Raw genomic sequence first — 72,089 nt, 5'->3', positions numbered from 1 at the left:
TTTAAAGAATATCTTAAAACAAGATTTTTCGTGATATAACAAACATTTTTTTCAAAATTTCATAATATCATTACAAATATGTTGCGCAATTAGGGATACGTTCGCGTACCCTGATTATACTTTTTAAAGAAACAAAACTTCGGATTATGCGTACGCGCAATTTCGAGCGAATATTTAATAAAAGGATTTTTCTAAAGGCATTAAATCAATTTCATAAAAAACCCGAGATGTACGGTTCACTATTCAAGAAAAATAAATATTCTTGATTCAAAACAATCTCGGAGAAATGATTGCTTAATATATTATAAAAAATTATTGTGTACACGTACGCGTGACACAATTCCGCATTTTTAATTTATAACACGAATATACGTACGCGTAATTCGATTCAAAGAAGGTTTCAATCGTAATAAGTATAAGCAGTAGTAAAATCAGAAAACATCAATATTTAATAAAATCAAGTTGATTAAGCCAATAATAAAAACAGTTAAGCGACCGTGCTAGAACCACGGAATTCGGAAATGCCTAACACCTTCTTCCGGATTAACAGAATTCCTTACTCAGGATTTCTGGTTCGCGGAAAAAAATAAACAGAGTCATATTCTCCTCGATTCAGGGATTATAATTGGTGACTTGGGACGCCTCAAAATTCCCAGGTGGCGACTCTGAAACAAATAAACAAATCCCGTCTCGACTGTCCTTTAATTGGAGAAAACTCCCCACGCGCCCCGCGGGCGCGGGAAAAAAAAAAGAGGTGCGACAGCTCTGGCGACTCTGCTGGGGACTCAACCCAGAATCTCTGGTTCAGGGTTTAAAGAATTCGAGCTTAAAATATCTGTTTTATTGGCTTTACTTACTATATAATTTTCAACTGTTTATATGCTAATATGCTAAATGTTTTTTTTACCGCTTTAATATTATTTGAATTGTGAATATATACAACTGCTACGAAACCCCCTTCTTTCTGAGTCTTCTGAATTTATGGTGTACACGTGCGCGTGACCCACCTTTCTGTTAAAGTCATACCAAATAAGACGGAGTTGGGACAAGTAACTAGGCCGGGCAGACTTTCGTGCTCCCGGTACGTTGCCCCCGCTTCGGCTCAAACTGTCCGTTTGGGTAAGCCAGGTTTAGAACAATCAACCTAAGGTTTTACACTTAGAATAACTCAGCCATGTACCGGATCCCTAGTAGGAACGAATATTTGCATCATATGCATTTGCCCTTGGAGACTCAACACAGGGGTTGGGTCTGTCTAGGACAGGTGAACCCAAAATTAAAAGACCATCATGATGCATCCTACTTGCTACTTGTGCATTCATTTGCCTCAAACATGCTTGTTGACCAGCTTAAATAAAATCATGGTAAGAAGCAAGGAATAAAATGGGTTGTTTTAAAATTTTCGAAAAAAAAATAGTTTTAAATTTTGAAATAAAAATATTTAAAAAAAAAAAAAGTCGAAAATAAATTTTAGTATAAATTTTCCCAAAATAAATTTTGACTTTATTAAAATTAAATTTCAGATACAAAATGAGCACCACACAAAGCCCCTCATCCACAAGTACGGAGGAATTTCTATGTCAGCTTCAAATGTGGTGGTATGATTTGGGCGAAGACGGTCAAAAATGGGTCGTCAAGCATTTGGGAAATCTCACGGACATTATGAAAGTTGAGCCTCGGGATGATCTGATTACGGCATTAGTAACTTTCTGGGACCCTGTTCACAATGTTTTCCGTTTCTCTGACTTCGAGCTTACTCCTACATTAGAGGAGGTAGCTGGCTATGTTGGTTTTGACGGAAGTTTAAGAAATCAAAGCTTGATATTCACAAAGGCTCCTTCAATACATCGATTCTTCGGTCTTCTGAACATCAGCAGTCAAATCAGGAAAAGCAATGTCATCAATGGATGTTGTTCCTTCAACTTTTTGTATTCCAGATTTGGAAAGTCAGATGGGTTCGAAATTCATGAGAAAGGCCTTACTAATAAGCAAAACAAAGACACTTGGCAGATACACCGACGATTTGCTTTCATGGTGGCTTTTCTAGGAGTCATGGTCTTCCCAAATAAAGAGCGAACAATTGATATTCGCACCGCAAAAATTGTGCAAATCCTCACCACTAAAGAAAATCACACCCTTGTCCCCATCATTCTGTCAGATATTTATCGGGCTTTGACTTTATGCAAATCAGGGGCGAAGGTTTTCGAAGGATGCAAAATTTTGTTGCAAATGTGGGTGATTGAACATCTCCAACAACAACCCAAGATCATACAGTATGGGTCGAACAGAGCTAATTGCATCGAGAGCTATGAGGAAAGAACAAAAAATTACCAAGCTCCAGAAGGGATAGAAGCATGGGTATCTCATCTAAAGGCTTTAACGGCAAATCAAATTGAATGGACTCTGGGATGGCTCCCGATGAGAGAAGTAATACATATGTCAACCTCAAATAGTTATCTACTACTATTGGGATTGAGAAGCATTCAGCCATATGCACCACTAAGAGTCCTAAGACAACTAGGGAGATATCAAATAGTTCCTGATGAGGAAGATTTGAGTATGCAAGTAATCGAATTACACCCAGAAGCCACTATTCCCGAAGCTCTACTTCAGCAGATGTGGAATGGGTGCCGATACTTGAAAAGTGATACTCAAGTCCTAGACGCTACCAAGGGTGAGATAAATCCTGGATATGCAAGGTGGTTCGAAAAGCGGTCCCGCGTGGATGATGTACCGGAACCTGAGCTAAAAAGGCCAACAAAAAGACCCCATGTTCAAAATTTCAATGATAAAATCCAAGAACGGTTAATCTGGGGAGAAAAAGAAAAAGGGTACAAAGCCACTATCCATGCCCTAAAAGAAAATCTAAGAAGCCTCAGTTTGGAGAAAGATTTGCAAGAACAAGAAGCCAAAGGCGAGAAAAAGAGTCTAGCTTGTGAGAATGAAAATCTTCATGCTCGATTCCAAAAAATGAAAAGAGTCTCTGAAACGCCAAAGAGAAGCTGGAAAGATCAAAAAACCATCGCCAATCTCTTCGAAAAAATGCAAGATTTTGACTCCATTCTTGCAGAAAACGAAAGGGCATTGAGCAAAGCAAAAGAAAGGATCCAACAATTAAATGAAGAAGCCAGATCTAACAAGGAACGCCAGGATAGGCAATCCGAAAAAGACAAGGCTCAATTCAAGAAGGAAAAAGACTATTGGATGCGATCAGAAGACCAGCTTCGTGCACAACTAGAAGAGGCAAGAAGATGCAACAGAGAATACCAACAAGCAGACCTCGACAGGGAAAGATCACAAGCAAGATTAGAGCAGGCCAGACTCCGAGCTCTATTAGAATCAGCTTTAGATCGTGAAAACCGTGTCAGAGACATAGCCACCACTCGTCAGCAGCAATTGCAAGACCAAGACCAACGTCTCCAAGGTTTCAGGGCACAAGTCCACGACTTGGCAGTCTTCACATCTCAAAGTTATGTAAACTGCCAAGGAATGGATTATGAAAGGTTTACAGAGCATGCGCCCACTTTTGCTCGTCATCTAGCAATAGAGTTGGAAAGGATGTATCGTACGCTGGGAGGCCATCCAGGTCAAGCCCCACATTGAGCAGATAATCCAATATTAGAGAACAAAAGTGGAAAGTGGGGCATTTTGTGAGATGTTATGAATTGTATCTTTTATTCTGATTTAAGTGTGTGTATTTCAAGCTATTTTCTTAAAGTTTTCGAATGTAATTCCATCTTTGTGTAATAAATAAACATGATTGACTTTGGTCCGAACTACGCAAGGTCTGATTCATGTTTGACATAATACATAGGCAATCTCTAAGAGTCGACCACCACGATAAAGATATCTATAGTAAATAAAAGCGAATGACAATTTTTCAATTTCAATAAAGCTGGGACGATACAAGCAACCGAGCGAATGCATAATAGAAAGGGATTATTTGTCTAGGAGCATTGCATCTCAACGTGTGATTATATATGTGTTAAACTCTCAAAACTAACAAGTTTGTTCATTTTCAGAATTCAACCAGTTAGTTTCTCTAAAGAGTATACTGGCATATTATCACTATCACACAAGATCAAAAGGACCAATACCCGAAAGTATGTCTATCCCAGATGTTGACACAAGTATGGAGATAGAAGAGATGGATGTCGGGAAAATGAAAGAAGAAATGCTTAAGCTCAAGCAGCAAATGGCAGAAATGTACCAAGCTTGGTCTACAGGACAGTTGCCCCCATCTTACCCAAATAACCCTGCTCCATCAATAATCCAAACTCAGGATAATATCACCACTGAATTATCCCCAAGTTTCCCCATTTATCAGCACTACCGAGGCACCACCTCTCAGACACCACAGTCTCCACCTCCAAAACCAGTTCCGTACCTTCCTCCACCTATGACTCCTGTTTTTGTAGCACCTCCCCCTGCTACATTTCACAAATCTCCTAGTGAGCCTACATTTCAGGCCCAAGACAACCAATATTACCCCCCGGAGCCCACCTTCAAAGCCTCCGAAATCAATTCACCTGCTCCTCAGTTTGATCTCCCAACCGAAATTAACAAGCCAGCCAAAAATGCTGAACAAGAAGAGATGTTCAGGAAGGTCAAAAGTCTAGAACAGTCGTTCCGAGACATGCGAGGATTAGGTGGGCAAGTCAGTGTAGCCTACAAAGATTTATGCTTATTCCCTAATGTACAATTGCCATTTGGCTTTCAAGATGCCCAAATTTGACCTATACAGCGGGCACGGCGACCCAGTAGCCCACTTAAGGGGTTTCTGTAGCAAGATGCGAGGAGCTGGGGGAAAGGATGAATTATTGATGGCTTACTTCAGTCAAAGTCTAAGCGGATCAGCTTTGGAGTGGTATACACGCCAAGACCATGGAAGATGGTACACCTGGGATGACCTGGCACAGGCATTCGCATACCATTTCCAATACAATCTGGAAATCATCCCAGATCGATTATCTTTGACCAAATTTGAGAAGAAACACAATGAAAGTTTCAGAGAGTATGGTTTTCGGTGGAGAGAACAGGCGGCAAGAGTGGATCCTCCTATGAAGGAGAGCGAAATGGTAGACTACTTCCTCCAAGCCTTGGAACCAACTTACTACGCCCACTTGGTTTCAGCGGTTGGAAAATCATTCAACGAGGTAGTGAAGATGGGAGGTATGGTAGAAGAAGGCCTCAAGACAAACAAAATCATGAGCTATTCAGCAATTAAGGCAACTACTCAAGCTATTCAAGGCGGGGTAGGAGGAATCGGAAGAAAGAAGAGGGAGGAAGCAACCGTAGTTGATTCAGGAATTTGGCCAGGACCCAGGGGTTCACCGCTTTACTATAATCAGCAACGACCTCGCCAATCAGCTTACCACCATGATTCATCCCAACATTACTATCACCCTTCAGAGCCTCATTTCGCCATTAACCACGCTCAAGCATACAATCAGCCACCTGTTCACACCAATTGGCGTGCTCCTGTCACACCAAATACCTACCCCCGAGCTTATCCCGGACCAGGTTTCAGGCCTAGACCAGCATTCAGGGGAGAAAGGGAACAGAAAAAGAAAACTTACACTCCATTGGGAGAGTCTTACACTAGTCTGTTCCACAGGCTGAGACAGTTAGACATGTTGAGACCAATACAATCCAAGCTACCCAATCCTCCACCAAAGAATCTGGATTACACCATTAGCTGTGAATATTGCTCCGGTACACCAGGCCATGATACGGAGAAATGTTGGCATTTGAAAAATGCAATACAAGAGCTGATTGACACTAATAAAATCGAGGTTCAAACCCCCGAAGCTCCAAATATCAATAGAAATCCAATGCCAGCCCATCAAGAGGCTAATATGATAGAAATCATACAAGCTGATGGGGAGACAAAGAAGCCGTCACAAACTGTCATGATGATCAAGTCTCATGAAACCAAGCCAGATAAGCAGTTAATGGAGGAGAAGCCGGTATCTAAGCATAACAAGAATGGTGGTGAACCGTCTATGATAGTCGATGAGGGATCATCGAACAAAGTTGCCGCAAAACAAGAGAGGACAAAGGTGATAGTACCAGGGGTTGCTAACAAACCCGTCGTAATTGTGGAAGGAGCACGTACAGATCGGGTTATTATTGCACCTGTAATTCAGCTGCCAATCATCAACAACAAAGCCATCCCATGGAATTATGAACGGGTGACCGTAATGTACAAAGGCAAAGAAATCAAGGAAGAAGTGTGTGAGGTACAAGGCTTGACTCGATCGGGAAGATGTTTTACTCCCGAAGAGTTGAGAAAAACTAAAAACAATCCAATGCCCACGAAGAAAGCTGTGACGGAAGAAGAGGCGGAGGAGTTTTTAAGAAAAATGAAGCTCCATGATTATTCTGTTGTGGATCAATTAAAGAAGACCCCCGCTCAAATTTCATTGTTATCATTACTGATCCATTCAGAGGAACACCGTCTGGCATTGATGAAAATCCTGAATGAAGCTCATGTTCCTGAAAAGATCTCTGTAAATCATTTGGGCAAAATAGCCAACAGAATCTTTGAGACGAACAGGATTACATTTGCTGATGATGAATTACCTGTGGAAGGTACCGAGCACAACAGAGCTCTTTACCTCACCGTGAAATGTGAAAACTCCGTAGTAACCCGGGTATTGGTCGACAATGGGTCCAGTGCAAACATATGCCCTCTCTCCACTTTAAACAAATTAAAAATTAAAGAGGAGAGGATTCAAAAGAACAGTATCTGCGTACGAGGATTTGACGGTGGAAGTAGAGATTCATTTGGCGACATAGTGTTGGAACTAACTATAGGGCCAGTTGAATTCACAATGGAATTCCAAGTTTTGGACATGACTGTTTCTTACAACTTGTTGTTGGGTCGACCATGGATCCATGCTGCTAAAGCAGTCCCGTCAACATTACATCAGGTTGTCAAGTTTGAATGGGACCATCAAGAAATAGTCGTGCATGGAGAAGAAAATTTAAATGCTCACAACAGCACCATTGTACCAGTCGAGGGAGCAGAAATTGACCAAGGACCATGGGTATACCAAGTGTCAGACACAGTGTCGGTAGAGAAAATTCCAGAAGGAAAATACCTTGCGAATCCAAAGGTATCCTCTACATCAGTCATGGTAGCTTATGAAATGCTGAAGAATGGCTTTATACCCGGCAAAGGTCTGGGCTTATCTTTGCAAGGAATTGTACAACCAGTATCTCTCCCCGAGAACTGGGGAACATTCGGTTTAGGATTCACACCAACCGCCAATGACGTGATGAGAGCCAGGAAGTTGAAACACCAAGCATGGGTTCTTCCAAAACCAGTACCACAGCTGTTGAAGTCTTTTGTCAAGACCGGTGCTAAAAATCGCCCGATAACAACAATTCCTAAATCCCAGGTCAATCCTGAGGAGGAATTAATTGAAAGGTTCGAGAAATTGTTTAGTGATGTAAATATGCTGGAAGACGGAGAAGGGTGTAGCAACGCAGAAGTTCAATTCGTTGGACCAAAAACAAAGCTCAATAATTGGAAAGCCACTCCTCTCCCAATTCGAAAGGAGTCTTGGTAGTTTATTTTGATTTTTTTCAGTTTGTTTGGGATATTTCAAGGTTGTAATCCCAAAATTTATCTTACAGTTGGTTTGAAGCGTGCAAAACCTTGTTATTTTTCATTATCCAATAAAAAGCAGTTTCCTTTTTATTATCATTCCTAATAGCTTTCTTTTCTTTTTCTTCTTTTTTGTACAGTTCTTTTTATGCTGGCTCTAGTGATATGGCATGCATGAGGAATCTTCAGCCCAGTCTTAAAAATCAATCTGATTCCGAAATATTAATTCAAGAAACATATTGTGATTATGAATCAGAATATGATGAAGATGAGGTTTTTGAAGAGATTAGTAAAGAGTTAATTCACTTTGAGGAAAAAATCAAACCTAACTTGAATGATACCGAGGATGTCAATATAGGGGACACGAGTAATGTCCGAGAAACTAAAATAAGTGTCCATCTCGAGCCAAAAATCCGAGAGGAGTTAATTAAAGCACTCATAGAATTCAAAGATATTTTTGCATGGTCGTATGACGACATGCCGGGCTTGAGCACTGATTTAGTGGTCCACAAATTACCCACCGATCCAACAGTGCCTCCTGTCAAGCAGAGGTTGAGAAAATTCAAGCCTGATATGAGTGTGAGAATTAAAGAAGAAATCACCAAACAATTGGAAGCAAAGGTCATTCGAGTCACTCGATATCCTGTTTGGTTAGCTAATATCGTTCCTGTGCCAAAGAAAGACGGCAAAATTAGAGTATGCGTCGACTATCGCAATCTCAACAAAGCAAGTCCAAAGGATAATTTCCCATTACCCAATATCCATATCTTGATCGACAATTGTGCCAAGCATGATATAGGATCTTTCGTGGACTGTTATGCCGGATATCATCAAATTCTAATGGATGAAGAAGATGCAGAAAAGACGGCATTCATCACACCATGGGGAACTTATTGCTACAGGGTAATGCCATTCGGTTTGAAGAACGCCGGAGCAACCTATATGAGAGCAATGACCACAGTGTTTCATGATATGATACACAAGGAAATTGAGGTATACGTGGATGATGTAATCATAAAATCAAAGCATCAGACCAACCACGTTGGGGATTTGAGGAAGTTCTTCTTAAGACTTCGCAGGTACAACCTCAAGCTTAACCCTGCCAAGTGCGCATTCGGAGTTCCATCTGGAAAATTGCTGGGATTCATAGTCAGTCGACGAGGCATCGAGCTAGACCCATCAAAGATCAAAGCCATCCAAGAACTGCCACCCCCAAGAAACAAAACTGAAGTAATGAGTTTGTTGGGAAGGTTAAATTATATCAGTAGGTTTATTGCTCAGCTCACAACAACCTGCGAGCCAATTTTCAAATTGTTAAAAAAGGATGCTGCAATCAAATGGACCGATGAGTGTCAGGAAGCGTTCGATAAAATAAAAGGGTACTTATCAAACCCACCCGTGTTGGTCCCGCCAGAGCCAGGAAGACCTTTGATTCTTTACTTGACGGTTTTGGAAAATTCATTTGGTTGTGTATTGGGGCAGCATGACCTCACTGGCAGAAAAGAACAGGCCATCTACTACCTTAGCAAGAAGTTCACAGCTTATGAGGTTAAGTATACTCATCTGGAAAAGACATGTTGCGCCCTAACATGGGTAGCTCAAAAATTGAAACACTATTTGTCATCCTACACTACTTACCTCATTTCTCGTTTGGATCCCTTGAAATACATTTTTCAAAAGCCTATGCCAACGGGAAGACTTGCAAAGTGGCAGATATTGCTCACGGAATTCGACATCGTCTATGTGACTCGGACTGCAATGAAGGCTCAAGCACTGGCCGATCATTTAGCCGAAAACCCGGTCGATGAGGAATATGAGCCGTTGAAGACTTATTTTCCTGATGAAGAAACAATGCATATCGACGAGGTGGAACAAATCGAAAAACCTGGATGGAAACTTTTCTTTGATGGAGCCGCCAACATGAAAGGAGTAGGAATAGGAGCTGTAATCATTTCTGAAACAGGGCATCACTATCCTGTTACGGCTCAATTGCGATTTTATTGCACCAATAATATGGCTGAATATGAAGCTTGCATTTTGGGGTTAAGGCTAGCTGCAGACATGGGTATCCGAGAAATCTTAGTCATGGGAGATTCGGATCTTTTGATACATCAAATTCAAGGAGAATGGGAAACCCGAGATTTGAAGCTCATACCATACCGACAATGTCTACATGATCTTTGTCAGCGGTTTCAATCAGTGGAATTCCAACATATTCCAAGAATCCATAATGAAGTTGCTGATGCATTGGCTACTCTAGCATCAATGTTGCACCATCCAGACAAAGCTTATGTGGATCCAATACATATTCAAATCCACAATCAGCACGCTTATTGCAATATGGTTGAAGAAGAATTTGATGGAGAACCATGGTTCCACGACATCAAGGAATATATCAGGATGAGCATATATCCCGCACAAGCCACAAGGAGATCAAAAGAGGACCATCAGGCGATTAGCAAATGGATTCTTCTTAAGCGGAGGAGTTTTGTATAAAAGAACACCAGATCTTGGATTATTAAGATGCATAGATGCCAGACAAGCTACAACTGTCATGGCTGAAATACATTCAGGAGTTTGCGGACCCCACATGAGTGGATATGTGTTGGCAAAGAAGATCCTACGGGCTGGTTACTATTGGCTTACCATGGAGAGAGATTGTATCAGTTTTGTACGCAAATGTCATCAATGCCAAATACACGGAGATTTGATTCATTCTCCACCATCCGAGTTGCACACAATGTCGGCACCATGGCCTTTCGTTGCTTGGGGCATGGATGTGATCGGACCAATTGAACCGGCAGCATCCAATGGACACAGATTCATTCTGGTAGCTATTGATTATTTTACCAAATGGGTTGAGGCCAAGACATTCAAATCAGTGACCAAGAAAGCTGTGGTCGATTTTGTCCACTCAAATATCATATGTCGATTCGGAATCCCGAAGGTGATCATCACGGATAACGGTGCTAATCTTAACAGCAACTTAATGAAAGAAGTATGTCAACAGTTTAAGATTACACATCGTAACTCTACCCCATATCGGCCCAAGGCGAATGGAGCAGTAGAAGCAGCCAACAAAAACATAAAGAAGATACTGCGGAAAATGGTAGAAGGTTCAAAACAATGGCATGAAAAATTACCCTTTGCATTATTGGGATACCGCACTACTGTTCGCACTTCAGTAGGAGCAACTCCTTATTTGTTGGTATACGGCACCGAAGCAGTAATTCCTGCAGAAATTGAGATTCCTTCCCTTCGGATCATTGCCGAAGCAAAGATTGATGATGATGAATGGGTCAAAACCCGTCTAGAACAGTTAAATTTGATTGATGAAAAACGATTGACCGCAGTATGCCATGGTCAATTATATCAAAGAAGAATAGAAAGAGCATACAACAAAAAGGTGCGTCCCCGGAAGTTCGAAGTAGGTCAGCATGTGCTGAAACGCATTCTTCCACATCAGGTTGAAGCAAAAGGCAAATTTGCTCCGAATTGGCAAGGACCATTCATTGTGACCAGAGTATTATCGAATGGTGCACTATGTTTAACAGATATTGAAGGCAAATGCATAGATATGGCGATCAATTCTGACGCGGTAAAGAGATATTATGCATAACTTTTGAATGTTTGTATTTAGCACTATTTCAAAGATTGAAATGACAAAGGCAATTTATTCTGCTGTCCAAACACTATACCATTTGCTTCCCCTTTGAGCCATACTTGTTTCTTTCCTAACCTCTCTTGGAATCAATAAAAAAAAAAAAAATCTTCACTATTATGGAGTGAACTACGTTTGACCTGATTCCTCAAAGAAGGATACGTAGGCGCCTCACGGCTCGGTCATAGGGTGCACAACATGCACAATGTGCACGGAAAAGAAATATCAAGAGACCCCAATCAAGAAACTGGGGCAGGAATTGTATTGGAAATAAGAAAAGATTCCAAGAGTTGTAATTTTAAACCCATACCACAGCTATTTAGCTTTTAATACCTTTTCCATTCCTAACCTTATACCAAAAAGACCTTTCGATCAATCTTAGAAAAATGCTGATGCAAGCAAATGAAGTGGTACAAACAAGGAAAGAAAGTAAAAATGAGAGAGTCTTATAGGTGAAAACCCGCACGGGCACCATAAGGCGACGGAAGTTGAGAGAAAAGTAAAATGAGAGAGTCTTATTGGTGAAAACCTTCGCAGGCACCATAAGGCGAAAGGGAAGTGGAGAAGTGAAAAATGAGGAAAATTGATCAATGAAAACTCTTTGAGACAATTGAAAGGAGATTGATTAAAAGACTGGGTTGATTAATCCGAAATGCATACCCTGATCATTGGTGCCAGTAATTCCAATCAGATAAGTCTTTTTATTCCTTTTCCAACAGTCATCCAAAAATTGGATTTTTCTTTTCATTCTATAATTGTCAAAATCAGCGTATTTCGCTACTAGTAATCTTACTTTCTCCAAGCTTTGAGATAAATTTTATTCTAAACAAATAAGAAAAAATGTCAAGGTATACTACCAAGATCCAAGGCTACAAAATACGCCCACGAAAGGTGGGAGATAAAATATGGGTGTAAGAAAGAGGAAATCAAAAGTGGATCAGCAAAGTCAGAAGAGGCATTTGATTACAGTTAAAAGGTTTTAAAGGAAAACATACAGAAGGAAATCCTATAGTCAAGGATCAATTACAAAGACAAAATAGTCTTTTCAATCATTCCAAGGCAATAAAGAAAGACGAAGAGAAACATCACCATCGGCAAGAATACCACAACCAGCCACCCTGCTTTAAACTAACGAAGTTTTCTTTGATTTAAAACAGGGGCAAATACAATATTTGTGTCTGGAAATACCTGGTAAAGAAGAAGAAGTCAGGCGTCCACCTGGAGAATGAGGACAAAGAATTGAAGAAATCAGGCGTCCACCTGGAGAATGAGGATGAGAAAAAGAAATCAGGCGTCCACCTGGAGAATGAGGACAAAGAATTGAAGAAATCAGGCGTCCACCTGGAGAATGAGGATGAGAATTAAAGAAAATCAGGCGTCCACCTGGAGAATGAGGACAAAGAAAAGAAGAAATCAGGCGTCCACCTGGAGAATGAGGATGAGAATTGAAGAAATCAGGCGTCCACCTGGAGAATGAGGACAAAGAATTGAAGAAATCAGGCGTCCACCTGGAGAATAAGGATAAGAATTAAAGAAGTCAGGCGTCCACCTGGAGAATGAGGATGAGAAAAAGAAATCAGGCGTCCACCTGGAGAATGAGGACAAAGAATTGAAGAAATCAGGCGTCCACCTGGAGAATGAGGATGAGAAAAAGAAATCAGGCGTCCACCTGGAGAATGAGGACAAAGAATTGAAGAAATCAGGCGTCCACCTGGAGAATGAGGATGAGAATTAAAGAAAATCAGGCGTCCACCTGGAGAATGAGGACAAAGAAAAGAAGAAATCAGGCGTCCACCTGGAGAATGAGGATGAGAATTGAAGAAATCAGGCGTCCACCTGGAGAATGAGGACAAAGAATTGAAGAAATCAGGCGTCCACCTGGAGAATGAGGATGAGAATTAAAGAAGTCAGGCGTCCACCTGGAGAATGAGGATGAGAAAAAGAAATCAGGCGTCCACCTGGAGAATGAGGACAAAGAATTGAAGAAATCAGGCGTCCACCTGGAGAATGAGGATGAGAAAAAGAAATCAGGCGTCCACCTGGAGAATGAGGACAAAGAATTGAAGAAATCAGGCGTCCACCTGGAGAATGAGGATGAGAATTAAAGAAAATCAGGCGTCCACCTGGAGAATGAGGACAAAGAAAAGAAGAAATCAGGCGTCCACCTGGAGAATGAGGATGAGAATTGAAGAAATCAGGCGTCCACCTGGAGAATGAGGACAAAGAATTGAAGAAATCAGGCGTCCACCTGGAGAATGAGGATGAGAATTAAAGAAGTCAGGCGTCCACCTGGAGAATGAGGATGAGAAAAAGAAATCAGGCGTCCACCTGGAGAATGAGGACAAAGAATTGAAGAAATCAGGCGTCCACCTGGAGAATGAGGATGAGAATTAAAGAAAATCAGGCGTCCACCTGGAGAATGAGGACAAAGAAAAGAAGAAATCAGGCGTCCACCTGGAGAATGAGGATGAGAATTGAAGAAATCAGGCGTCCACCTGGAGAATGAGGACAAAGAATTGAAGAAATCAGGCGTCCACCTGGAGAATAAGGATGAGAATTAAAGAAATCAGGCGTCCACCTGGAGAATGAGGATGAGAATTAAAGAAGTCAGGCGTCCACCTGGAGAATGAGGACAAAGAATTAAAGCAGTCAAGACACCCACCTGAAGAACGAGGGAATACAATTGAAGTGTTGAAATCAAAAGCCCGCTCATATGATAAAGGAGCACACTTAGAATCAATAAAGCAGAGAAGTCCAACAGAATCCCCAGCAAGAAACAACAAGAGTTCCAAAAGGAATACGGAATAAGCCAAATACCCAAGAGTCACCAAGATATCAAGACAACAAGAAACGCAAGGGCATGATCTAGATAAGATTTTATAATTCGTGTACCATAGTCTAATTTAGCTTTTTGTATTTCCTTTAAAGTAAGGTGTAATAAGGAGGTCAGTAAGCAGTAAAAACAGCACGAAACAGCAGTAACATCACAGTCCCACGGTAGTCCCAGCTACCAAAAATTCCCGAACTACATTGACCTGATTCCTTTATAGCCAAGGATATGTAGGAAACCTTTGAAGCAGAGGTTCGGTCAAATCTTTCTAAAAATGCTTCCCACGGAGTATTCGAACGGGCAAAAATCGCTCGTATCCGCTCACTTTATCTTTGCACGAAAACTCTTCGAGTTTCCGCACAAAGAGGGGCAGCTGTGAGCACGTGATTTTTGCATTACGAAAAATTGCTCCAAAATAAATCAAAATAAATTTCTTTTACTGTGTAATTTGTGAATTTGCGTGGTGTTAAATATTTGTATTATGTCCGTAAATGTTTATATTTGTCATAATAAAATAAAAATAAAATAAAATACATATTGCATGCATATAGGATTTAATTATGCATTTAAGAGATAATTTAAATAAAATCATAAAAAATACGCACTGGTTCTATTTTAAATGTTTCACTATGTAATTGATGTTTTTGCCTATGTGTTAAATAATTGTTATAGAGTAATTAATATATTTTTGTGAAGTTAAAATGGTTTTATAATTTTTAAATTAGAAAATGAATTAATTAAAAAATAAAATAAAGAAAACATACTAGTAAAAGATTGGACCTGGATTAAAATCCAGGCCCAAATCAATTAATCCCCTTCACAGCCCAATCCCAACAGCCCCATGTCCGGTCCAATTCAAACAAATCAAAACGACGACGTTTCATCACCCTTCATCAAGGGCCGTCGGATTCAATTCATCCAACGGTTGAGATACACTACCCTTACCCGTAACCCGTAACCCGACCCTTTAACCCGATCCAGCCTGACCCCAACCTTTAACCAAACGACGACGTTTGGTTAAGTGAATTGATCTCAACCGTAAATCTTAATTGATCCAACGGATGAGATCAATCCACCCCACTCGTATATAAATCCAATCCACACCCCAGCCCCCCAGACCAAACACCCCACCCTTCGGCCCTGTTCATCGTCTCCTTCAAGAGACCAAATGAACTTCACCTTCCACCACCGTGCACCGCCTACCGGAAATCGCCTCACGGCGGTTCCGGTAGTCCAAACCACCCCACCTTAACACCCTCGACTCCTCTCAACCTCCCCATTCCAAATCCATAACACATATACCTCGAATCAGGCCCCAATGTCTCGAATCTTCGATCGAAGTTTGGCCTGAAGAACCAACTGTCTCTGATGACTTCCAAAATAACACCAGAGCTTCCCCTGTCCATCCTCATCACGGATCTGTTAGTAGCATGGTTCGAATCTTCATAGAACTGCTCGAATCTTAACTTGAAGATTCGAGTGAAACCTAACCCTACTCAGATTCCTTCCAAATTAACACCAAATGACCCCTAGACCTCGCTCGTGCCTAGAATACCGTTGGTTTGCTTCGAATCTGCCTAGAAGTGTTCGGATTTAAGATCCAAAATCTGGAACCCTAAGAATTTTCCAATCTTGGAATTTTTCCGATTCGAGTGAAGGATTGAGGTCTAAGAGACTTTAATCGAGGTATTCTCAACTGAGAATACTTCGAATAAAGTCTGTTCAACCTCAAAAATGTCCGAATCCAAGTTGAGTCTGTGTCTGAATAAATTTGAAGATTCAGAGGTATTTTCTATTTCTTTTGTGTATTCTACGTGTATTGTTGTCTGTTTTAATAGTTTTTTTTAATTTTTCATATTTGTTTTGATCAATTCTGTCATTTCTGTCTCCTACCCCATCTACTTGATCCGAATGAGAATTGTTTCTATTGGTTGTGATTGTTTACAATGTGTGTAATCGACTCGATTAAGTTCGTCGATTAATTATATTACGAATTCTCATAATACTGATTGAAATTATCTGTTATTATGTACTGTTTGTTGACGAATACTGTAGATAATCATTTTAGCTAATACTCGTTAGTTAAATCATCCTGGTTTATATGAATCTGTCAAAATAAAGGTTGTATATATGTTACTGTCTGAACATTAAAGTTTCAGGACATTGTCAGTATTGACAATGATCCTGTGTGTGTTTGATTCTAGTTCAGTGTTAGGTCCAGTCTGAATTGTGTTGATAATTTTCAGTAATATGTTGTTAGTTCTAAATTCAGTGAAATATTGCTATAATGTCAAGTTTGGATTCTAGTTTACAAAGTTGGTCAGATACAATTGTATTAGGAGGTTAATAGGATTGGTTATAGCTGTAAATCAGAAGAATAACTAAGTTTGTACAGATTTTTAGAAACTGTTTTGCTATAGGTTCTGATTTTTCAGTAATAACATCAAGATTTCAGGGGCATTTCTGGGAATGAGCAGTAAAAAACAGGGTGTTAGTACTAGTATATTATAATGTAATGTTAGTTGCTATTAGTTAATAATACTAATGGGGAACAAGGGATAATGGGCTGCTGAAAATCAGGGAAAAGGTTTTACATAATGGGATTTTCTGTTTTTAAAAAGAAGAAGGGGGTCCAAGAAGCACTTAAATTGCCTAGGACCAGCCCTGTATAAATACAGGAGCTGGACAGACAGTTAAGGAGACAGAATTTTTGAGTGAGAAAACAGAATTTTTAAGAGAGAAAAAAGAGAATTTTTGAGTGAGAAAGAGAGAATTTTAAGAGAGAGTTTTGCATGCAGAATTTAGTCAGAAAAACTGGAAGAAAGTTTAAGAGTTCCTTTTGAAGAAATTTTAGGAAAATTGAGAGGGAGTTTCAGATTTTAGGATCAGTTTTCAGAAGAGGAGAGTTTGAGAGATTTTAAAAGAGGAAAAAGAAACAGAAAAGGAACAAAAGAGCATTCACACACACACAGATATACAACAACAGAAAAACAAAAATCAGAAAAAATGGGATTTTGAAACTGAAAAGGAATTGAAATTTGAAATATTGTTTCTTTTGTTGAATTTGTTCAACCTTACTTGGTTCCATTGATTCAATTAATATTTGAAGTGTCCAGCTTTAAAAATAGCTGTACTGTGTATCTGTTTTCTTCGGATCCTCTTATTGCTCAAATTTGAGGGAATACTGGTATTTCGCTGTTTTTGTTACTGCTGCAACTGCTGAAACTTACTTCTTCTACCTTCATTTTCAGGTATATATATCCTTTTAAATTCTATGTTGGAAAGAGATTCAATATGGTGGATAAATGAAGATTGAATTGAAATTCTGTTTTTATCTGTCCAAATTCATCAATTTAAATCTCGTTTTTTTATTTTATGTTAGTTAATTAGTAGTGAATTCAATTTGATAGCTATGAGCTAATTGTCTTACTTTGAAAGTTCGTATAAAGATTTGTAATAACATTAGCTCATTATCTCATTAGTTTAATCATATTAAATTGTCGAAGTAGGGAATATGGTATGAATGTTGTTCATTATTTAAATTTTGTTGTTGGTTAAGTAAGAAGTGATGTAGAAGGGCCAAGATAACTATAGTAGTGATATTTTTTGTTACATAAGGTTAAGATGATGATGTCGATAAGATAATAGATGTGTGTATAAACTTTGGTGAAAGGTGACATGGTATAGCTTGTTACGATGTTTAAAATATTATGAAGGTTTACAACATATAACTAAGTTGCATATAAGGTAATTTTATTGAATTGGCTTGTATAATAATTCCTTTCTTATAAACTCGAATGCCTATCTACCTTCTTAAAATAAATTAACCAAGTAATTAGGCCTATTAGATTAAAAGCAAGCATATGAGAATAAGTTGATTTGTATATACATAAATGGCAACTTCTTAAATCAATGGTAATTAAAAATAGAATTTGCATTAAATAATCATGAAAATTCCCGGAAATATTTCCTTCCTTTATGAATTATTTATTTTCGGTTTCATATGCAATTTATTCTTTGGCATATTTATATATGTCACATTTGTTTTAAAGTTAGTACTAATCATATTTTTATTCTGTCTTTTGAATTTGAATAATTGGAATGAATATGATTTATATTCGGAAATTATAATCAATGGTCGATATTTAATAAATTGTGGATTATTTTCCAAAAATTTAAAGAATATCTTAAAACAAGATTTTTCGTGATATAACAAACATTTTTTTCAAAATTTCATAATATCATTACAAATATGTTGCGCAATTAGGGATACGTTCGCGTACCCTGATTATACTTTTTAAAGAAACAAAACTTCGGATTATGCGTACGCGCAATTTCGAGCGAATATTTAATAAAAGGATTTTTCTAAAGGCATTAAATCAATTTCATAAAAAACCCGAGATGTACGGTTCACTATTCAAGAAAAATAAATATTCTTGATTCAAAACAATCTCGGAGAAATGATTGCTTAATATATTATAAAAAATTATTGTGTACACGTACGCGTGACACAATTCCGCATTTTTAATTTATAACACGAATATACGTACGCGTAATTCGATTCAAAGAAGGTTTCAATCGTAATAAGTATAAGCAGTAGTAAAATCAGAAAACATCAATATCTAATAAAATCAAGTTGATTAAGCCAATAATAAAAACAGTTAAGCGACCGTGCTAGTACCACGGAATTCGGAAATGCCTAACACCTTCTTCCGGATTAACAGAATTCCTTACTCAGGATTTCTGGTTCGCGAGAAAAAATAAACAGAGTCATATTCTCCTCGATTCAGGGATTATAATTGGTGACTTGGGACGCCTCAAAATTCTCAGGTGGCGACTCTGAAACAAATAAACAAATCCCGTCTCGACTGTCCTTTAATTGGAGAAAACTCCCCACGCGCCCCGCGGGCGCGGGGAAAAAAAAAAAAAGAGGTGCGACACTGTCTTCTTTCTACTTTAGGTAAGCGTTTTCTATTTTAGATTATTTACGCTAACATATCATCTACTTCCTCTGTTCGTTTTTACTTGGCATGTATACTAAAAATAGATTTTTATTTTTACTTGTCACTTTACGCATATCAAAGGAAGATAATTTTTTTTCATTTTCTCAAATCCAATAAAATATGCATCAATTAATATGGGTATCATGGTAAATTAAACACTTCATTTATTATTTTTTAAGGAGCGTAAAAAATCAAAACGTGCCAAGTAAAAGTGAACGGAGAAAGTACAACTATAAGTAATATGCATAACAAGTGGAAGTAGTACCCTGAAAAGATAATGTAAATAAGCTTCTACAGCAGGTTAAATTATATCGGGGACATAGATATTCTTTATCCAACTTACTTTTTACACATTACCCTGATATTTTCTTTCTCTGTTTTACTAGTAACACACGTAAATCGACATTTTAACTTAATGTTATTTAGTCAAATACAACATATAATTGTTCGACTCAAAAAATGTTAAAACCTTTTTGAACAAATCAATCAAAGAAGATGAAGGGGTTAATCCTAGTTAAGGATAATTAACTCTAGATCCGAGATGAATAACACGAATTAAAAACATAGCCGAATATAAATGTTGATGGCGATTATAGCCAGATTTAATAGCATAAATAAAGATGCATTAAGTAACAAAAATGTTAATAAAGGAAAAGATTCATCCGATCTTCAGTGAGAGATCATCTTTCATTTAATAAAGATAAATGATAGGCAAATACAAGAACCTTAGGACCCTTTTGGATCTGATGAAGATATGGGATCACAGATCCTCTCATTTCTTTGGAGAGGTGTGTTTACATATTTTCTAGAAAGAGGGAGAGGGAGAGAGCCCCCCTCCCCCCCCCGCCCTTTTTGGGAAGTCCTCCCCTCCTATTTATAAGGGGGGTATCCATAGAAAATCCCTAAAAAAGGTACAATTTAGAGGGAATATTCGGTAGAATATTCCTTTTGAGTATTCCAAAGCAAACTAGTTGTTTCATGACTGTCCGACCTCAGCTATTGATGAATGTCCGTCCTCGGCCTGTCAGTCCTCGGCCTGTCCGACCACGACCTTATGTCTCCACGTGCCGAATTTCTCTGATCTAATTTTGACCCATACAGTTAGTCCCTTCGCTTATTGAGGTCGTCTCTTGGTTGAGCTCGGTGAGCAAACTTTATCAATCGTAGTTTGAGAAATTCGGATGGGGGGTCGACTAGTGTGGATCGCAGCTGAGGGCGCCGATCTTTAGGTCAAAGTGGTATCCCTATGGGCTGAACTTTAGCAGAGTTCGATCAGGGCTAGTGACTCGAGTAGGCCGAAGGTCGATCCGGACGAGGCCGAAGTTGATTCGGACGAGGCCGAATGTCGATTCGTTCGAGGCCGAAGGTTGATTCGGACGAGGCCGAATGTTGTTTCGGTCGAGGCCGAATTCTTCTTTTTGGCTAGGGGTCGACCTATTCTTTTTTTGTCGACGGCCCTTGGCCGTAAGGGTCGAGCCCCTCTTTTTTGGCGATGGCTCTTGGCCACAAGTCGATTCGGACGAGGCCGAATGTTGTTTCGGACGAGGCAGAATGTTGGTTCGGACGAGGCAGAATGTTGGTTCGGACGAGGCCGAATTCTTCTTTTTGGCGATGGCCCTTGGCCGTAGGGTTCCACTCGGACGAGGCCGAAAGTTGATTCGGACGAGGCCGAATGTTGTTTCGGTCGAGGCCGAATTCTTCTTTTTGGCGATGGCCCTTGGCCGTAGAGGTTGACCTATTCTTTTTTGGCGATGGTCCTTGGCCGTAGGGGTCGACCTATTCTTTTTTTGCGACGGCCCTTGGCCGTAAGGGTCAAGCCCTCTTTTTTGGTGATGTCTCTTGGTCGTAAGGTCAATTCGAACTAGGCCGAATGTTGTTTTGGTCGAGGCCAAATTCTTCTTTTTGCCGATGGCCCTTGGCCGTAGGGGTCGACCTATTCTTTTTTGGTGACGGCCCTTGGCCGTAAGGGTCGAGCCCCTCTTTTTTGGCGATGGCTCTTGGCCGCAAGGTCGATTCGGACGAGGCCGAATGTTGGTTCGGATGAGGCCGAATGTTGTTACGGTCGAGGTCGAATTATTCTTTTTGGCGATGGCCCTTGGCCGTAGGGGTGTTATTTCGATCTTGTCAAAATGTTAACTCATCGTCGTTCGATCAAGGTCGAACTCTTCTTCTTTGGCGAAGGCTCTTGGCCTTAAAGGGTGTTATTTCGAACGTATCAAAATGTTAACCCGTCGTCGTTCGATCAAGGTCGAACTCTTCTTCTTTGGCGAAGGCCTTTGGCCTTAAAGGGTGTTATTTCGAATGTATCGAAATGTTAACCCATCGTCGTTCGATCAAGGTCGAACTCTTCTTCTTTGACGAAGGCCCTTGGCCTTAAAGGGTGTTATTTCGAATGTATCGAATGCTAACCCGTTGTCGTTCGATCAAGGTCGAACTCTTCTTCTTTAGCGAAGGCATTTGGCCTTAAAAGGGTGTTATTTCGAACGTATCAAAATGTTAACCCATCGTCGTTCGATCAAGGTCGAATTCTTCTTCTTTGGCGAAGGCCCTTGTCTTTAAAGGGTGTTATTTTGAACGTATCGAAATGTTAACCCGTCGTCGTTCAATCAAGGTCGAATTCTTCTTCTTTGGCGAAGGCCCTTGGCCTTAAAGGGTGTTATTTCGAACGTATCGAAATGTTAACCCGTCGTCGTTCGATCAAGGTCGAACTCTTCTTCTTTAGCGAAGGCCTTTGGCCTTGAAGGGTGTTATTTCGAACGTATCAAAATGTTAACACGTCGTCATTCGATCAGGGTCGAACTCTTCTTCTTTGGCGAAGGCCCTTAGCCTTAAAGGGTGTTATTTCGAACGTATCGAAATATTAACCCATCGTCGTTTGGTCGATGTCGAACTCTTCTTTTTGGCGAAGGACCTTGGCCTTAAAGGGTGTTATTTCGAACTTATCGAAATGTTAATCCGTCATCGTTTGGTCGATGTCGAACTCTTCTTTGTGGCAAAGGCTCTTGGCCTTAAAGGGTGTTCCCTGAGGGAGTCCCAATTTGCTTAATTTTGCTGGCATTGGAGAATATGACGTATTTCCTGGGGGAGTCCCAGTTTGCTTAATTTTTCTTGCATTGGAGAATATGATGTATTTCCTGGGGGAGTCCCAGTTTGCTTCTCCTTCTATTCCACTTAGAGAAATAGTCAATTAAAACAAAATAAAAGTGTTTGTTACCTCGATTTGATCGGTCGACGAGTGGAGAAGAGTGACCATATTCCTTTCTCCGGTTATGCTTTCAGTGGCTGCTACCAATTTTGGCGTGGCTGTCCGCTTTAGTAAAGTTTTTTTTGTTGTACAGATAGTATATTATGATATTTCAAACATAAAGTTAAGATTGCTCCATCTGCCCTCTTTTTCCACTTCGACGTTCTATGGGCTGTCATTTTCTTGAGTTTGTTTTGTGCAATTGTAGCCCTTCCATCTTTGTAACTTGGACGTTTTTAACTTCTATGTCCAAGCTCTTTTCATTTAAGACAATTGAACTCATAAGTCCTTGAAGTCACTTAGCTGTTTTCTACAGTTGAAATATATAATCAAATTTATCTAATGATAAGAAACGCCTTTGATTTGGCATTTAAAGAACGCGGAAGTTGTACGAATATTCTCTTATACGGATAGTATATTAAAAATTTGAAGCTGCAGAAGCGAAAGAGAGTTTAAGAAAGCTATTTCGTCTTTCCATGTTATGGTAGACAGCCGTACTAGGAAATATCTACCATGAACAGAACAATAACAACAATAACAACAACCCAGTATAATCCCACAAATGGGATTTGGGGGGGTATTATGTACGCAGACCTTACCCCTACCCCGAGGGGCAGAGAGGCTGTTTCCAGGAACTACCATGAATAGAACGTGGAACTGAAATTGAATTCCAGATCTAGAGGAAACTAAAATTTTAACAAGAAAATCCCCACAGACGGCGCCAAATTGTTCGACTCAAAAGATATTAAAATCTTTTTGAACAAATCAATCAAAGAAGATGAAGGGGTTAATCCTAGTTAAGGATAATTAACTCTAGATCCGAGATGAATAATACGAATTAAAATACATAGCCGAATATAAATGTTGATGGCGATTATGGCCAGATTTAATAGCATAAAGAAAGATGCATTAAGTAACAAAAATGTGAATAAAGGAAAAGATTCACCCTATCTTCAGTAAGACGGATCTTCTTTCATTTAATAAAGATGAATGATAAGCAAATACAAGAACTTTAGGACTCTTTTGGATCTGATGAAGATATGAGATCACAGATCTTCTCATTTCTTTGGAGAGGTGTGTTTACATATTTTCTAGAAAGAGATAGAGGGAGAGAACCTCCCAGCCCTTTTTGGGAAGTCCTCCCCTCCTATTTATAGGGGGGGGGATATCCATAGAAAATTCCTAAAAAAGGTACAATTTAGAGGGAATATTCGGTAGAATATTCCTTTTAATCAGTATTCCAAAGTAAACTAGTTGTTTCATGATTGTCCGACCTTGGCTATTGATGATTGTCTGTCCTCGGCCTGTCCGACCTCGATCTGTTCGACTACGACCTTATGTCTCCACGTGTCGAATTTCTCTGATCTAATTTTGACTCATACAATAATGGAACAGCGAGAATACATAATTGGAATTCCTACACTTTACATAAAATAAAGTTACAATGGAAACTAATTAGAAATATTGACACTGCAAGTTAAACGTGAGCCAATCATACACTTAATCTCATTAGGAATTCCAGTACCTGTCAAATACACCATAAAGTCACCTATTAGTCATTCTTTGACTTATATCTGCTAAGTTTATTTATATAAATGCTAAGATCCATGAGGTTGACCAAGCAACAATACCATCCTTGTGTCATTCTTCTTACTTTGTTTAAATTCATTTCGTTTTATTTTTTGGGTAACAATGGCCATTCATATACATATATTCCATGCATGTAATTGAGAGTAAGAAGAATAGATTAAAAAAAGATCAAGAGAAAAGCCAAGTTATGGAATTAAAAGATGTAGCAGTTGCAAAAACTATCAAAGATGGTGATGAAGAAGAAGTAACTCTTCCAGGATTTCGATTTCATCCTACTGATGAAGAGGTTGTTGGGTTTTATCTAAGGCGCAAAGTTGAAAACAAAAGAATAAACATTGAACTCATCAAACGGATTGACATCTACAAATATGATCCCTGGGATATTCCAAGTAAGTGTATAAGCATTATGTTTATGATCTAAAATAGATGTCCCCAAAGAAACGGAGTGTGTGTGCGCGTGTATATATATATTACATACACACACTACAATCTAACATAATGTAAATTTGGTGAGGGCTAAAATTAAAGGAATGATATTTGGTTTCTTGTGGGGGCATGTTCTTAATTTCTTTGATAATATACTACATCTATCTGCGTAAGAATTTTGAAAGGGATTTAAATGGTCGTGGGCTACTCCACCCATTACCTTAAGATTTTAGGTTGGATGCTCATATTTTCTCACATGATATCAGAGGTAAACTTTGGTGAGCTCATTATTATATCCGCTTAATTTTCCACTTCATGTTTCTGCTCTAGAATTCTCTCTCGAACTCAAGCTATGGAGTCCATCGAGCCACTAGCGCCATGGGTGAAGCTACATGTTATAAAGGGTGGTCAACTGATCACCCTTCGTTGGAAAATTACACTGCGTTTATAGGTAAAATATTAGATTTTAGAGGTATATAAAGATATTGAACACACTTTTTCGGAGAATTTTTTTCACTTCTTTCAGGTTTGAACACCCTTGAGTAAATTCTTGGCTTCGCTACTGACTATCGCCCTACCTCACCCACTAGCATGTTGAGTCTAATTTGTCTCCCTCTACTCTAAACACGCTCATGATATTACGCCTCCTCTCTCACTTATAAATAATATTTACAAAAAAAAAGGGCAAAAACTAAAACCAAGTCCGTATGTAATTAAACCCTAGAACAGATCTAGTTACACATACATGAGGATATTAGAGAATACTACACTTATAACTCATCTGTTTTTATGTTTCTAATGAGGTTTAATTGGTCTTGATCGACTTAAGGTTTTTGGTTGGATACTCAAATTCTTTCGCATTTTTTATTTTTGGACTTGATAGACCAAAAGAAAGGTGGCAACGCTTAATCTTTGATGATTCATTTGGAGTATTTTGATTTTAATGAACTTGTCGATCATGGATGGTGTATGTTTCGAATGAGGTTTAAATAGTCTTTAGCTACATCACCTATCGTCTTAAGGTTTTAAGTCGCGTCCTTTATTTTTTCACATTCTTAATTTGTACACACTGAACGAAAGGCGACAACCTTAGATTCATTTGGTGTTTCTTTATTGGAGTATGGACGAAGTTTCATGTTGAAAGTTAATAAGAAAAAAGAAGCTATAGAGATACTCTTAATATATATGTAGCCTTCTATAGAATACCATGTGTACTTGACCCAAAATGAACGATACCATATAATACTCTTGAGGATTCTTAATTTAACCTTTGCAAAATAAGAACACGAGCAAATCGGAAGAATAAAGTTGCTTTATAAGATTGATTTCATGATCAGTTTCCAAAGAAAAGTTATATATCGATGACCAATATAATAAGTAAAACTTTATGAAAGAACTCGTTCTTGCTGTATGAGTAATACTGGTCTAAGAGGTCAAGGCAGAATCAGCAGTTTGTTACGCATGATTAGTTACTTAATATTATATCTTTTTGTAATTAACACCACCGTTATGCAATTTTCAAATTAACACAAAAGCACCGTCGGCAATATGATTATAACCAAGAATTCGGTAACTCTTCATCTTTAGGATTCATTTGGAGTCCTTGTCACACCCCTTTTTTTTTTACCAAACCTCACCAAGTCCTCTTAAAATTAATAAAAGATTTAATAAAGTTTGAAAAGAATTTTTCAATTAGAACGTGACAAAATTGTATTTAAAAGAAAATAACTCAGGTTACCGTTTTTCTAAAAATAATAATATTCCTTTCAAATCACTTTGAACTCTAAAACCAAGTCTACACCAGAGATTAGGGTAAGGGGGTTCATTTGACTCGGGGAGAAGGTGTTAGGCACTCCCCAAGTCCCGTAACTAGTACGGTTGCGTACTCGATTTAGTTGGCTTTCAAAACATTCAAATTGATGTAAAACACACAGAAATAAAATAAACACACCAAAGGCTCGAGGTCGTCCCCACCTAAATGAAAGAAATAAAAAGGAAAGGAAAAGAAAAATCCTAAGCTAACCTATACTACGACTTCTCCACCATGCTCGCCAAGGCCTAAATATTTACATAGTTCTTCGGGGCATACCCCGGATAATAATATATACACACTTTGCGGGGCATTCCCCGGATAAATTTAACTAAGGAAACGACCTCTCACCTCGAATAAAAACGAATTAAAGAAAACCTAAGATTTGCCTACCCGAGTGTGGTCGGATTAAGCATGCTACTAGCGCATAACAAAACAAAAACTAGCAAAAACGAAATAGAACTATTATCATGTCACATTAATCCAACTCTATTTTTCTTTCAATTTCCAATCCCACACCCCCTTTGATTCAACTTAATTCGTTGGTTCACTCTTTCATTTAATTGAGTCATGAGACAATACAAATCAAATCACGTGAATTATGATAAGTCCCGAATTTTCAACAATGACACATATATGAACTTTATATTTCTTCAAAAACAGAGCATCATCAGAAGCATGTCAACAAAAATCACATAATAAAATTAAGGGATTCAAAGAAAGAGAAAAGGGATTGGACCTTTTTATAGCATTACGTTTTGAAACAATGAACAAGAAACATCCCGCAAAGCTACGGTTGACGACCTCGACACACCGGACCTCGACGAACTCGAACGGTCTTTAGCGAAATTCAAACCTGACTGAGATGCGGCTACTGCTGTTCGTTTTCCGGTGAGTTGGGTGTTCTTTGGTGGAGTTGCGATGGCTACTGGTTTGACGATGGGAGGGGGTCGGTTGTTTGTGAGTTTTCTTTATGTTGTTCCAAGGTATGAAGGTGGAGACGGCTACTGGTTTAGGGTGATGGGGACGGATGAAGGGAGGAGGAGCAGTGGCTGGTTCCGGCGACGGAGCTGGCTGGTTCCGGCCTCGCTGGTTTCGTCAGAGATGAAGGGTCGTCGGTTTTGGATTGAAGAAGGGGTGTCCGGTGGGTTTGAGTTGAAGAAGGAAGGCGGAAACGGCTGTTGGTGTTAGGGTATGTTCAGAGGAAGTTCAGGCGGTCCCGTGGATGACGTTTTCCGGCGAGCTGCTGGGAGCGGAGCGGCGGCGGAACTGGAGTGAGGAGATGATGACTGGAGAGCTGCTGGATGGTGGCTTGGAAGGCAGCGGCGGAAGTGTGTGTCCAACTAGGTTCAACTAGTCTAATTTCCATGAAGAAGAAGGGTTCTCTTTTTGGTTTTTGAAGAAGAAGACTCGATGGGGGGCTGGCCTTTTGTTTTCAGTGGCTGTTTCGGATGGTTGTTCTCTTTTGGAAGATCAAAATTTCAAATGGGTGTTGCGGCTGATGATTAGAGGTGTCTAGGGTTCTTCTAGGGTTTTTTCTCCATTGTTGTCTTGTTGAAGAAGATGAAGTAGCTCCTATGGGGTTTTTCACCCAAACTTTCACTCCATCCTTTTAATATTTCACTTAACCTACAACATCCTTTAAGTTTACCAAAGGTTGACTAAAAACATCCCTCTGTTAAATTTGTTGTTTATATTTGACGGATCTTGTATTCTCACGTGACTTCTCTTTTTCCCATAAGGGAGAGCCTTCATCTTCAGCAACCTCTTCATTCTTAACAAAAGTGTGTTCCATCTTTTTCCGTCTTTGATTTTCCCGATCTCTTTCCGATTACTGATCAATCAAAACTTCTCATTTCTTTTTCCTACATTTGTTTTGCAGAATGTGAATCTTTTGAATTGATTTCAACACCTTTTCCTGTATTTGGGTAGACAATCGCACGCAAAAACTGAAAATATATGCAGATTTTGGTATGCAGAAACTTAATAATGTGCAGTTGTTTTGTGTAGAAACTGAAAAATGAGTCATCATAATTGAGTCATCACATTACAAAATGAACTTGAGTCATTCCAAAATAAATATTGTCATTACAAAATGAACAAAATGAAAAGGATTGTTACATCTATGACAATGACACTCTGCAACTTGGCACATCCGTGCTACTGGCCTCTTCTAACCTGAAAAGGAAATAAAATGACTTTAATGTAGATGAATTGCATTACAGTGAAGTAAGACAAGCATTATTGATATATGCATCTCACCGGAAGTTTTTCACGAAAAGGGGCAGATTCTTGCGTCCAATTTGTTGTGTTCTCAACTATAATAGAATCCAAAAATGAAGTGTAGTTTGTTGGTTCTGGTTCAACAACATTATATAAAGAACATGTTCTTTTATTGTGGCCAGGTCTACCACACTTGCTACAATCAACTGATTTTTGTTTTCTTTTTATCCTAGTCCTCGAGGCTCCAGGTTCATCCACTTCTTTCTTTCTTAATCTCTGTTTCTTTCCTTTCTTCTTTTTCAAATAAGAAGGTGGCAATAGTTTAGGATTAGATGATTTAGGCCATAAACCTTGCCCATTCATAGGGAATGTGGTTGTATATGCTTTCATGTATGTCTCAACCTTGTAGCAGTCATGAACATAGTCTGCAATATCATCCTTTTTTATCCATATGGCACAAATAGCATGTTTGCAAGGTATCCCTGATAATTCCCATTTTCTACAGCTACATATCTTGTTAAACAAGTCCACAGTCCAAGTGTCATTATCAGTAGACCCAAGGATCTCATAATTCCATGAGTCGGCTTTTCGAGGAATATAACCAGAAGCTCCCTTCATGTTTCTATGCAATTTCTTTTTTATAGTTGGACAAATATCACTTGAAGCCCATTTTTCAGCTTTATCCCTGTTGGTTCCAATCCTAGTCATTAGTATGTGTCTTATGGTCTCCAAAAGTTTAATAATGGGTTTATCTCTAGCATCAAGAATCAAACTATTGAAGACCTCACACACATTGTTTAACAACATATCACACTTAGAAAGTGGTGAGAAGTGAGATCTGGACCATTCACTAGGTAACTTAGTAGAAAGCCATTCATGCGCTTCTTTATCCAATTCAAGTATCTTCAACATACATACATTAAACGCTTCAACCGTTGTTGCTCTAGCAGCTTCCCAAAAAGCATCTTTTAACGTATGACCAGAGAACCCAGCCTTTTTGAAATTATTGTGCAAGTGTCGTGCACAAAACCTGTGAGAAAAATTTGGTAACACTTCCTCGAAAGCTTCAAGAAGGCCTTTTTGCTTATCTGACATGAATGTCCAGAGATATTGCTCTTCTATTTCAATATCAATCATCAAATAGTTCAAAAACCATTGCCATGTATCATTGCACTCCTTTTCCACGATGGCATAGGCTATAGGAAAGATATTGTTATTGCCATCCAAACCAACAGCAGCAATCAACTGTGCTCCATACATAGAATCTTTCAACCAACAACCATCAACACCAACAATCTTCCTACAACCTGCCTTAAAGCCCTCTTTACATGCTGCAAAGCAAATGTATAATCTTTGGAATCTAGAAGGATTGTTAGGGGTCTCATTTGGTTTTAACTCCATGTAAATTGATGTTCCTGGATTAGATCGCACGATCTCATTAATATAATTCCACAACATGTTAAACTGGTCATTTAAGTTACCATCAATAAGAGAAATAGCCTTCTTTTTAGCTTTTCTTGCTTGACATAAAGATACATCTACTCTCAGTGCTCTACTGACTTCATCTCTGAATTTTGATGTCTTCCAATCTCTGTTTGATTTGATTTTGTCCATATATTTCTTTGCAATCCAACTGGAAGTAACATTCTTATTCTTGACATTCCAACAAAAACATGTATGCTCGGAGTTGTAAGTTTTTATTTGAAAATTTGTATCTCTGTGCATTTTTGAAGCTAGAATAACCCACTCACAAGAAGGACGATGCTTACATCTTCCCCTTGCTCTTTCTGAATCATCCTTAATCCACTCGACTGTCCTTCCTCTTTTAACCTCATGAGTAGTTACAGCTTCCTTAAACTCTTTTTTGTTTTGAAATACTTGTCCTAATGCTAGCTTAGGATTAGAGCCATCAGTTTTCGGATTATGCTTTGGAAAGTTAAAATCTTCATTAGATGCAACACTATCACTATTCAAGCTTTTTGTGTCACTGGAAACAACACAATCTGAGTCACCATCTTCATTTTGCATATGCTTTTGCAACTCTTGGCTAATAAACTCTCTACTATCATCATTTGTTCTTGTATTTTCATTGGCATTGACAGAAAATGTTTCAACCGACGGATCAATATTTCTATCAAATAAAATGTCATCTTTATAATCTGAATCTTCAAACTCTCTATAATCGGAATCATTATTAGAATCACTATATACTGCTTGACTTTCGAACATTGAATCTGCCAATAAAGTAATTTTTGTTATATAATAATAAAAGAAGCTATTTTTTATGTTAAACATAAGATTCTTTCTTAAAATTGGTCCCTTGCTGTTTTAATGTATATAATTGATGCCTTTACATTTACGTTCATTTGTCCAGAACCTCCCGTACATTAAGGTATTATGCCTTTAACTTTGCATTCATTTTAGAGGAAGACAGAATATAACTAATGTCTATGACTAGAAGAAGAAGAAGTAATGTCTATAACTAAAACAAACCAAGAAAAACTAAAATGAGATACTTACTGTTTGGAACCCAGGTTGGGAGTGTATCACGGTTCAACAATAAGATTGTCAAATTTACACTGAAAGGTAGAAACTTCACCCAAGAAGAAGTTGTTCAACCATTAGAAACCCTATCTCAACTTTCCCCCAAAAGTGGCTTTTGGTTCTGTGAAAAGGAGTAAGAGGGAAAATTTTGTGAGAAAATGGAGGGAAAAAGAGAAGTCACGTGAGAATACAATATCCGTCAAATATAAACGGCAAATTTAACAGAGGGATGTTTTTGGTCAACCTTTGGGAAACTTAAAGGATGTTGTAGGTTAAGTGAAATATTAAAAGGATGAAGTGAAAGTTTGAGTGAAACAAGAGGGATGATTTTGGTCAAATCCTCTCTTTCTAGTGTTCTGTCTAGGTTTGGGCTTTTGGGTTAGTGGGCTAAGGGAAATTTCGAAAATGGACCTAAAATTGGACCTATCAAGACACAAAACTGGCCCAAAATTCATTCTTCTTTTTTGAGGTAAAATAAAAGTATCACAAATAATAAATATAATTAAATTGACTTCAACTGAAATGCAGTTAAAACGAAATTATTTTTATATTTTTAAAGATTATAATAAAAAATAGAATAATTAGATTAAAATTATCGTAAAATTAAAACAATATTACTACCAAAACACTAATATCCTTGAAAACAAAGTTAAACTATTTTTTGTGTTTTTGAATTTTATGAAAGATATATAAACTAAAGTAATTAGATAAAAGAAAATATTTTTGTAATTTTCATTTTTGTTTTAAATTAAAGTAAAATAGTTAAAACTAGTTAAAATAGCGATATTAGACCTAAACTAAATATTTAACACTAAAAATGTGTAAAATCTCGGGGAGGGTCAAAAATTACATGTCTACGGTCCTCATTGAGGATTTTTTTACTTTGATTTCGTGATCATAGAAAACTGTCAAACTTGATGGTACCTTTCTAAATAGTGCTAAAGAAACTTCTCAAAAATCAAAACCAAGGACCTTTTTTTTTTTTTTTTGGTTTTTCGCTTGGTATCCGGTACCCGCATTGGAGCCCGACTACATTCGGATTTGTTTCTATTGCTGTAAGAGTAATAAGTGTCTATAGCTTAGAGCACTTTTCTGAAAGTAGCTGAAAATATACAAGTTGCAAGTTTTTTGTAAGATCACCAACATGCACATGTTAAATATTTACACAGGTAAATTAAATAATTAAAATCAAGGTAACCACTCCAGCTGATAAGTTTAGTGATCAAGGATCTGTATTTCAACAGAATAAATTAACGATCCGATTTAAGTAAAAAGTTTGGATGACTTCCCTATTCATGCAGATTTAAGTTTGTTGTGATAAATGTGTTAGCAGTGGGACGGTGATCAGTGAAAATTATATAATAAGAAAGGGATACTACTAATTGATAGATTTGGTTTTATTATGTATCTTTTTTGCCTGAATTTGTGGTGCAACTATTTTAGACTGGGCGCTAGGCTCCAAACTTGATATTTAGAATCCATAAAAGAATTAAGTTGTTAAACACGACATACAGCGCAAAGGGATTTAATTCTTATTCTCTTTCTTGACCAAGTCTTCTTTATATCTAGCTGATAGCTAATTTAAACTCTACCACTTATCAGTTAGGATAATTTTCCTTTGGATTGAGTTTACATTATGTGCATTGATAGTGTATGAATTTGCTACATCTGTACACATTAAGTTAACTTATAACAATAAGTAGCCTGTTTTAATGTCTCATATGGTAATATAGAAAATATAGTAATAACCTACTATATTCATTTAAGTTGCAATCAAGATTACAGTATATATATAACTTTAATTTCCTCCGTTTAATGTAAAATGCGAGGATTAATCATCTCTTATTCTTATAATTTAAGATTTGTGGAGTTCTTCATAAGCAACAATTAACGGCGATTTTTTGGGGGTTTTAGGGAGTATTTTGATATGCTTAAATGCTATGGACTATAGTAAAATCTAGCATCACTCTATTGACAAGGTTTATACTTTGAAATATACCTTTATCTTTTTCTTTTTGAAATCAACAAAATTCTTGAATGAAAATAAATTAGATAATATTTATATAATACTTTCACGTATTTTTAACTTAATTCCCTTTTGTTTTGATGATATATTATGAAGGGGCGAGCACAATAGGGGATAAAGAATGGTATTTTTTCTGCATGAGGGGGAGAAAATACAAGAACAGTGTAAGACCAAATAGAGTAACAAGATCTGGATTTTGGAAAGCAACTGGGGTTGACAAGCCTGTTTATTCTACTACCAAATCACAAAATCACGATTGCATCATTGGCCTCAAAAAATGTTTAGTATATTATCGGGGAAGTGTTGGGAAAGGCACAAAAACTGATTGGATGATGCATGAGTTTCGCCTCCCTCCAACTTGGAAGACTACTTCTAACCAGCTCCCCAGTAATCACGAAGCTGTAAGTCTGCTCTTATATATTTTAGCTTGGTGTATTTCATGTTCTAGTTTTTTATTAGGTGAATTTAAACAATATACTCTAATCTTTGGTTGTTGCATTTCATAACTTGAGTGAATCATAGAACATATAAATCACCAACAACACAACAAAACCAGTTTAATCTCACAAGTCAGGTCTGGGAAAGGGGAGTGTGTACGCAGATCTTACCCCTGCCTGGTAAAGATAGAGAGGTTGTTTCCGGTAATCTCTCCGCTTAAGATAATTGGTGAAGAAGAGGAGGAAAAGAGTGGAAGAAAAATAAGAAGAAAAAGAAAAAGGAAAGAAAAAGAAGAATTAGCCTAAACAGTAACAACAAGAAAATAAGATATCTGAAGCGAACGAAACAACATGACGTAAATAATGCTTTAAGAATATGAAAGATTGCTACTAATACTACTGGTAATGGACAGGGAAACTCTCGACTATCTCATAACCGTCTACCCTAATTCTTGACCTCCACACCCTCCTATTAAGGGAGAACACGTAAATATAAGTGTATTTTCTCTAATTGTTAAGCTTTTAAATAAGATGGTAACGTAATTCAACATAGCATCAAAGCAGACAAAACGTTTTAACATTTTAAACTTTTAGATAGAAGGCTGTCACAGTTCAATACATTAAAGAGATACAGGTACTTGTAACTCACGAAATATATGGAGCCATAAGCACATAAAAGTACCAACATTTCTTTTTCATTAACCCTTGCCAATAGTTTCAGAAAATTTGAGATTTAAAGTTTTTATTGTTTTTTTTAAAAAAAAAACTATTGCAAGTATAGATTTAACTCTTTGCTCTTCTATACATATCAAGTATTTGTGAGCACGTGATTTTTGTTTTACGCGACAATCGCTCCAAAAGAAATAAAAATAATAACAAATGGTCATGCTGTACAATTTTTGGATTTTACATGGCACTTTGTTAATTATTTATAATTTTTACCCATTTTATTTTTATTAAAATAAAATACAAAATGTACGTGTCATGCGTTATTTGAACCGCAATCCGGTTGTTAAATAGAAAATCATAAATATGCGTCTTCGTCCGTGATTTTTGTTTTGTTTGATTTTACCTGTTAAATATTTTAATATGTGTGTGCAAATAATTGTATTAAGTGTTTATTTAATTTTAATTTGATTTACTTAGGTTTTGTTTTTAAAATAAAGAAGAAAATAAAAATAATAATAAAAGAAAAAAAAATTCTTGGACTTGGGCCAGTCCAATTTTAAACGAATTGGCCCAAACAAACTCAGCCCAAAACCCGTGCTTGCCCGGTCCGTGACCAGCCTACTTCAAGAACGTCCAAACGACGCCGTTTTAATCCAGGCTGATCTGAGCCGTTGATCTCTGAAAGATCAACGGCCAAGATCTCTCACCCGAACCCACTAACAGACCCGACCCGTCTCACCCGGACCGACCTCAACCCTTTACCCTTGAAACGACGCCGTTCCCTGTTAGTCGAAGGATCCTGGCCCTTCATCATGTCTCATCCAACGGCCAGGATCCACCTATCCACTAACTATATAAACCTACAACCCTTCACCCCGCGCCCTAATCCAAACCCCCCTGCCTTGGGTCGTCTTCACCAGACCCCAGCTCTCCAAACCCTAGCCGCCCCTGTATACCTTCACCATGAAAGCCGGCGGCATGGACGCCGGTGACCCTACCCTTAACACCATACAACCCCCTTGCCATCCTGAACATGGATCTGTTAACCACTTAGCTTAAATCCCCTCCCACCGTCTCGAATCTTCATTTGAAGATTCGAGTCGGAACCTGACTTACACCAATCGACTTCAACTTCACACCAGACACTCCCCAGACCCCCCTCGTGACCAAACCATGCTTGGTTTGGTCCGAATCTGACCAGGGAAGCATGAATCCCGGATCTAATTTTTGGAACCTTAGGGTTCCTCGTCACTGGTCCGTATCTCGTTTAAACCAAGAGATTAAGGTCTAATGGACCTTAATCGAAGTGTTTCTCATATGAGAAACACTTCGATTAAAGTCCGTTCAGCCTTAAGAAAGGTCTGTTCGAGTCCAAGCTAAGGTTTTTGATTTTTCGGGGTTTAAGGTGAGTTTTGTTTTCTTTTCTTTATTTGTTTTAGTCCATGTGATTGTTTAAAAGGCTGTTCATGTTTTGTGAAATTTGTGTTTCGAATTTTACCAACTGTGTCCTGTCCACCTTACCTGAACCTCTGAGTTTGATTGAGTCCTTCTTCTACTTGTTCTGATAATGCGTATGTATGTATGTGTTGTGCAATTAGCTGATTTTCAAATTTGAACTGACCAACTGATTCCTCGAGTACAACTTTGCTTAGTCGGTACAATTCGAATCATGTGTTCGATACTGTTAAATGTCTGATTTTGGATTCGATTGTATGTGTTATAACTAGTATAGTCGAGTCGACATATGTCGTCAATTAGTTTCAGCTGTCCGAACAATAACAAATCGACTTACTTCTGTTAAGCATTTGCTTGAATCAATTAGGAACTGAGTTTGGTTACTTATAGTTGTTAATTTGAATTAGAAATGTAAAAGGAATGTTTTATTTAGTTACAGTTCTGAATTGGAGGGCATGTGCACTTGTGCACAACATGTGCATTTGTGCACCACAGGTGCATTTGTGCACAGCCTGGTTCCTGCATAAAGGGCTTTTTTGATTTAAAAATAGTTTGACAGCATATGCTGTCAGATATATTCTGCTGCCCATTACCCTGCTTTAGTTTAAGAAGTATTAAACCTCATTTAAAAGAGTAAGTCTGCCAGGGAATGTGATGGGGGGTTAATACTTAAATAGCTAAGTGGAAACTGAAAAGAAGATATCACATGGGAGGGGTGTTCTTTTGGTCTAACAGGCTGTTAAAGGGCTGATGTTAAGGCTTATAAAAGGGAAGGACTTCCATCAGTAAAGGGGGGAGAGCAAGAATACACACACACACACAGACATTGATAATAACAGAGTGAATTGAGAGGGAACATTTTTAGGAGGGTTGAGTTCTGGAAAAAACAGTAAAAAACTAGAAAAGGTTTCTTTCTGATAACTCAAGTATAATTTCAAAACTGAAGACTGATATTGGATTTTGAAAAGAAAGGAGATAGGGGGAAGGGATATATAGAAAATCAGCAACTGTTTCTTCCTTGTTTGTGTGATTTCTCAGTTCGTTCAACCTGTTCAATCAACTTTGTTTACTTTCAAGTATCAGCTGAGTTCATTGGTGGATTCACATTGTTTGTTTCTCCTGGATTTGATCTGTCTTGGAGTTTTGTTTCTACTGCATTGTTTCCTGCTGTTTTTCTGCCATTTTTCCATCGGCTATAACTGTACCCTGCACTGGGAGTTATTCTATCTGTTACCTGCTGTTACTGCTGCTGTCTCTGTTTCCATTGTCATTCTACTGACTTCCTTTCTTCTTCGATTATAAGCATTCCCAGGTACACACTCCTGAAACCTTGTTGGTTGAAAGTTTGAAGTTTGAAGCAGAAATAAAGAACTGAACATTTTTTTTACTTTACAATACTTGTCTTCAAAATAGGTCGAATGTTAGTTTGGCATGTACTTGTTTAATTTCAAACTACAAATACTCTGTAAGGGTTAACATACATTCTGATTTGAGACGAACTACTAGATAGCATTTGTTTGTTAGATCGGACGTGTTTTAATGCATACAACCATTAGGTTTTTGTTTTAGTTATGACATTATAACATAGAATCATAGCAAGCATCCGTACGTATTTTTTCTAGATCTCTGAACTATCAAATCTGTTACATTCGGTTCCATTTAATTTCAAGATAAGTGTACCCCAAGCTAATTCTCATGTAGCGTTACAATAACAGGGTGATAATGTATGCCAACCCTTTTTGTTAGATTACTTGTTCCTATATAGGTTCGATATGGGCTTCAATATAGATTCATTGTTTCGAAATAATGCGATGACTTTTGAGGAAAACTAATAGGCATTTTTCGAATCTAATTAATAGTAGTTTTTCTTAATAAATAGCCGATTTCATTTATCAAGCCTAAATAAGTTAATTTTGAAATTCAAACTTAAGGTTTGTTTAATGTTAAATTTAGTATGTGTTATTTGTTTGCATACAATCTCCCTTATCAAATTAACAAAGCTTATTCACTCTTTGAAGACAAGGCATGAAATAATTCTCACCTCATAAGCAACCAATTAGGTAATCAAGCAAAATCTGGACTCGTCCCACATAGTCGAGATTTAGTATGTTAGTCGTTTAAACAAGTATGTTTGGTATCTTTCTCTTTTTATTTTTAGAGACAAATGTAATAGAAATGTAGTCGCTTCAGGATATCCTTTTCTAAAATAATGAGATGAGCCTCGCCAAATAAAAATGCCAATTGCGGGGCCCTCAATAACTAAACATAATAAATATTTAGAATTCGGGACAGGCCGTTTAGTGAATTTCATGGCCTTTCCCAAAGATCATAACGCGTTAGGCCTTTTAGGCGCGGCTTAATTGAATTACATTCTTAAATTCGGGTGCACATTGATGCGACCCAAATCCAAATCTCAACGGAGTCAAAATGTGTTGACGATCACGGGTGCATTGATTGTGACGTGGTTCGAGATGCATTTTCACTACGTTGCAATTCTATAAAAATAAATGATAATAATAAAAGCGGTTTAAACTTAATAAAAGCACGTAAGTCATAACATGTATTTAAATCAGATATTTAGTCATTATAACAATTTAAGTGACCGTGCTAGAACCACGGGATTCGAGGGTGCCTAACACCTTCCCTCGGGTCAACAGAATTCCTTACTTAGAATTTCTGGTTCGCAGACTTCATTTGGAAAAGTCGAAAATTTCCTCGATTTGGGATTCAAGATAAACCGGTGACTTGGGACACCAAAAGCCAAACCTTTCCCAAGTGGCGACTCTGAATTAAATAAATAATCCCATTTCGAATATTGTCACTTAAATTGGAAAAACTCCCCTCGCGCATCTTACCCTTCGGGGCGGGCGCGCAAGAAGGAGGAGTGACAGCTCTGGCGACTCCGCTGGGGAATTAACCCAGAACCACTGGTTCAGGGTTCAAGAATTCGAGCTTAGAATAATTGTTATATTTGGCTTTATTATCTGATCTTTATTACATGTTTTTGCATAACGTGCTAAATGTTGTCTTTTACCGCTTTGATATTATCTGAACTGTATATAAACTGTGCCGAAACCCTTCTCTTCTTACCTCCGGGGAGAAGCTCGCTGGTCGAGACTCCCTATTCTGTTAGTGTCAATACCTGAAATAAGAAAGAGGTCGGACAAGTTACAAAGCCGGACGATCTCGCGGGTCCCCGGTACGTAGCCCCCTCCTCGACTCGAGTTGTCCGCTCGGGTACACAGTCTAGAACAAATACCCAGGTTACGAACCTAGAATAACTTGACTTCATGCCGGATCCCTAGTAGGAACGCTTATTTGCATCATGTTGCATTTGACTTAGGGGACTCAACACAGGGGTTGGGTCCGTCTAGGACAGGCAACCTGAAATGAAAAGACCACCCTGCTGCATCCTATTTGTTTTGCGCATTTATTTGCTTCGGTTCCGCATGCTGACCGGTTTCTAAAAAAAAAAAAGAAAAATAGCAGCGTAGGGAGATAATTACTTATTTTGGGAAAATAAAACCAATGTCCAAGTAGTGTCACAACCTCGCCGGAATTTTTCTAAAAAAGAAAAGGAATAAAACCAACAATAAATTCTTGCTTTCTAGGTTTAATTTATTTTTCGCTATCCATGATGTCCCGAACTACGCCGGTTTGATTCTCACCGGATGTGAGATACATAGGCAACCCTCGTCGGGTTCAACCCCATTTTTGCTAAAATAGCCAAAATCAATAAATAAATAAAAAAAAAGAAGAAAAAAAAGGGAAAAAGATGTGTCAAATTTTAAAAGAGTCATAAATAAATCAGGTGATGCTGTTTTGTCATAAATAGCCGAATGTTCCCGAAAAGGGACGCCGGAAGGCTGACTTTGCATAAACAGCCACCTTTGGGTCTTGTTTAGCATTTTTGTCCAGTTGACCCACACAGCCTTAAAATCTTCGTCCCCGAAGTGTTTAAAGGCCGTGTTCAAAACTTGATCCCCTTTGTAAAATATTTTTGAGTCAAGTCATTTTGTTAAAATCACCTTAATAAATGTGCAGGATGAGCACGATGCAAAATGAACATTTTTCAATAATGACCAAAATCCCTGTCAAGTTACGGCTATGGTGGAATGATCTAGGTGTTGAAGGACAAAATGAGGTCAAGAAATATCTGAAAGGTCTCGTGGGTTTGTTGGAAATCCAGCCTCGGGGAGATATCATAAGAGCTTTGGTTACCTACTGGGACCCGGCGCACAATGTTTTCCATTTCTCTGATTTTGAACTCACCCCGACTTTGGAAGAAATGGCCGGGTACATCGGGAATGCTGAACTTCCGTTGAGGCAAAAATACTTGGTCGCCCCAAGAGTTGTCACGGTACATCGGTTCCTAGATTCATTGAAGATACCCAGAACGGTCCACAACCCGGATCTGGCAGCAGGATTTTGTACTCCATGCTTCATATACGATAGGTACGGTCATGAGGGGGGATTCAATAATCCAATCAACAAACTGTGCAACAAAGGTGTTCATCAGAAGTGGGACAAACACAGACGGGTAGCTTTCATGATGATGTTCCTGGGCCTTCTAGTATTTCCAAGGAAAGACGGAAACATTAATTTGAAGATATCCGGGGTCGTCAGCACTTTACTCACACAAAATGACAGTACTCTCGCACCTATGGTGGTATCTGACATCTTTCGAGCTCTTACAGCTTGTAAAGCTGGGGGAAATTTCTTCGAAGGTTGTAACTTGCTCCTACAAATGTGGATGACCGAGCACCTCTGCCATCGTTCCGAGATTTTGAGCCATGGTTCCCCGGAAAAGACTTGCATAGAAGAATTTTACACGAGAACCAAAGAGATCAGTTTGCCCAAAGGAGTCCTGGCATGGACCTCGTTCTTTCAAGCTCTTACTGCCAGCCAAATACAATGGACGCTGGGATGGTTGCCTGTTGATGAGGTCATATATATGCCGGCAGCTAAAACTCATTTCTTACTGATGGGGCTTAAGAGCATTCAACCTTACGCACCCTGCCGAGTTTTGAGACAGCTCGGAAGATGCCAGACAGTACCTTATGAGGAAGATCTTAGCACTCAAGCAGTTGAGATAAGTCCTAACGGACAGTTTCCAGAAGCGAAAATTCGCCAAATCTGGAGTGAGTGTCAATATTTGAAATCAGATACTTGCGTGCGGGATCGAGCCAAAGGGGAGACGGCGCCAGGTTACCTGGCATGGTATAGAAGGGAACTTGAGCATGAAAGGCCGGCTAAGAGACCCCACATCCTGAATTTCGCTGAAACATCGCAAAAACAGTGGGATTGGCTAGCAAAAGAAAGAGGCTATTGCGCCGAAATCAGCAGGTTGAAGCGACAAGTGGAAAACCTGAAATATGATCACAACGTACAAGTTGCTACCAATCTGGGAGAACGAAACAGGTTGATTCAGGAAAACGAAATGCTCAAAGCCCAGATCAAACAGACAATGATAGATGCGGATAAGCAGCCAAGGCGTCGAGCAGATGAGCAGTTGATAAAAAGGCTAAAAGGCAAAGTCAGGGAATGGCAAGAGGATTTAGAGAAATCTAAAAACATCATAGCAGAGCTCAGGGCACAATGGGATACAAGAGCAGATAAGCATCGCCGACACTTGAATCAATTGGAAGGCGATCACGAGAAAACTGTTGCTAAAATAAAGAGAGAGATGGCTACACTTGAGATCAAAGCAGCTAATCAGGCCCAGGATTTCCAAATTGAGAGCAGATACTGGTACGATTCGTTGGCCCAGATGAAGTTAGAAGTACGGCAACTAAAACATCAGCATATACAGGATGCTCAGGTGTTCAAGATATGTAGCGATCAGATAAAACGCCTACTCATAGAGAAGAAGCAAACCAGAGATAGGATCAAGGCCATTGCACATGCCATCACCCGACGATGTCTACGATGTGAGAACATGACCAGCGTTACCGTCCTCTCGGCAGTAATGAGCTATGTCAAGCAAACCATGCATGAGCTGGAGCAACTTGAGAGGGATCTCACACCTAGGACCGTGGCAAGGCCGAACGATGCCCCGCGGACACAAACTGTCAAAACCATAATGTACTCATAAGTCGAGTCTGTATCTTAGCATCTGTTGCTTGTTTTTCCCATCAGTCTGTTTAGTCTAGGATAAGTCTAGGTTTATTTTTAAAGTTTGCTCTTTCTTTTGCAAAATGTAGTTTTGTAATAGACTGTTTCGACAATAAGAGGTGTGTTTCTTTCATTTGTGTTTCGAACTACGTAATGATCTGATTCACGTAGGCATCGTGATACGTAGGCAATCCTCATCGGATCCGGTCGCATTTCTTTTACTGCAAAATAATAAAATAATAATAATATAATAAATAAAAAAGAAAAAAGGGGAAAAAACTAATAAGAGGAAAATGCCGGAATGACGCATGCTCTCGTAGCAAACATGTAGTAATCCACTTAACTGTATAGGTGCATCATGCCCAACGTGAGATTGACTATCTGTTATTTGCTGCAAATTAACCGTGCGTTTGTCGTTGAGTATCTTCCAGGGTTTTGAAAAGACGGTTGGTTTGGTGAAAGTCTGGCCTCGCACTCATACTTCACGAGGTCAAGGAGAAGTGTTCAACTACCTGTTGTTAGGACCAGAAGCAGTACTCACACTTACTTCACCAGATCAAAAGGAAGTGTGGAAATGTCTTCAGAAATTCCATTGCAAACAATCCCTGTTTCCGAGGAGAGCTCAATCTCAGCCGTCCTCACACCTGAATCCGCAACTGCGGAGGAAAATAGAATCCTACGGCTCCGCATGTTGGAAATGCTGGACGACTGGAATAATGGGAAAGAGCCGCCAAGTGTCGTCCCCGGGTTCCCTGAATTATTCTCCAGGTCAAGTGGGACTTCTAATGTCCCCATAAATTATCCTGCTACCCCATTCGGGTACCCAGCCACCTCAGCCTTCTCTGCTGGATCGCCTTCTGAGCCTCATCCCCGAATGTCAACCACCGATGCAAGCATGAACATCTTTACTGCATCACCTTGCCCGATTACGGCACAGCCTGCCACGTACAAACCAAGCTTTGACTCATCCTCTTTTACATTCCAAGCACCATCGTTTTCGATGGAACCAACTAGGTTCGCTACCAGCACTAATCCTCTACCGCCTCAGTGCGAGCTTGCACCCGGGCAGGATCAGAACCCCAGAATTGCAGAACAAAATGAGATTGCCAAGAGAATAAGAAGCCTTGAACAAAGTTTGAAGAATATGCAAGGATTGAGCGGACAGAAGAGCGTCTCTTACGCCGACCTATGCATGTTCCCTCACGTGCACCTGCCAGCGGGTTTCAAGACCCCAAAGTTCGAGAAATACGATGGGCACGGTGACCCCATTGCACATCTTAAGAAATACTGCAACCAATTGCGGGGAGCCGGCGGAAAAGAAGAACTGCTAATGGCATATTTTGGGGAAAGTCTAGTAGGGATAGCCTCGGAATGGTATATGGACCAGGAAATGTCCCGATGGCATATATGGGATGATCGCGCCAGAGATTTTGTGAAACAATTCCAGTATAACATCGACATTGCGCCAGACCGAAATTCTCTGTCGAATTTGAAGAAGAAACCGTCAGAAAGCTTCAGAGAATATGCTATTAAGTGGCGTGAACAGGCGTCAAGAGTGAAGCCTCCCATGGATGAAGTGGAAATGGTCACTACTTTTCTCCAAGGCTCAAGAGTCTGACTATTTCCAAAACATGATGTCAGCCATGGGTAAGCCATTCGCGGAAGCGATCAAGATTGGAGAGATGGTGGAAAATGGTCTGAAAACAGGTAGGATTCTGAGTCAAGCAGCCATAAAGGCAACCTCCCAGGCCGTCCAAAGCGGGTCCGAAGGAATGACAAGAGGGAAGAAGAAAGAAGAAACGACTATGGCAGCCTCGGAAGCAAGGGAGTATCGTCATCCCAGGCCCCATTTCCCGGAAAGAACCCCACAACACTACTACCCCCACTCCAATTTGGCATATGCTCATCAACCTTATATGGTCATGAATGCCCAACCTTATGCCCATCCACCACAACAAGCCAACTGAGGCCCAGCTCCACCTCCCAGAAATCAGCCTCCTTACCGCAACCACTATAACCCACAACCCCCGCAGAATAACTTCCACCCTCAAGAGCCACCCCGAAGGCGGACTTTCACGCCCATCGGTGAACCATACTCAACTTTGTTCCCGAAGCTAGTCCAGTTGGGTTTCTTGCAACCAATCCCTCAAACAAGGCAAAACCCGACGTCACCTTCTTACAAAGCTGGAGTCAGATGCGCCTATCATTCAGGGGCCGAGGGACATGATACAAATGACTGCTGGTCGTTGAAAAGAGTGGTCGAAAATTTGATAGAGCAAGGGAAAATAGTGCTAAGGGACGAGGAGATCCCGAATGTAACTAACAATCCATTACCTGCTCACAATAATGGGCCGCTGATCGGAATGATTTGTGAAGACAAAGAGTTCGACCCTGCTCTAAAGCCATAATTGCCATTGTCGACACGGGGAAGAGGCCCGAAACAGACCAGAAACCAGAAAAGGGGGAGGAGGCCAAGGCTATTAAGAAAGAGCCTGAAAAGAAGGTGGAGAAGAAAGTGGTACCGGAAGAGGATGGAGTTCTTTACATACCACGAGGTCGAGCTGAGAAGACGCAGAACTTCGCAATCAAAAAAACAAAACCTATGTACGTGCCGAAAGGGGCCTATGTGGTCCGGGGAATGATTCAACCACCTCGGCTGAATGAGCCAGTGGTTATCGGACGCGTGCCACAAAAGCCAATGACCAACCCGTCCACGGTGCCGTGGAATTATCAAAAGACTTTGGTAATGTACAAAGGCAAAGAGGTCATGGGAGAACTTCCAGAAAATACTTTCATTGGAAGGTATTCAAATACCCAAGAACTGAACGACGCCACACAAAGGCGCTTCCCGCCAAAGAAGCCCGTAAGTGTTGAAGAAGCGGAAGTGTTCTTCCAACGAATGAAAATGTCGGATTACGAAGTGGTAGATCAACTGCGCAAGTACCCCGAGCAAATGTCCATGCTGTCATTGTTAATGAGGTCGACCAAGCATCAAAAGATCTTACTAAAGACCCTGAATGAAGCACATGTGCCAGTTGAAACATCGGTTGAACAACTAGAGCGGATGACAGAAAGATTCTTCGCCGTCAACCAAATCTCTTTCAGCAAGAACGATTTACCCCCGGAAGGAGCGGCACACAACAAGGCCTTGCATCTAACAGTTAAATGCGAGGACTACTATGTCAAGCGGGTAATGTTGGATGGGGGATCAGGTGTTGACATTTGCCCGCTCTCCACGCTACAAAGAATGGAAATTGGGACCGGAAGAATCCGACCCAACAATGTCTGCGTAAGGGCTTTCGACGGCATCAAGAGAGATACCATGGGGGAAATAGACCTGTTGTTGGTCATAGGACCAGTCGAGTTTGAAGTAACCTTTCAGGTGCTCGACATGGATACATCCTACAATTTCCTCCTCGGCAGACCTTGGATCCATGCGGCAGGAGCTGTGCCTTCCACTCTTCACCAGATGGTGAAGTTTGAGTACGAAGACCGAGAGATCGTGGTCCATGGGGAAGACGAGCATGCTATCTATCGGGACCCATCCATCCCATATCTTGAACCGAGAGAAGGGAGCGAACATACGGTCTATCAAGCTTTCGAGATTGTACTGGCAGAGCAGCACGAAGAGGGAATACCCTGCCCCCAGCCTTTCTTGTCTAACGCCTCGGTTATGGTGGCCAAAGAGATGATCCGGCACGGATTTAGGCCAGGGAAAGGGCTTGGACGAACCCTTCAGGGAATAACAGAACCCATTACCTTGCCAGTCACCAAGAAATCTTTTGGACTAGGCTTCAAACCTACTCCAGCAGACGAAGAGTGGGCAAAGAAAAGGAAAAATGAGGGTTGGAAGTTACCTCGACCATTGCCGGATTTATATGCAACTTTCATCAGGCCAAGGTGCGCTGAAGAAGAAGATGATGAGGTCTTCACAGCTAAGGAAATCGAGGAGATATGTGGGGCGATGAGAGATATGCTCTACGAGGTCCACATGGTTCAACCAGGTGAAGGCACAAGCATTGCTGAGATGATGTACGTGGGGCCGAATGCCAAACTTCAAAACTGGGAGGCCACGCCATTCCTGACTAGACGGAAGTCCGGGTAGACCTGTCCTGCCACCTTTCCTGTATCGCAAGTTATCTCCAGGACATAACTTGAACGTTTTCTTCCTTTCAATTGTTGTTTTAAATTCCTAAGTTGTGAACAGTGTTGTTTTCCAACTTCCCAAAGAAAAATAAAAAAAAATCATCATCGTTGTTTTTCCCATTTTTTCTTTTGTTCTGATTTTTGTTATTTTTCCTTTTATCTTTCCTTTCAGTTATAATAATGCGGCTTTAAATATGACATGCTTGCGGACTTCACGCCCAGATCACAACGAGCTATTTAACTGTGAATTAATGAACCCAGAACCAGAATATGATGAAGAAGAAGCTTTTAGGGAAATAAACCGAGAGTTGGAACATTTTGAGAATAAACCTAAGCCAAATCTGAATGACACCGAACCGGTTAATTTAGGAACTCCTGAAGAAATCCGGGAGACCAAAATAAGCATTCACACGGACAAGAAAACGCGAGAGGCGATAATTCAACTTCTTTTTGAATTTAAAGACGTGTTTGCTTGGTCATATGATGACATGCCGGGTCTAGGTGTTGATCTAGTGGTTCATAAATTGCCGATTCATCCTGATTGTCCTCCAGTTCAACAAAAGCAACGAAAGTTCAAAACTGAGGTCAGTGACAAGATTAAAGAGGAGATCACCAAACAACTGAAAACGGGAGTGATTCGGGTAGTCCAATATACAACATGGTTGGCGAATGTGGTTCCAGTACCAAAAAAGGACGGGAAAACTCGGGTATGTGTAGATTACCGAGATCTGAACAGAGCAAGTCCTAAAGATAATTTCCCGCTGCCCAACATCCACATCCTCGTTGATAATTGTGCCAAACACGAGATACAGTCTTTTGTAGATTGTTACGCTGGGTATCATCAGGTATTGATGGATGAAGAGGACGCCGAGAAAACTGCCTTCACCACGCCTTGGGGCACCTACTGTTATCGGGTCATGCCATTTGGTTTGAAGAATGCTGGGGCTACTTACATGAGGGCCATGACTGCCATTTTTCATGACATGATGCATCAGGAAATAGAGGTGTACGTGGACGACGTGATAGTCAAGTCCAGGACGCAGGATAATCACATCCAAGACTTGAGGAAATTCTTCGAGAGATTAAGGAAGTATGACTTGAAGCTGAACCCAGCCAAATGCGCTTTCGGAGTTCCGTCGGGCAAACTTTTGGGCTTCATTGTAAGCAGGAGAGGTATCAAGCTAGATCCAACTAAGATAAAATCCATCAGAGATCTGCCTCCCCCGAGAACAAAGAAAGACGTGATGAGTCTGTTGGGCAGGTTGAACTACATCAGTCGGTTTATTGCCCAGCTGACAAGCACGTGTGAGCCCATATTCAAGCTGTTAAGGAAAGATGCGGCGATTAAATGGACAACTGAGTGTCAAGAAGCCTTTGATAAAGTCAAAGAATACCTTTCGAATCCCCCAGTCTTGGTCCCTCCAGAACCAGGGAGGCCACTTTTCTTGTATCTGACAGTCTTGGAGAACTCTTTCGGTTGCGTCCTCGGGCAACACGACGTAACCGGAAAGAAGGAGCAAGCAATCTACTATTTGAGCAAGAAATTCGCCTGCTACGAGGCCAAATACACTCTGTTGGAAAGGACATGTTGCGCTCTCACATGGGTTGCTCAAAAGCTGAGACATTATCTCCAAGCCCACACTACGTTCCTCATAAGCAGGTTGGATCCTTTGAAGTATATATTTCAGAAACCAATGCCTACTGGGAGACTGGCTAAATGGCAAATCTTGCTTACGGAATTCGACATAGTCTATGTCACTCGCACGGCAATGAAAGCCCAGGCGCTAGCAGATCATTTGGCCGAAAATCCGGTCGATGAGGAATACCAGCCATTGAGTACCTACTTTCTAGATGAAGAAGTAAACGCCGTAGAGGTGGTCTCAGAGGACGCTCATGTTTGGAAGATGTTCTTTGATGGAGCCGTGAATGCCAAAGGTGTAGGAATTGGGGCAATTTTGATCTCGCCTTCCGGTCAGCATTATCCCGCCACAGCTAGACTGCGTTTCTTCTGCACAAATAATACAGCTGAGTATGAAGCCTGCATCATGGGCATGCATATGGCAATCGATCAGGATGTCGAAGACTTACTGATTATGGGAGATTCTGACCTGATTATCCGGCAAGCCCAAGGCGAATGGGAAACTCGGGATGTCAAACTTATCCCTTACCGACAGCATGTGGAGGACCTTGGCAAGCGCTTTACATCAATAGAGTTCAGGTATATCCCGAGGTGTCACAATGAACTGGCAGACGCACTTGCTACTCTGGCTTCAATGCTACCCTACCCGGGCAACGCCCACGTCGATCCTTTGGAAATCCAAATCAGGGAACAACACGGTTACTGCAATGTAATCGAGGCGGGATCAAATACGCAGCCTTGGTACCATGACATCAAGAGGTTCTTGAAAACGCAAGAATACCCCGAGCATGCTACTGGAGATCAAAAGAGGACCATTAGGCGACATGCAAGTGGTTTCTTTCTGAGCGGTGAATTGTTGTATAAGAGGACCCCGGACCTCAATCTTCTAAGATGTGTCGATATCGAGGAGGCAAGAAAGAACATGCACGAAGTACACGCAGGTGTGTGCGGACCTCATATGAACGGGTATGTTTTAGCAAAGAAAATCCTTCAAGCAGGTTATTACTGGATGACCATGGAAAATGATTGCTTTAGCTTCGTTCGGAAGTGTCATCAGTGTCAGGTGCACGGTGATTTGATTCATGCACCTCCCACGGAGCTGCATCCCATGTCTGCACCCTGGCCATTTGTCGCCTGGGGCATGGACGTCATTGGACCAATCGAACCAAAGGCTTCGAATGGACACAGGTTTATACTGGTCGCCATAGACTACTTCACAAAATGGGTAGAGGCTGTCACTCTCAAGTCGGTCACTAAAAAGGTTGTAGTGGATTTTGTACACTCAAATCTTATTTGTCGTTTCGGTATTCCTGCAACTATCATTACAGATAACGCAGCAAACTTGAACAGTCACTTGATGGGAGATGTATGCGAGCAATTCAAAATAATGCATAGGAATTCTACTCCTTATCGGCCAAAAGCCAATGGTGCTGTGGAAGCGGCGAACAAAAACATCAAGAAGATTTTGAGGAAAACGATCCAAAGTTCCCGACAGTGGCATGAGCGGTTACCCTTTGCATTGTTGGGGTATCGCACTACGGTACGCACGTCAGTAGGAGCAACTCCTTATCTTTTGGTTTATGGGACCGAGGCTGTAATACCGGCAGAGGTAGAGATCCCTTCTCTTCGAACCATTGTTGAAGCAGAAATCGAAGACAGCGAATGGGTCAAGACTCGGTTAGAGAAGTTGACTTTGATCGATGAAAAGCGAATGGCTGCGGTTTGTCACGGGCAGTTGTACCAACGAAGGATGGCTCGTGCTTACAACAAGAAAGTCCGACCCAGGAATTTCGAAGTAGGTCAGCTGGTACTGAGGCGTATTCTGCCGCATCATGAGGAAGCCAAAGGGAAGTTTGCTCCAAATTGGAAAGGCCCATACATCGTAAGGAAGATATTGCCAAGAGGAGCGTTGTATTTAGGTGATATCGAGGGAAATGACCCCGAAACAGCAGTAAATGCAGATGCAGTCAAGAGATACTACGTCTAAATTATACTCCGGTGGTCCTAACACGTTTGAAAATGACGAAGGTTTTATTCCCCACTACCCCCAAACACTGCCCAATTCTCTCTACAAACCTTTGAGCCGTTTAAAAAAAAAACATTGATTGAGGCCTGAACTACGTTTGACTTGATTCCGAAAGGATACGTAGGCAGCCTCTCCCTGAGGTTCAGTCACACCAACAATAAAATCCCATTCACCCTGAAATTGAAACCGGGGCACGTCGAGCAGTTTAGAAGTTAGTATCATCTACCTCTCTTTACCAAGCACAAGCCTTCAGATCAATTACCAAAGATAGTGGGAAACCAATAAGCGTCACAAATGGAGACCGGCACACTCTGAATTGAGAGAGATAAAATGAGAGAGTCTCGTCGGTGAAAACCTTCGGGCACCACGAGGCGACGGGAGTAGAGAAACCAAAATGAGAGAGCTTGTTTAGTAAAAACTCACAAAGAGTGCTATCAAGCGATGACAGGAAGAGAAATGAGAGAGGTCAGCCGGCGAAAACCCGCAAAGGGCGCTGTTGGCCGAAAGAGTGACCCCACCCAAGGAGGTTTCGGCAAAGTTCCACCAGGTTTGGAATCACAGATCCGTTCTGGTTGAGGGAAACGCAAGCTCATGGAAAGTCAGGCGTCCAGTCCAAAGAGCATGTCATGTCATTTAAAGCCAGCATTATCTTCCTCAGATAAGTCTTTCTCGTCCCGAAGGGGCACTCCTTTTCTGAAATTCTTTTTATCTTTTCTTTGTTTTTCTTCAAATCTCTTTTATGTTTAACCCCAAGTTCAGGATACACCGGAAAGGGCAGGTGGCAGGTTTGTTTTCACGGAATTCCGTTTCATGAAGGAAAACACCCCGTTTCGTGTACGTTTGTCCAAGCCTGATGAATCATGATGTTTGATGGCGTTCAAAGTAAAGAGGAAAAAGAGAAATTTCCCCCAGCAAGTCCGCCTTCGGACGAATCCCCACAGAGTCTCTCTTTGTACAATCCCCCACAAAGTCTCCCCAATATAAAAAAAAATCCCCGTTGGAATTTCCCCAGCACATCCCCAGCGAGTCCCTTTGTAAAAATTCTCCAACAAGCTTACCCCAACCAAGCCTAGAAAGCCCGCTTCGAAACAAATCCCCAGCATGCCACATTGTACAAAAATCCACACAAAGAATCCACTTTGTAAATATTCCCCCATAGGGTTTCCTTTGTACAAATCCCCACAGAATACCTCCAATAAAATCCCCGTTGAGAACCTCCAAGAAAAACGGGACACAAAAAAAAGAGAAAAGGAAAAAGAGCCTTACGAGGCAAATCATCACAGAATCTGGAAATACAAGCCTGAGCGGTCTAAAGGGTTTCGGCATATGAATCAAATCAATGGCGGGACTTCACAACAGAAATGAAGACGCAACAAAGCAATCGGGAACGATCAAGGTCACCAAACCGACCGTCATTTCCGAACTAACAATTGTTCTTTGTCTGAAAAGTTGAAACAGGTGTAATCCAAGACAACCGTGCAAGAAGCAGGTGTCGCCCAAAGAAGAAGGTACATGGGTACAAGAAATATTTTGGTAATAAGGAATTCACTCGAAAGGTAAGTTTCCACGAAACCCCCTTTTATCTTCTACTAAAACAAGAAAATTCAAAAAAAAAAGAGGTCGCTTAGTATTCTCGAACTTTGTCCCCAGCCAATCAGCATTAGGGTTTTAAACCATAAACTGAATTTTCCTTTTAATCATCATTAGGGTTTTAAATCCTAAACTGAATTTTTCCTTTAGTCAGCATTAGGGTTTTAAACCCTAAACTGAACTTTTTTCCATTCAGCCAGCATTAGGGTTTTAAACCCTAAACTGAGCTTTTCCATGCAATCAGCATTAGGGTTTTAAACCCTAAACTGAATTTTTCCTTTAGTCAGCATTAGGGTTTTAAACCCTAAACTGAACTTTTTTCCTTTCAGCCAGCATTAGGGTTTTAAACCCTAAACTGAGCTTTTCCATGCAGTCAGCATTAGGGTTTTAAACCCTAAACTGGCCTTTTTTCTTTAAACAGCATTAGGGTTTTAAACCCTAAACTGAACTTTTTTCCCTTTCAGCCAGCATTAGGGTTTTAAACCCTAAACTGAGCTTTTCCATGCAGTCAGCATTAGGGTTTTAAACCCTAAACTGGCCTTTTTTCTTTAAACAGCATTAGGGTTTTAAACCCTAAACTGAACTTTTTTCCCTTTCAGCCAGCATTAGGGTTTTAAACCCTAAACTAAGCTTTTCTATGCAATCAGCATTAGGGTTTTAAACCCTAAACTGAATTTGTCCTTTAGTCAGCATTAGGGTTTTAAACCCTAAACTGAACTTTTTTTCCATTCAGCCAGCATTAGGGTTTTAAACCCTAAACTGAGCTTTTCCATGCAATCAGCATTAGGGTTTTAAACCCTAAACTGAAATTTTCCTTTAGTCAGCATTAGGGTTTTAAACCCTAAACTGAACTTTTTTCCATTCAGCCAGCATTAGGGTTTTAAACCCTAAACTGAACTTTTTTCCATTCAGCCAGCATTAGGGTTTTAAACCCTAAACTGAGCTTTTCCACGCAGTCAGCATTAGGGTTTTAAACCCTAAACTGAATTTTTCCTTTAGTCAGCATCAGGGTTTTAAACCCTAAACTGAACTTTTCCTCTTAATCAGCATTAGGGTTTTAAACCCTAAACTGAACTTTCCCCCAGTTGGTCAGTATTAGAGTTTCAACTCTAAAACCAAACTTCTCCCCAGCTAGTCGGTATTAGGGCCCCAACCCTGAACTGAGCATGCATATCCTCTTTCATCAATTTTATGAACTTCCTGGCTAATAATTCACGAAATTTTCCTAGTGAAACTGGGGCAGAAAATTTCGTTCGTTTGTTTGTTTTTCTCCCGCAGGTCTAACCTCGAGCCACACGGATCGAAACGACCCACGAAGTGAGTCTCAACTCAGAATCAAAAAAAAAGACAAAAAGAAGATGTCCCGAGATATCGGAGTTAAATGGAATGCGGATCGACTCCAACATTGGATTAAGATTCAAAACTCTGCCAGTCACGCCTCACTCAGCATCCCAGAGAATAATCAAGCACCTACAACTCGCAAGCATCAAGATTCGGATCGAAGTCTCCAAGCAAAATCAGCTAAGACCCATGATCAAGTCGCAAAAGAATCATAGATAGGGATCTTGTAACTAGCAGTTGACATGCATATAAGTATTTAAGTTCAGTTTCAATTTTTCTTTGGTTGTAATAAGGCGGTCAGTAAAGCAGTGGTGACTACAGCAACAGCAGTAACAGCAAGCATTGCAGTCCCATGGTAGTCCCAGCTACCGAAACTTCCCAAACTACATTGACCTGATTCCTGTTTAGCACGGGATATGTAGGAAATCTCTGAAGCAAGATTCGGTCAAAACTTTCAAAACATGCTTCACACGGAGTAGTCCATAGGCAAAAATCGCTTATATCCGCTCACTTTATCTTTGTACGAAAATTCTTCGTGTTTCCGAACAAAGAGGGGCAGCTGTGAGCACGTGATTTTTGTTTTACGCGACAATCGCTCCAAAAGAAATAAAAATAATAACAAATGGTCGTGTTGTACAATTTTTGGATTTTACATGGCACTTTGTTAATTATTTATAATTTTTACCCATTTTATTTTTATTAAAATAAAATACAAAATGTACGTGTCATGCGTAATTTGAACCGCAATCCAGTTGTTAAATAGAAAATCATAAACATGCGTCTTCGTCCGTGATTTTTGTTTTGTTTGATTTTACCTGTTAAATATTTTAATTTGTGTGTGCAAATAATTGTATTAAGTGTTTATTTAATTTTAATTTGATTTACTTAGGATTTGTTTTTAAAATAAAGAAGAAAATAAAAATAATAATAAAAGAAAAAAAAATTCTCGGACTTGGGCCAGTCCAATTTTAAACGAATTGGCCCAAACAAACTCAGCCCAAAACCCGTGCTTGCCCGGTCCGTGACCAGCCTACTTCAAGAACGTCCAAACGACGTCGTTTTAATCCAGGCTGATCTGAGCCGTTGATCTCTGAAAGATCAACGGCCAAGATCTCTCACCCCGAACCCACTAACAGACCCGACCCGTCTCACCCGGACCGACCTCAACCCTTTACCTTTGAAACGACGCCGTTCCCTGTTAGTCGAAGGATCCTGGCCCTTCATCATGTCTCATCCAACGGCCAGGATCCACCTATCCACTAACTATATAAACCTACAACCCTTCACCCCGCCCCCTAATCCAAACCTCCCCTGCCTTGGGTCGTCTTCACCAGACCCCAGCCCTCCAAACCCTAGCCGCCCCTGTATACCTTCACCATGAAAGCCGGCGGCATGGACGCCGGTGACCCTACCCTTAACACCATAGAACCCACTTGCCATCCTGAACATGAATCTGTTAACCACTTAGCTCAAATCCCCTCCCACCGTCTCGAATCTTCATTTGAAGATTCGAGTCGGAACCTGACTTACACCAATCGACTTCAACTTCACACCAGACACTCCCCAGACCCCCTCGTGACCAAACCATGCTTGGTTTGGTCCGAATCTGACCAGGGAAGCATGAATCCCGGATCTAATTTTTGGAACCTTAGGGTTCCTCGTCACTGGTCCGTATCTCGTTTAAACCAAGAGATTAAGGTCTAATGGACCTTAATCGAAGTGTTTCTCATATGAGAAACACTTCGATTAAAGTCCGTTCAGCCTTAAGAAAGGTCTGTTCGAGTCCAAGCTAAGGTTTTTGATTTTTCGGGGTTTAAGGTGAGTTTTGCTTTCTTTTCTTTATTTGTTTTAGTCCATGTGATTGTTTAAAAGGTTGTTCATGTTTTGTGAAATTTGTGTTTCGAATTTTACCAACTGTGTCCTGTCCACCTTGCCTGAACCTCTGCGTTTGATTGAGTCCTTCTTCTAGTTGTTCTGATAATGCGTATGTATGTATGTGTTGTGCAATTAGCTGATTTTCAAATTTGAACTGACCAACTGATTCCTCGAGTACAATTTTGCTTAGTCGGTACAATTCGAATCATGTGTTCGATACTGTTAAATGTCTGATTTTGGTTTCGGTTGTATGTGTTATAACTAGTATAGTCGAGTCGACATATGTCGTCAATTAGTTTCAGCTGTCCGAACAATAACAAATCGACTTACTTCTACTAAGCATTTGCTTGAATCAATTAGGAACTGAGTTTGGTTACTTATAGTTGTTAATTTGAATCAGAAATGTAAAAGAAATGTTTTGTTTAGTTACAGTTCTGAATTGGAGGGCATGTGCACTTGTGCACAACATGTGCATTTGGGCACCACAGGTGCATTTGTGCACAGCCTGGTTCCTGCATAAAGGGCTTTTTGATTTAAAAATAGTTTGACAGCATATGCTGTCAGATATATTCTGCTGCCCATTACCCTGCTTTAGTTTAAGAAGTATTAAACCTCGTTTAAAAGAGTAAGTCTGCCAGGGAATGTGATGAGGGGGTTAATACTTAAATAGCTAAGTGGAAACTGAAAAGAAGATAGCACATGGGAGGGGTGTTCTTTTGGTCTAACAGGCTGTTAAAGGGCTGATGTTAAGGCTTATAAAAGGGAAGGACTTCCATCAGTAAAGGGGGGGAGAGCAAGAATACACACACACAGACAGACATTGATAATAACAGAGTGAATTGAGAGGGAACATTTTCAGGAGGGTTGAGTTCTGGAAAAAACAGTAAAAAACTGGAAAAGGTTTCTTTCTGATAACTCAAGTATAATTTCAAAACTGAAGACTGATATTGGATTTTGAAAAGAAAGGAGATAGGGGGAAGGGATATATAGAAAATCAGCAACTGTTTCTTCCTTGTTTGTGTGATTTCTCAGTTCGTTTAACCTGTTCAATCAACTCTGTTTTCTTTCAAGTATCAGCTGAGTTCATTGATGGATTCACATTGTTTGTTTCTCCTGGATTTGATCTGTCTTGGAGTTTTGTTTCTACTGCATTGTTTGCTGCTGTTTTTCTGTCATTTTTCCATCGGCTATAACTGTACCCTGCACTGGGAGTTATTCTATTTGTTACCTGCTGTTACTGTTGCTGTCTCTGTTGCCATTGTCATTCTACTGACTTCCTTTCTTCTTCGATTATAAGCATTCCCAGGTACACACTCCTGAAACCTTGTTGGTTGAAAGTTTGAAGTTTGAAGCAGAAATAAAGAACTGAACATTTTTTTTACTTTACAATACTTGTCTTCAAAATAGGTCGAATGTTAGTTTGGCATGTACTTGTTTAATTTCAAACTACAAATACTCTGTAAGGGTTAACATACATTCTGATTTGAGACGAACTACTAGATAGCATTTATTTGTTAGATCGGACGTGTTTTAATGCATACAACCATTAGGTTTTTGTTTTAGTTATGACATTATAACATAGAATCATAGCAAGCATCCGTACGTATTTTGTCTAGATCTCTGAACTATCAAATCTGTTACATTCGGTTCCATTTAATTTCAAGATAAGTGTACCCCAAGCTAATTCTCATGTAGCGTTACAATAACAGGGTGATAATGTATGCCAACCTTTTTTGTTAGATTACTTGTTCCTATATAGGTTCGATATGGGCTTCAATATAGATTCATTGTTTCGAAATAATGCGATGACTTTTGAGGAAAACTAATAGGCATTTTTCGAATCTAATTAATAGTAGTTTTTCTTAATAAATAGCCGATTTCATTTATCAATCCTAAATAAGTTAATTTTGAAATTCAAACTTAAGGTTTGTTTAATGTTAAATTTAGTATGTGTTATTTGTTTGCTTACAATCTCCCTTATCAAATTAACAAAGCTTATTCACTCTTTGAAGACAAGGCATGAAATAATTCTCACCTCATAAGCAACCAATTAGGTAATCAAGCAAAATCTGGACTCGTCCCACATAGTCAAGATTTAGTATGTTAGTCGTTTAAACAAGTAAGTTTGGTATCTTTCTCTTTTTATTTTTAGAGACAAATGTAATAGAAATGTAGTCGCTTCAGGATATCCTTTTCTAAAATAATGAGATGAGCCTCGCCAAATAAAAATGCCAATTGCGGGGCCCTCAATAACTAAACATAATAAATATTTAGAATTCGGGACAGGCCGTTTAGTGAATTTCATGGCCTTTCCCAAAGATCATAACGCGTTAGGCCTTTTAGGCGCGGCTTAATTGAATTACATTCTTAAATTCGGGTGCACATTGATGCGACCCAAATCCAAATCTCAACGGAGTCAAAATGTGTTGACGATCACGGGTGCATTGATTGTGACGTGGTTCGAGATGCATTTTCACTACGTTGCAATTCTATAAAAATAAATGATAATAATAAAAGCGGTTTAAACTTAATAAAAGCACGTAAATCATAACATGTATTTAAATCAGATATTTAGCCATTATAACAATTTAAGTGACCGTGCTAGAATCACGGGATTCGAGGGTGCCTAACACCTTCCCTCGGGTCAACAGAATTCCTTACTTAGAATTTCTGGTTCGCAGACTTCATTTGGAAAAGTCGAAAATTTCCTCGATTTGGGATTCAAGATAAACCGGTGACTTGGGACACCAAAAGTCAAACCTTTCCCAAGTGGCGACTCTGAATTAAATAAATAATCACATTTCGAATATTGTCACTTAAATTGGAAAAACTCCCCTCGCGCATCTTACCCTTCGGGGCGGGCGCGCAAAAAGGAGGTGTGACAGTATTAATAGCTAATAAATCTTAATTGCAGGAAGTTTGGACACTATGTAGAATATTCAAGAGGACCTCCAATTACAGGAGATACACACCAGAAGGGAAATATCCCTTAGTTTCACTAAGCTTTGGGGATGCAAGTCCTAAAGCATGTAGCCTTGAATCTGAAAACAGTGGTGACCACTCCACCAACTTTAAACAAATGTCATTTCAACAAGAAAACAATAATGGTGATGACAATTTAATGGATGAAAGAAACCCTCATTTCTATCAACAACATCCATTCACATCATCCAGCTCAAGCTTTTGGAACACAAGTAATGGTGAGGAGGAGGAGTTGTTTAGTGATGGGAAATGGGATGAGCTTAAATCTATTGTTGACTTAGCAACTGACCCATCAAGTTTATACAGATGTACGTAAATAGGCTAGACAAGATCCGATTAGATCCACCAGTGATGATGAGTTAAGCCAGGGCTAGGAGATTGATAAAAGAATATGACGAACCATTTGTTGCTGGATTGAAGTTTGAGAAGAGTTAAATTTGAGATAATTTTTTCCATGACCATTGAACTTTTGTGTTTGTTACTTAAAAGTCAGGTTTTTTTGTTTTGTTAAGTAAAAATCATTCAATTTTGTGTTCATTACACAAAATTCACTTTTCTTTCTTTTGTTACACAAAAATTATTTTACTTTGCTCTAATTATCACAAAAGTCACATTTTTACTTGAAAAGTCTATTATGCCCTTGATATTTTAAACCTTCATATTTATGTAATACCTTCTATATTATATACTATATAATATATTTTAACTATGTATTTGATTTATAAATAAAGTAACTTAATATTATTTTATTTATTATTTTTATAATATATTCGTATATTTAATTTTTTACATAACTATAATTTTCAAGATATATTAGTAGCGTTAAAAAATAACTTTTTTTCAGCAATTCTTTTTTTTTTTAAATTTAAAGGACCGACCAAAGTTAATCGGAAATTACCGACCAACTTTGGTCTGTATGCCCTTCCGACCTTCAAAATGCCGATCACACGTTAATGGTCGCGTTTTGGACAGTTATTGGCCATTACCAACCAACTTTGGTCGATTTGTTTGGACAGTTTTTCCGAATTTCTAGTAGTGTAATTTTCCAAATAACCAATTGCCCAGGTAAATTCCCAAAAAATATCCCCAGCTAAATTTTGCATGTAGTACCTAGGGATTTTCCTTCAGATTAACATATGATTTGTTCCTCATTTTCTTTGTTTGTTTACCTGCGAATTTTCTCACGGAAATGTACTTGGCGATTTATTTCTCTACTAATATATATTAAAGTTACTGACAAATTTAATAACACTACTAATATATTTTGAAAATTAACGTTAAGAAAAAATTAAATATACGAATATATTATAAAAATAATAAATAAAATAATATTAAGTTATTTTATTTATAAATAAAATACATAGTTAAAAATATATTATATAGTATATAAAATAGAAAGTATTACATAAATATGAAGGTTTATATAATATCAAGGGCATAATAGACTTTTCAAGTAAAAATGTGACTTTTGTGATGATTAGAGCAAAGTAAAATGATTTTTGTGTAACAAAAGAAAGAAAAGTGACTTTTGTGTAATAAACACAAAGTTGAATGACTTTTACGTAACAAAAAAAAAGAAAAATGACTTTTGGGTAACAAACACAAAAGTTCAATGACCGTGGATAAAATTAGCTTGTTAAATTTAGCAAGTCAAGATGTTCAAGCAGAACAAAATGTTTCGAAAATCTGGGGCTAAAACAAAGTAGCATCCTATATAATAATGTCTTAACTCCATTTTAACTTCCATTCTTTCCTTCAAACTGCTTCTGTTTGTTGGTAGTGGAAATAGTTTAATTTGCTTGTTATTGAGGAAATATATATGTTCATTTTTTACACGTTACTCGTTTTTATTTTTTGTTTGTATGTTACGCACTTACGTATTATTGCATGGTTTAGAATAAAATTGTTTTGCAGAAAAAGAAATATGGTTTTAGCTATTCCTTAGGTCGCTATATATTAGAATTGCACGTTGTGAAAGCTGGCTAGTGAATGATATCAACAATATTAGGTCGTGATTAAGTGAAATTACATTAAAAGATACTGAAATTATTGCATCTTTTGAGAGACTTCTTATAATTCTTCCCACTGACCATAATTTATACTTCTAAACTCGTACACATTCCGATTAGTGCATCCTGAGTAGGGTGACAAAATGGTTAAAAGAAAACAGTTAATCATCCATATTATCCACTAAAAAATAGATTAGATAATGAACTTTTTAAAAATGGGTCAAATATGGATAAGAACCATATTATCCATTTAGAAAATGGATAACTAATGGGTAACCAATGAATAACTAATGAGTTTAAATTTTACATTTTGTAAAGCCTCAAATAGGGGTTCCTTAAATTTGGGAAACTAGGAATTCTCCCAAAAGTGTTCATATTCAAGAAGTCATAGATATAACTATATTATCTGTCGGTTAACCCATTTTTATCTGTATTAGATATGGGTCGGATTGGATAAATTATCCATTTTTTTATTACCCGTTTTCGACCTGAACCATATCCAACCCGACCCGCCCATTGCTCCTCCTAAATTATCTTGAGACAACACATTTCTCAATTAGTACGTAAAATCTTAGAGATACAAATTTCAAAACATTCCTTCAAATCCGTTTTAAAATATTGTTCGTTAAGACAATAACTAAATTAAAGGAGCATCACATAATCTGAAAAGTTCAGGAGTAGGAATTAAGTCACTTTATTGTACAAAACTTTCTTGCTGAACCATTTTAGAAACTTAAAAACTACTCCCTCCATCCAGGGGTGTCAATGGTTCGGTTCGGTCGGCTATTTTATAAAATTTGTACCATACCAATTTTTCGGTTATTCTATTATGTATAACAAAAATTAGACTTTTCGAAACCGTCTCAATCATGTCGGTTTCTCTTCGGTATCGGTAGGGTTCGGTTAATTTTCGGTATTTTTTTAATATCATGTAAAATTCACTAGTAGAAGTAGAATTGCAATAACGTACGTTCTTTTATAGGACTTAGCAAAACTTTCTAGACATTTTTATTGTTTAAAGGGTGATGAATTAAAAAAAAGGAAATATGACTAGAGTATAGATCCATCAACTATTCTACAACAGCGTAAAAGAAATCAAACAAAAGCAAAGAAAATATTAATCACACGAGTTGAAAGATATACCAAGCTGGGACTCAAGAATAAAGTCTATAGAAGATTAAATATTCAAAAAGATAAATCTAAATTATATGAAAGGAAACATATTCAATACATTGTAGTTTGTTACTCCTAATTGCTAGAATACTTGGTGTCTTGCTAATAAAGATATTTGCAATAACTTAGTTTAAGTAGAAGTAGCATAATAAGTTTTAGGAATTAGTATTTTGAGTTTAATTACTTGTTGGCTTGTAATAGTTTTCATAATTCCAAGGCTCAAAGATAATTTAATGCATTATTATTTATAAACTTATTAAATAAATATATTTTCTACATGTAAAATTTATTCGGTACGGTTCGGTTTTTTTTTGGTTTATTTTTATAAAATAAAAAACCTACCCTAATTATCGGTGCAGTTATAGATTTATATAAAAACACTACGGTTTTAAGAAGAGACCTAAAAATCGGTTCGGTGCGGCACGGTTCGGTCGGTTTAGTCGGTTTTCGAATATCCATTGACACCCCTACCTCCATCTAGTTTTACTTGTCCACTATACTAAAACAAATGTCCATTTTTACTTGTTCAATTTGGAAAACCAAAAGATAATATACCATTTTATACCTTTCCCGTATTATTAAGTACTACTATTTAGTTTTTCAATAGTTGATAAAATGCATCCGACAACATCCCTCCATTATCCCAACTAATCTATATATGTATGGATTACTTATGCTTCTTGTTAAACTTATTGAAAATTTAATAAGTGTATTAGGCAATATCCCTCCACACTAGTTTCTTGAGATCCAATACATGTTGTGTAACACAATAATCCATCGGGTTCAGCATGTATATTTAGATCCAGTTAACTTGTTCAATGGAATTTCGTAAAAAAATTTTGTAGCTATACCTTTGCGAAAACTCTCTAAACAGATATAAAACGGTTATTTTGGTGGAAAACTTTTTAAAAAATTGTATAATAAGATGAAGAAAAGGTAAATTTTTGGGCTCCAAACTTATATTTTATGGGGAATAAGTGAAAGTGATAAAATCACTATTCAATTATTTGGTTGAAAACTTGAACTGACTGTTGGTTAGCTGCAACTTTTATGTTTGAATGGTTTAAATTATTTAGATGACTTAGTTATTATAGTTGGGATTGATATAGTAAAAATACCCTTTTATTAATTACTTTTTAAGGGGTGTGTCTAGCTGTCACACCTCCTTTTTGCGCGCCCGGCCCCGAAGGGTTAAATGCACGAGGGAGTTTTTCCAATTTAAGTGACAATATTCGAAATTTTAATTCAGAGTCGCCACTTGGGAAAGGTTTGGTTTTTGGTGTCCCAAGTCACCGGTTTATCTTGAATCCCAAATCGAGGAAATTTTCGACTTTTCCAAATGAAGTCTGCGAACCAGAAATTCTAAGTAAGGAATTCTGTTGACCCGAGGGAAGGTGTTAGGCACCCTCGAATCCCGTGGTTCTAGCACGGTCACTTAAATTGTTATAATGGCTAAATATCTGATTTAAATACATGTTATGACTTACGTGCTTTTATTAAGTTTAAACCGCTTTTATTATTATCATTTATTTTTATAGAATTGCAACGTAGTGAAAATGCATCTCGAACCACGTCACAATCAATGCACCCGTGATCGTCAACACATTTTGACTCCGTTGAGATTTGGATTTGGGTCGCATCAATGTGCACCTGAATTTAAGAATATAATTTACTTAAACCGTGCCCGAAGAGTCTAGCGCGTTATTATTTGGTGGAAGGCTGTGAGATTCACTAAACGGCCTAGCCTGAATTCTAAAACACTCATTATGGTTATTTATTGAGGGCCCCGCAATTTACATTTTTATTTGGCAAGGCTCGTCTCATTATTTTAGAAGGGTATCCTACAGTGACTACATTTCTGTTACGTTTGTCCCTAAAACTAAAAGAAAAGGAATATGCTAATTTAACTATATGCTTTTGCCTAATCCGGATTCTTATCAATTTCTGATTAATTATTTACAAAGTGGAGGGATGGCATAACTTGTGAAACATACTTTAATTGGACAAAGAAATTACATTCGAGATTGACCCAATGTTATACTTGTGTCCAAACGTTTCTTGAATTGAATTTAACTAGACTTATTGGGGCTGAATTAAGGGAATTAACTACTAGGCGTTGTTACTAATGGGATTTGAATATGATCTTATGTACTGCCTAACGAGACCCAGCAAAAAGACTAAAATAAAAAACAAGTCAGCATAGTATAAGTTTGGAGTATCCATACCCCGTATTAACAAATAGCTACAAACTAAAACATGAAGGACTAAGCTCAGATGAGTATTAGTTAACATACACTTTCGTACTATTGAATTGGGAACTAACAACTACACAGGCCCATTAATATACCGTGAATATTACAACAAATAACTTTGAACTTCTTCAACCTTTTTCATTTCATGCTTTCAAACTGTTTCAGTTACATCAATATGGGACTTGAAATGTGTACCTGGAAATACTGAAAATGCAAAGGAGAAGAAGAAGAAGATGTGGAAATCAGCAGCAGCAAGAAACAGGACTAGCAATAGCAGCAGGACAGAATAGCAGCAAACAAAACAACCCAGCAGAACAGGCTCGAGTGCAGGAATGCAACTATAGCCGATAGAAGAAGTAGCCAAATGACAGCAACACACAGTGGAGCAGAATCATAACTCCAGGCAGACCAAAACCAGTAGTAGACCAATGAAAACACTCGACTAGTAGACACAATTGGAACTTCAAAGAATCAGAATTGATTTGAACAAGTTGAACAAATGAAACCCAAACAACAATAGGAAGAAACAGTTTCTGATTGTTGACTGTATACTTTCTATCTCTTAACCTCTCTCTATCTGTGTTTTCCTAAAATCAGTTCTATCCTTTTTCAATCCTCTCTGTATGTGTATATCTCTGTGCCCTCTTTCCTCTAATCTCTGTCTGTGTATCTCTATCAGCTCTCTCTTTTTCTCTTATATCCTCACAATGTGTATATTTCTCTCCTCTAATCCTTGTCTGTGTTTTTTTTTTCCTCTTATCTTCCGGATCCTCTCCTTCCCTTTATAAGCCTTAACACTACCCCCTTTTAACAGCCTGTTTAGAATATCCCTTTTAACAGCCTATTTAGAATATCACCATACCCCTCTCATGTGCCTTCCATTTTCAGTTCCACTTTAGCTAATTAAGTATTAAACCCCATCAACATTCCCTGGCAGACTTATCTTTCCCATTTTATTAACTAAAAGCAAGCATGGGCAGCAGGATGTAGTCTGACAGCACATGCTGTCAAACTATTTAATTCAAAAGGGCCTTTATGCCCATGTTGTGCACATGCCCTCCAGTTCAGATTACCATTACAGACTAAACATTAGGTTTCTGAAATCACATTAACAACTATAAGTAAATGAACTTAGTTCTTAATTGATTCAGGCAATGTTCAACAGAAGCAAATCGATTTATTTTGTTCAGACAGTTGAAACTAATTGACGACATATGTCGACTCGACTATATTAGCATTAACACATACAATCGTAGCCAAAATCAGACATTTAACATTATCACATAAGGGGTTCATATTGCAATGTTAACACAGAAGGGCCCTAGGAGCTAAATGAACGAACCAATTCAATATTCAATTGAACATACATTTATACACACGCATCATGAAGAAAGAACTGACTGAATATAGAGGTCCGGCCAAGGTGGACAATAGCAGTTCAAAAACACAAAACAAAAAGTTTGGCCATACGGACAGGCCTTTAAAAACACACAAACATACGAACTGAAATAAAGAAAAGAAAATTAACTCACCTTTAAGCTTTTTTAGGGAACAAATCAGAAAAGTCCACTGGTGTTTGAACTGATCTTCTTTAAGGTTGAATGGACTTTTAAACGAAGTGTTTCTCGGATGAGAAACACCTCGATTAAGGTCCATTAGACCTTAATCTCTTCGGATATGGACCAGTGACGAAGAAACACAAAGTTCCAAAACTCAGATCTGGGATTCATGCTTCCCAGATCAGATTCGGACCAAACCAAGTATGGTTTGGTCACGAGGGGGTCTGGGGAGTGTCTAGTGTGAAGCTGGGGTCGGTTGGTGTAAATCGGGTTCCGACTCGAATCTTCAAATGAAGATTCGAGAAGGTGGGATGGGATTCGAGGTGTGTGGTTGGTGGATTTGAGTTCAGGATGGTGAGGAACATCTATGGTGTTGAGGGTGGGGTCACTGGCGTCCATGCCGCCGGCTTTCATGGTGAAGGATACAGGGGCGGCTAGGGTTTGAAGGGGACGGGTTTGGTGAAGACGAAGGCTGGGGTGTTGGATAGGAGGGCAGGGTATGGTAAAGGGTTTATATAGTTAGTGGGTGGGTTGATCTCAGCCGTCGGATCAACTGAAATCAATGGCTTGGATCTAGAGGCTTAGGGGGAACGGTGTCATTTCAACTGAAGGGGGTTTGGGTTGGTCCGGGTGGAACGGGTCGGGTTTTGTTCGTGGGTATGGGGAATGTGATCTTGGCCGTTGATCAATCTGAGATCAACGGCCCGGATCAAACTGGATTAAAACGGCATCGTTTGGACACCCTGGGTATCAGGTTGGACTGGACCGGGCAGGCCCGGTTTGGGCATTATTTGTTTGGGCCAATTTTAATAAATTGGCCCAATCCGGAAGAAGAAGAGAGATTTTTTTTTTTTTTTTATTTCTTTTTCTTATTTATTCTTAAAAACAAAACTAAGCAAAAAAAAATCAAATTAAAATTAAATACACACTGAATACAATTATTTGCACACACACTAAAATATTTCAAAATAGGTAAAATCAAACAAAATAAAATCACGGACGAAGATGCCTATTTATGATTTTCTATTTAACGACCGGATTACGGTTCGAATTATGCATGACACACACATTTTTTTGTATTTTGTTTTAATAAAGTAAAAATGGGCAAAAATCGTAAATAACCAACAAAGTGCCATGTAAAAATCCAAAATTTGTACAGCAGGGCCAATTATTATTATTTTTTATTTCTTTTGGAGCGATTGTCGTGCGAAACAAAAATCACGTGCTCACAGCTGCCCCTCTTTGTTCGGAAACACGAAGAGTTTTCGTGCAAAGATAAAGTGAGCGTGTATGAGCGATTTTTGCCTATGGACCACTCCGTATGAAGCATGTTTTTGAAAGATCTGACCGAATCTTGCTTCAAAGATTTCCTACATATCCTGGGCTAAACAGGAATCAGGTCAATGTAGTTCGAGAAGTTTTGGTAGCTGGGACTACCATGGGATTGCAATGCTTGCTGCTACTGCTGTTGCTGTTGTCACTGCTGCATTACTGACCGCCTTATTACAACCAAACGAAAATTAGAAACTGAACTAACTACTTATATGCATGTCAACTGCTAGTTACAAGATTCCTATCTATGATTCTTTTACGACTTGATCTTGGGTCTTAGCTGATTCTACTTGTAGACTCCAACCTGAATCTTGATGCTTGCGAGTTGCGGCGACTTGTTTAACCTCTGAGATACTGAGTGAGACGCGAACGTCAGGGTTCAGGACCTTAATCAAATGTTGGAGTCAATCCGCCTTCCATTTACTCCGATATCTCGGGACATCTTCTCCCTTTTTCTTCTTTTTCTTCGTTGATTCCGAACTGGGACTCATCTCGTGGGTCATTTCGATCCATGTGGCTCGAGGTTAGACCTACGGGAGAAAACAAACGAACGAAATTTTCTGCCCCAGTTTCACTAGGAACGTTTCGTTAATTATTCGCCAGGAAGTTCATAAAATTGATGAAAGAGGATATGCATGCTCAGTTCAGGGTTGGAGCCCTAATACCGACTAGCTGGGGAAAGGTTCAGTTTAGGGTTTAAAACCCTAACGCTGAACAAAGGAAGAATTCAGTTTAGGGTTTAAAACCCTAAGGCTGACTAAAGGAAAAAGTTCAGTTTAGGGTTTAAAACCCTAATGCTGATTTATGGAAAAGCTCAGTTTAGGGTTTAAAACCCTAATGCTGATTGCATGGAAAAGCTCAGTTTAGGGTTTAAAACCCTAATGCTGGCTGAATGGAAAAAGTTCAGTTTAGGGTTTAAAACCCTAATGCTAACTAAAAGGAAAATTCAGTTTAGGGTTTAAAACCCTAATGCTGATTGCATGGAAAAGCTCAGTTTAGGGTTTAAAACCCTAATGCTGGCTGAAAGGAAAATTCAGTTTAGGGTTTAAAACCCTAATGCTGATTGCATGGAAAAGCTCAGTTTAGGGTTTAAAACCCTAATGCTGGCTGAAAGGAAAAAGTTCAGTTTAGGGTTTAAAACCCTAATGCTGACTAAAAGGAAAATTCAGTTTAGGGTTTAAAACCCTAATGCTGATTAAAAGGAAAATTCAGTTTAGGGTTTAAAACCCTAATGCTGATTGCATGGAAAAGCTCAGTTTAGGGTTTAAAACCCTAATGCTGGCTGAAAGGAAAAAGTTCAGTTTAGGGTTTAAAACCCTAATGCTGACTAAAAGGAAAATTCAGTTTAGGGTTTAAAACCCTAATGCTGATTGCATGGAAAAGCTCAGTTTAGGGTTTAAAACCCTAATGCTGGCTGAAAGGAAAAGTTCAGTTTAGGGTTTAAAACCCTAATGCTGATTGCATGGAAAAGCTCAGTTTAGGGTTTAAAACCCTAATGCTGGCTGAAAGGAAAATTCAGTTTAGGGTTTAAAACCCTAATGCTGATTGCATGGAAAAGCTCAGTTTAGGGTTTAAAACCCTAATGCTGGCTGAAAGGAAAAAGTTCAGTTTAGGGTTTAAAACCCTAATGCTGACTAAAAGGAAAATTCAGTTTAGGGTTTAAAACCCTAATGCTGATTAAAAGGAAAATTCAGTTTAGGGTTTAAAACCCTAATGCTGATTGCATGGAAAAGCTCAGTTTAGAGTTTAAAACTCTAATGCTGGCTGAAAGGAAAATGTTCAGTTTAGGGTTTAAAACCCTAATGCTGACTAAAAGGAAAATTCAATTTAGGGTTTAAAACCCTAATGCTGATTGCATGGAAAAGCTCAGTTTAGGGTTTAAAACCCTAATGCTGGCTGAAAGGAAAAGTTCAGTTTAGGGTTTAAAACCCTAATGCTGATTGCATGGAAAAGCTCAGTTTATGGTTTAAAACCCTAATGCTGGCTGAAAGGAAAAAGTTCAGTTTAGGGTTTAAAACCCTAATGCTGACTAAAAGGAAAATTCAGTTTAGGGTTTAAAACCCTAATGCTGATTATATGGGAAAGTTCAGTTTAGGGTTTAAAACCCTAATGCTGGTTGAAAGGAAAAGTTCAGTTTAGGGTTTAAAACCCTAATGCTGATTGCATGGAAAAGCTCAGTTTATGGTTTAAAACCCTAATGCTGGCTGAAAGGAAAAAGTTCAGTTTAGGGTTTAAAACCTTAATGCTGACTAAAAGAAAAATTCAGTTTAGGGTTTAAAACCCTAATGCTGATCACATGGGAAAGCTCAGTTTAGGGTTTAAAACCCTAATGTTGGCTGAATGGAAAAAGTTCAGTTCAGGGTTTAAAACCCTAATGCGGACTAAAAGGAAAATTCAGTTTAGGGTTTAAAACCCTAATGCTGATTACATGGAAAAACTCAGATTAGGGTTTAAAACCCTAATGCTGGCTGAAAGGAAAAAGTTCAGTTTAGGGTTTAAAACCCTAATGTTGACTAAAAGAAAAATTCAGTTTAGGGTTTAAAACCCTAATGCTGATCACATGGGAAAGCTCAGTTTAGGGTTTAAAACCCTAATGCTGGCTGAATGGAAAAATTCAGTTTAGGGTTTAAAACCCTAATGCTGATTGCATGGAAAAGCTCAGTTTAGGGTTTAAAACCCTAATGCTGGCTGAAGGGAAAAAGTTCAGTTTAGGGTTTAAAACCCTAATGCTGACTAAAAGAAAAATTCAGTTTAGGGTTTAAAACTCTAATGCTGATCACATGGGAAAGCTCAGTTTAGGGTTTAAAACCCTAATGCTGGCTGAATGGAAAAAGTTCAGTTTAGGGTGTAAAACCCTAATGCTGACTAAAAGAAAAATTCAGTTTAGGGTTTAAAACCCTAATGCTGATCACATGGGAAAGCTCAGTTTAGGGTTTAAAACCCTAATGCTAGCTGAATGGAAAAATTCAGTTTAGGGTTTAAAACTCTAATGCTGATTGCATGGAAAAGCTCAGCTTAGGGTTTAAAACCCTAATGCTGGCTGAATGGAAAAATTTCAGTTTAGGGTTTAAAACCCTAATGCGGACTAAAAGAAAAATTCAGTTTAGGGTTTAAAACCCTAATGCTGATCACATGGGAAAGCTCAGTTTAGGGTTTAAAACCCTAATGCTGGCTGAATGGAAAAATTTCAGTTTAGGGTTTAAAACCCTAATGCTGACTAAAAGAAAAATTCAGTTTGGGGTTTAAAACCCTAATGCTGGCTAAAGGAAAAATCAGTTTAGGGTTTAAAACCCTAATGCTGACTGGCTGGGGACAAAATTCGAGAACAACTACTGACTTCTTTTTTTTTGAATTTTCTTACTTTAGTACAAGAAATAAAAGGGAGTTTCGTGGAAACTTACCTTTCGATTGAATTCCTTATTGCCAAAATGTTTCTTGCACCCATGTACCTTCTTCTTTGGGCGACGCCTGCTTCTTGCACGGTTGTCTCGGATTAAACCTGTTTGAACTTTTCAGACAAAGAACAATTGTTAGTTCGGAAATGACGGTCGGTTTGGTGACCTTGATCGTTCCCAGTTGCTTTCGTGCGTCTTTGTTTCTGTTGTGAAATTCCGCCATTGATTTGATTCGAATGGTGAAACCCTTTAGACTGCTCAGGCTTGTATTTCCAGATTCTGCGATGATTTGCCTCGTAAGGCCTCCTTTTCTTTTCTCTCTTTTTGTCCCGTTTTGATTGAAGGTTCTCAACGGGGATTTTATTGGGGGTATTCTTGTGGGAATTTGTACAAAAGGAAGCTTTGTGGGGGGGATATTTACAAAGTGGATTCTTTGTGTGGAGTTTGTACAATGGGGCATGCTGGGTATTTATTTCAAAACGAGTTTCCCAGGGTTTGTTGGGGTAAGTTTGTTGGGGAATATTTACAAAGGGACTTGCTGGGGATGTGCTGAGGAAAATCCAACGGGTTTTTTTTTTTATATTGGGGAGACTCTGTGGGAGATTGTACAAAAGGAAAAACTCTGTGGGGATTTGTACAGGGGGAGACTCTGTGGGGATTTGTCCGAAGGCGGACTTTCTGGGGAAGATTTCAAGATTTCTCTCTTTCCTCTTTACTCTAAAACACCATCAAACGTCATGATTCATTAGGCTTGGGCACTCGTACCAACGAGATGAGGCGCTTTCCGTCATGAGACGGGATTCCGTGCGAACAAACCTGCCACCTGCCCTTTCCGGTGTGTCCTGAACTCGGGGTTAAAACACAAAAGGGATTCGAAAGAAACGAAGAAAGGAGAAAACAAATCAGAAAAAGAGTGTCCTTTTCAGGACGAGAAAGACTTATCTGAGGAAGATGACGCTGGCTTTAAACGACATGACATGCTCTTTGGACTGGACGTCTGACCTTCTAAGAACTTGCGTTTTCCTGAACCAGAATGGATCTGTAATTCCAAACCGGTGGCATTTTGCCGAAACCTTCTTGGGGTGGAGTCATTCTTTTTCGGCCAACAGCGCCTTTTGCGGGTTTTCGCTGGCTGACCTCTCTCATTTCTCTTCCTGTCATCGCTTGATAGCACTCTTTGCGAGTTTTTACTAAACAAGCTCTCTCATTTTGGTTTCTCTACTCCCGTCGCCTCGTGGTGCCCGAAGGTTTTCACCGCCGAGACTCTCTCATTTTATCTCTCTCAATTCAGAGTGTGCCGATCTCCATTTGTGATGCTTATTGGTTCCCCACCATATTTGGTAATTGATTTGAAGGCTTGTGCTTGGTAAAGAAAGGTAGATGATACTAACTTCTCAACTGTTCGACGTGCCCCGGTTTTCAATTTCAGGGTGAATGGGATTTTATTGTCGGTGTGACTGAACCTCAGGGAGAGGCTGCCTACGTATCCTTTCGGAATCAAGTCAAACGTAGTTCAGGCCTCAATCAATGTTTTGTTTTGTTTTCTTTTTTTTTTGTTTTTTTTTTTGTTTTTTTTTGTTTTGTAAGCGGCTCAAAAGTTGGTAGAGAGAATTGGGTAGTGTTTGGGGAGTAGTGGGGAACAAAACCTTCGCCATTTTCAAACGTGTCAGGACCACTGGAGTATGATTTAGACGTAGTATCTCTTGACTGCATCTGCATTTACTGCTGTGTCGGGGTCATTTCCTTCGATATCACCTAGATACAATGCTCCTCTTGGTAATATCTTCCTTACGATGTATGGGCCTTTCCAATTCGGAGCAAACTTCCCTTTTGCTTCCTCATGATGCGGCAGAATACGCCTCAGTACCAATTGTCCTACTTCGAAATTCCGGGGTCGGACTTTCTTGTTGTAAGCACGGGCCATCCTTCGTTGGTATAACTGTCCGTGACAAACTGCGGCCATCCGCTTTTCATCAATCAACGTCAATTGCTCTAACCGAGTCTTGACCCACTCGCTGTCCTCGATTTCTGCTTCGACAATGATTCGAAGCGAAGGAATTTCTACCTCTGCCGGTATTACAGCCTCGGTCCCATAAACCAAAAGATAAGGAGTCGCTCCCACCGATGTGCGTACCGTAGTGCGGTACCCCAATAATGCAAATGGTAACTGCTCATGCCACTGTCGGGAACTTTGGATGGTCTTCCTCAAAATCTTCTTGATGTTTTTGTTTGCCGCTTCCACAGCACCATTGGCCTTTGGCCGATAAGGCGTGGAATTCCTATGCGTTATCTTGAATTGCTCGCATACATCTCCCATCAAGTGACTGTTCAAGTTTGCTGCGTTATCTGTAATGATAGTCGCAGGAATACCGAAACGACAGATAAGATTTGAGTGTACAAAATCCACCACAGCTTTCTTAGTGACCGACTTGAGAGTGACAGCCTCTACCCATTTTGTGAAGTAGTCTATGGCAACCAGTATAAACCTGTGTCCATTCGAGGCCTTTGGTTCAATTGGTCCAATGACGTCCATGCCCCAGGCGACAAATGGCCAAGGTGCGGACATGGGATGCAGTTCCGTGGGAGGTGCATGAATCAAATCACCGTGCACCTGACACTGATGACACTTTCGAACGAAGCTAAAACAATCCTTTTCCATGGTCATCCAGTAATATCCTGCTCGAAGGATTTTCTTCGCTAAGACATACCCGTTCATGCGAGGTCCGCACACACCTGCGTGTACTTCGTGCATGATCTTTCTCGCTTCCTCGACATCGACACATCTTAGGAGATTGAGGTCCGGGGTCCTCTTATACAACAATTCACCGCTCAAAAAGAAACCACTTGCATGTCGCCTAATGGTCCTCTTTTGATCTCCAGTAGCGTGCTCGGGGTATTCTTGTGTCTTCAGGAATTTCTTGATGTCATGGTACCAAGGCTGCATATTTGATCCCGCCTCGATTACATTGCAGTAACCGTGTCTTTCCTTGACTTGGATTTTCAAAGGATCGACGTGGGCGTTGCCCGGGTAGGGTAGCATCGAAGCCAAAGTGGCAAGTGCATCTGCCAGTTCATTGTGACACCTTGGGATATACCTGAACTCTATTGATGTAAAGCGCTTGC

General features: G+C 39.2%; 1 protein-coding gene across 2 annotated transcripts; it reads left to right on the top strand.

Annotated features, from left to right (window-relative positions):
- The first annotated feature begins 24,008 nt into the window (after positions 1 to 24,008).
- Positions 24,009 to 37,101, top strand: LOC104222927 (transcription factor JUNGBRUNNEN 1-like). Of its 2 annotated transcripts, none has more exons than XM_009774258.2 (3): positions 24,009 to 24,332; positions 33,069 to 33,373; positions 36,846 to 37,101. In XM_009774258.2, exons 1-3 carry the CDS (start codon positions 24,071 to 24,073, stop codon positions 36,906 to 36,908), a joined length of 630 nt encoding a protein of 209 aa, XP_009772560.1. In that variant the 5' UTR covers positions 24,009 to 24,070; the 3' UTR covers positions 36,909 to 37,101. The 2 variants fall into 2 exon arrangements, with proteins under 2 accessions (XP_009772560.1, XP_070030155.1); XM_070174054.1 differs by having other exon boundaries at positions 36,837 to 37,101.
- Positions 37,102 to 72,089: the final 34,988 nt, after the last annotated feature.

The sequence above is a fragment of the Nicotiana sylvestris genome, chromosome 5 (assembly GCF_000393655.2).
Source record: "Nicotiana sylvestris chromosome 5, ASM39365v2, whole genome shotgun sequence".
Taxonomy (NCBI): domain Eukaryota; kingdom Viridiplantae; phylum Streptophyta; class Magnoliopsida; order Solanales; family Solanaceae; genus Nicotiana; species Nicotiana sylvestris.
The sequence above is the reverse complement of the archived record's forward strand: the minus strand, read 5'-3'. Positions and strand labels throughout refer to the sequence as shown.

Bases quoted from the DNA above. Each gene is read 5' to 3' on its own strand.
- LOC104222927 (XM_070174054.1), top strand. From the start codon at position 24,071: ATGCATGTAATTGAGAGTAAGAAGAATAGATTAAAAAAAGATCAAGAG. The intron at 24,333-33,068 runs GTAAGTGTATAA...TATATTATGAAG, and splicing joins TGATCCCTGGGATATTCCAA to GGGCGAGCACAATAGGGGAT. The intron at 33,374-36,836 runs GTAAGTCTGCTC...TTCGATTATAAG, and splicing joins TCCCCAGTAATCACGAAGCT to CATTCCCAGGTACACACTCC.